The sequence below is a fragment of the Helianthus annuus genome, chromosome 4, assembly GCF_002127325.2.
Source record: "Helianthus annuus cultivar XRQ/B chromosome 4, HanXRQr2.0-SUNRISE, whole genome shotgun sequence".
Taxonomy (NCBI): Eukaryota; Viridiplantae; Streptophyta; class Magnoliopsida; order Asterales; family Asteraceae; genus Helianthus; species Helianthus annuus.
Window position 1 is genome coordinate 169395665 of NC_035436.2, and position 72089 is coordinate 169467753.

General features: G+C 39.2%; 1 protein-coding gene across 1 annotated transcript; it reads left to right on the plus strand.

The window, feature by feature from the left end:
- Positions 1-30218: 30218 nt before the first annotated feature.
- LOC110933168 (F-box/FBD/LRR-repeat protein At1g16930) lies at positions 30219-54514 on the plus strand. Its single transcript, XM_022176405.1, has 4 exons — positions 30219-30429; positions 45952-46592; positions 53738-53902; positions 54431-54514. Exons 1-4 carry the CDS (start codon positions 30219-30221, stop codon positions 54512-54514), a joined length of 1101 nt encoding a protein of 366 aa, XP_022032097.1.
- The last annotated feature ends 17575 nt before the right edge of the window (positions 54515-72089 follow it).

A 72089-nucleotide genomic window follows, 5' to 3' on the forward strand; every position in this document is an offset into this window, starting at 1 on the left:
ATAATTAACCGTTACAAAGCTTCGGGTTTGTCAAAAGGTCACTCAGAGGTATAACTTAAACATGTTGACACATTTAACCCCTATAGTTCGTAATCTCTCACTTTTTGCTTCGCATGATCCATGATTTATTCGTTTGATGACATGAACCTCATGTAGGGTTATTATGAAGTATATTTACTCACTATTGACATTTAGAACCCGTATTTTCACATACTTTCCATGATTTTCAATTTTAATCCTTTCAGCACATTCTTTCACACGTTCAATTTATGACACGTGTCAACGCATTATAGGACGTGAATTTTCGAGGTGTTACATCCTCACCCCCTTAAAAGAAATCTCGACCTCGAGATTTGTTAAGGTAAGGGAAGTATCTTCTACCTTATATTGGGCTTAATCTTCCCCAGTACCTTTGAGCCTCTAAGGAATTACAATTGACCTTAATAATAGGCACATGCATCTTTTTGGAGCTTCCAATCCTGTCGATCCTTAATCAAAACAGGTTGCTCATACTATCATAGTCCTGCATATCATTATGTGATAGCGCCTTTCAATTTACTGGTGACACGTCGCTAAATCATTAGTGGGGATCACATCGTGCGTTCCACCAAGCCCTTAATTAGGTCTCAGCTCGTAAGCTATTTGATCTTGATACATTCGATTTCCTTCGAATGATTCCATATACTCGGAGCTTAATTAGCCCGATGACTTAACAATTTGGTACACCCTACCTGGGTGATATCTCTTGTTGAACCTTATTCCTTAACAGGAAATAAATTCTAAATTTTCTGCCGAACACTGGCATCTTACAGATGATTATGAATTTGCGTGATCTTATTGGTCGTTTCTAATACAACTTTCAGATCCTGATGATCGGACTTACCAATCTATTGTCCTATCAATGGACGTTTAATATTCCATCTATACAAGGTCTTCAAAGGAGCAGCCTTGATGCTTATATATCAACTATTATAGAAAGTTTATCTTAAGGTGAGAGGGTTATTCCAACCATTCTTAGAACTATTCTTAAGGGATAGCTAATCCTTATAGCTAGTTGGATAACTCGACGATCCTGAGTAGCTGATGGGAATTCTAAATCATTGCCGCCTAATTAGGGTTGCGGTATTAATGCATAAGCAAAATGAACCGTCTTTCGTAATTAACTGTATCGAATTCACAGAATATTAAATTAGGCTATATGAATCCCTTATCTTAAAATTTACTCAATCAGGTCTTTGGTTATTCCATAATTAGCGTGGAGTCCTTACCACATTCTAACCCTAGGCGGGATGTGAATCTTAACTCTACTTGCCTCTTGGGAGGTGAACAGGGTATTCAAGATACAAGGAGGTTATGGAGATTTTCCGAATCCTAGGCTCCAGTTCATCCATCCTTTCTTGTGTCAAATGAGTGACTCATGTACGAGTCCACAAATTTAATCAAAGGCACTTACTTGAAAAGAAAATTTTCCACTTTCTAGATATCCTCCTTGAATACTACTGGTTGACTTTGGTACCATGTGCTTATTTGAATATCCTTGTGGTCCCATGCATTAAACCCCCATACTGATCAGGCATGGAAGCAATCTATGGAACATATCAAGATACACGAATCCTCATATGGCGCTTTCGTCATACCATTTGGTATTCGAAATCAATGGAGACCAAAGGGATATGAATTTTATAGGATGTTGTACTTTTATCTGGAGAGAGGATACATTAGGACATTATGATTGAAGATTTCCGACATGAATAGAAGGAATGGTTCCTGTTAATTTTCTACCCGTAGGTTTTACCTTATGCTTAATATATAGGGTTTTATGAAACGTTTTTAAAAGCTTGCTATACCTATCGTTTATGAAGGATTTATTGGTATCCAATCCAAAATAAAACTCTTAGCATTTAAATTTCTGATAGAAATTAGGGAAAGTACCTGAGGCCATTATTTATGAACTAGCTCAGGTATTTAGGCGCTTTCATTCTTTAGGCTTTCCTTCTTTAGCCGCATTTCCTTTGACATATTTAGGGCACGTGGTCTTGATGTGGCCTTTCTCATTACAGCCGAAGCAGACTGCATTCTCCATGCCCTCGTAGTCCATCGTTTTATGTTCCCAAGATTTGCAGATCCCACAAACCCTTGGTTGTGATCGGGACCTTAGTTCGAACCTGCACTTTCCATAATGGTGTTTCTTGCAGGTCTTGCATACTGGTTTCTGGTTGGACTTTTGTTTGTTCTTCTTTATAGAGCTCTGGGAGTTATTTTCCTCCCTTTTCCTTTTTAGCTTATCTTTTGCATTTGAGGTATGAACAAGGTCCTCCTTATGAGTAAGGAAATGTGGTCCTAGATAAAATTGGGCGCGAGTAGCCTGGGGCTCCTTGAACTTTTTCACAGCCTTCCCAACAGCTGCGTTTATCATTGTTTGAAGAACATCTTCGGAAATTCTAAGGCTCACAATCGTAGCATCATCGGCATGTGTCACATCATTCATAACACGATCGACGGCTGTCCCATCTGAGTTTGCCATTTTCGATATTGGTCCCTAACACCAATAAAATAATTTCTTAGCTGCAATCCAACAACTGCTATTCTTTATCCTGATGGCCTTAATATATACTAACCATGGTATTTATAGACCATATAGGCTAATATAGTACTAACATTCTCAATGAATGTTATTTAATATATATTCATTATGTTTAGCCTAGGTCACGAAAGATCATCAACGGCATTTAAGGTTCGGGCCCAATTCATCATCTTCTTGACAGGGGATCAAAACATCACCTCTGTCTTTATTATATTGACGAATTTTGGATAGCTCGAAAGCTTGCCATAAGGATATCAGAAAAGAGTGATTCCTAATAGATACAAACATCAATCTAGGATTTGTTGGAGCGTTTTCTTAAGTATCAACGACAAATTTCCATCTCGTATCAAATGATCGGAATCCTAAACAGGCGGAGACAACAGTTCTCAACAATTATGATTCATTATAGAATTATATGTGCTAGTAGTAACTAATTTCTGCATAACTGTTTGATAAGGAAGGTACCTGCTATATATCTATGATACTGCACCATCTCCTGGGCGTTCATCCTGAAGACTCATGCGTTAGTTCTCTTGGCTTCGTCGGGCTTCTTCTGATTCCTAGGGCAGTTGGTCTTGATATGCCCCTTCTCGTTACAACCATAACAGGTTGCATCTTTTAGCTTCTTGCAATCCAGGGTTTTATGTTCCTGAGACTTGCAAATTCCACATGGTAGAGGCTGAGATTCAAATCTGCATTTCCCGAGGTGGTATTTCCTACAGGTTTCGCACTTGGTCTTCTCAACCGACTGTTGGCTGTCTCTTTTAAACCCGGAACTCTTCCTATCGGAGCGATGAGAATTCTCATCCTCCCTTTTTCTCTTTCCATCTTCAGAGGCCTTGGCAGCCATGTTTCTGACTACATCAAGTGTAAGAGATAGCGACAGGTCTGCCGCTGACCTGAACGTAGCAGGCCTTGAGGCCTTAACACTGGCCTTGATTTCTGGGGCTAAACCCCCAATGAAGCGAGCAATCCTCTTAGGTTCTGGTGTTACTAGGTAAGGGACCAGTCTGGACAGGGTATTGAAATTGGTGAGGTAAGCTTGACAATCTAAGTTTGTCATAACCAATGATAAGAAATCTGACTCGATCCTCTCAACCTCGTGTTACGGGCAGTAGTTCTCTATAATGAGAGCAACAAACTGTTCCCATGACATGCTGTAAAGTGGGATCTTCCCAGCGGCTTGAATGAGAGCTTTCCACCATGCCAGTGCCTCTCCTTTGAACGATTGGGACACATACTTTACTACATCCCTTTCAGCACAACCGCTGATGTCCACCACCGTGTCCATCTCATCCAACCAGGTCATACAATCTACTGCTCCCTTTTCCCCAGTGAAATCTCCATCTCATCCAACCAGGTCATACAATCTACTGCTCCCTTTTCCCCAGTGAAATCTCGGGGTTTACAGGAAACAAAGTACTTATAGGTACAAGACTTGGTATGTGGTTCATTATCGAACACCGGCTTCTTGGATGGAACACTGTGTCCATTTGATGAATGATGATCGTCATCCTCCTTTGGTCCTTCATTCTTAGAAGGCGACTTGTTATGAGGCTCTGAATAAGTTTTAGGGATAGATTTAGAGTGGGGTACAGGTGAGGCTCGACTATGCGTCTCACTATTCTCCCTAAATCGTTCCTCCACATCTCTAGATACAGCTGTGTTAATCAGTGAACGAAGCTCTCCTTTGGTTATATTAACCCTATCATCATCATCATCGCGGTTTTCCAAAGGATGACTGTTTATCTCGTCAGAGTCAGCCATGTAGTCTTTGCTGCTACAAAAAGAAGATAGGGGCAAAGTTTATTTAGAAGCCCCCTTCGGTACTATCGTTCTTAAACGATTTATTAACCATGCTTTTAATACATATTTTAGTTAATTTGTTAAAGATAAAATTGTTCAGGATCTTTATCATAATCCTAAATTATAAGTTAGTAATAGCACAAAAGGCCTAGTCACATAGACAAGTTTAATTTACAAGCCATGATTTCGGAGAATTGAGGCATTTAAGGTTCGAATCAAAGTTCAATACCTTTTCTTGACAGGGAGTCATAAGCTACCACTGTCTTTAGTCTCGGAGGACGTTAGTCATAGCCCGTGGGCACTTCATCCATAAGGGATGATTACATAGATAAGGGGATTTAGAACAACCCTTTAAAAAAATGACTTATGCGATTTTTTTTATCGTATCACACTTTGTCGAGTATGTTAATATGCTTTCAGATATTTAACAAAATTTTGAATCTCTTAGATAGGTTCTACCATCTTGGCCATGTCTATAATGACATTTAGGCTAGGTTTTACTCTTTAGATTCTTTTTAATAATTAACGTAGAACAATCCTTAATTGGAATGTTAACGAGGATCTGAATCTAATTATGGAACTACCATCTTGGCCCTGTCTTACAATGACACATGAGCTAGGTCTTGTCCTTTTTAGATTTTGCCATCTTATTATAATGGAAGATCTTATATAATATAGGAATGATATTTTAAACATATTCGTTGCTTTAAAAATTCCAAACAAGTATATGGTTGCCCTAAACGGGACTTCTTAAGAACATGACTTGCCCGTGCAAGGGCTAATCAGAAAAATAACAAGGAAGTAATGAAACTAATTGGAATTCGTCCTATGTTCTTGTCTAGACTCAAGAATGTGCAATTGCGTAACTGAGATTAAACACAAGGGCTAGTGTTTAATTTACTCAGTGTTGGCTCTGATACCAACCTGTCACACCCCGAATTTCCACGTGTCAACCGGTGGGCCCGGTGGGGAGTATTGTGACGTAGTTGATATCATCATAGTCAACCAACACAATATTTAAATGCACAGCGGAAGCAAAAGATATATATATATATATATATATATTATAATCCGAATAAAAAGTAATATCCAAGTATTACAACGGAAAGTAAGGGATCCACGGGCGGATCTATAAACATTGTTCTACAGACTTTAGACGCCTAGAACTTGCAAGATTCCTTATTAACGTCCTGAGCAGCTTCCAGCCTATTACGTACTTGTACCTGTCACTTAGACTTTTGAAAATACGTCAGTTTTCACTGGTAAATACACTCAACTGACTCATTTGAAAAGTGTTTAGGAAAATTGATTTAGATGCACCAGGCACAAATTATTTTGACACTTTGATTAAAATGCACATAGGCAAAATTAATCTTTTATAACTTGAGACAATCATATTTATAATCTTGTATACAGATTTACATGTTCATTGTACGTTTAGGGCCCGATGTAGAAACCGAGTCAAGATTAACAGACACGCCACAAGTATAGGCCCACAAGAGTGTGAGATACCGTTATTACTTAAACAACTGTCAGGTGTATGCCTACACCCTGTGCTTAAGACGTGGCCATTTTATAATACAATGATGTCAAGGATATCCGGGACATGGTCATTAACCCCTAAAGGCTTTTATTTCAAACAATACAGATCAAACCGGGTTACCTCAATAATTTAATCACAATCCGATTAAATATTCAATACCCGACCAAGCGGTATCATTATACCGTATCCCAAGCCCGTATAGGGAAAATAAATTAAGAGTATTTACCTGAGCTAGCTCCTGTCTTAAATAGCAAGAATAATAACTCAGCCGTATTCACTTAAGTAAGCGTAGGTACAATTTACCGGAAGGCTCTAGTCTGGAATGATGGTATAAATAACCAATTAGAAAGCTAACGGGTCTTTAATTAAGCCTAAGCTTAGACCGGTTAGTCTTAAAGAAATATACGGTTCAGACGCACGATTAGGCGAAGGCCGGATAGAATGTGATTTAAACTTGACAAGTTCAGAGACTTGTTTACTATGGGTATTCCATACACATTCTGGATTTTGAGACAAAACCATTAAGGTTTGACCCGTTTCGGCTAATTTATGTAAACTTGTTACACAAACCGAACCGTACGCGTAATAAGCGTGACGGGTATTCGTGAGAGCCATATACAGGTCTCCTAAGTTAATTATGCCTCAAATATGTTGTGACATCAGTGAGATGTCTTTCATTATGCCCGAAATGAATTTAAACACAAACTATGCCCCGTAGGGGTATTTTGGTAATTTCACATAAGTCGAAAAGCTCAAAACTGAAGTCTGAGTTTATCAACTTTTGCTTACTGTTAAAATATTATAATTTGCCTCAAACATCAGTAGGTATCAACCCTTGTATGTTTAAAAATGGTTTTAGTACATACTATGCGTTAAAAACGCTTATTAAGGCGATTGGAAGCCATTTCCGGGTTCGATACTTAAAGCTGATATTTTTATTATTCCAGAAGGCTTAAAATAATTTATTTATCATGTGTGATCAGTAGCGAAAGGGTTTGGAGTTGTTTAGATATGTAAAACTCATTTTATGGCCCGTAAGGGCAAAACCGACAATTACCGGATTAAGCCTACGACTATAAGTTATGCTCAGCCTAAAATTTATTAAAAATCTTTAAAAATCCCAAAATAATATATTACATCAGCGGGTAATAAGTTTGATATCAAAAAGTAGGCTTAGATAGGCCATACGCTAATTATGTCGTTTAATTAACATAAAGCTTTCAATTTACGCTAACGAGCATAACTCTTAAACTACACCTCAAACTGATGTCAAACTTTGCGTACAAGTTTATATATCAGTGACTAAGGTTTCTACCTTTTTATATTTTCAAAAATCACGCTTTAAGGTGAAAAGGGCATAATGGTCAATATATGAGCAACTAACGGAATCATGCTTATAAATAGGTTAATCAAAGAACCATGGTGTATAATCACAGAGGGTTATACTAGCATGTTACCTGGTCCAAACGAAGCTCTAAGGTATTTCTAAATCATACCAACTTAAGGGTTTATAGCCCACATGATTACCAACTTATAACTACCTTTGATTCAACAAATGACTGGACCAATAGTGAATAATCATTAAGTCAACCGTTAATTACGACGGTTTGACTTCTAGGCTATAACTAAGCGAAAACTCAACAAGAAAAGGTCAAGCATGCTTACCAAGGTCCTATGCACGAAATGAGAAGACTTGAGCCTGCTTGGGAGCTCCAAGAATGACCAGAAGTGCAAATGAAGGTGTGAGGAACAATGTTGCATCTTCATGGCCTTTTATAGTGGATTTTGATCCACAAATTGTTGACAACTAAGTCTACTACTGACCACAATCTTTCTACAAGTGTCCCTAAGTGTCTAGGGTTGATTAGGGGTCTCTTGGAAGGGTTTAAAGGCATTACATGGCGTTTAGAAGGCTGAACAGGCAGTTGTGTGATGTTTCTGTTACTGGACGTCTGACGCGGCCCGCATGGGTTTTTAGCCAACCTTTACGCGGGCCGCATGGCCCTTCTGATCAGATTTTATATTTTTAAATTTCCACATTTTTGTCCCTTGGCTCTTCGAAAGGGCAACGAAGCTTATTTCTTGCAATTTGGCCCCTTCTTATTTACTCACAAGGGCTTAAAGACTTGTACCTACTTTGCCAAGTCCCTGGACACCTCCGGTTAACCCGAAAAGTCCTAACTTTCAATGTTAACGCTTTAACCCCTCACTTACGAATTTGATCATAACTTTCTCATACAATTACGAAACTTTATGAAATTTATATCGCGCATTCTAGTGAGCATAATTAACCGTTACAAAGCTTCGGGTTTGTCAAAAGGTAACTCAGAGGTATAACTTAAACATGTTGACACATTTAACCCATATAGTTCGTCATCTCTCACTTTTTGCTTCGCATGATCCATGATTTATTCGTTTGATGACATGAAACCTCATGTAGGGTTATTATGAAGTATATTTACTCACTATTGACATTTAGAACCCGTATTTTCACATACTTTCCATGATTGTCAATTTTAATCCTTTCAGCACATTCTTTCACACGTTCAATTTATGACACGTGTCAACGCATTATAGGACGTGAATTTTCGAGGTGTTACAAGCCATTATCCCGATTTATGTATGCCTAATCTTCATCGTCGTTCACCCGGTCATCACAGTAACCCCCATCATCCGAATTTTCTGTATGAATGCTCACATGTTCCGGGGATTGATAACCTGGAACACTATAAGGTTCGTCATCGGGGATTGCAGTTCTTAAGTCATCGATGTTGAAAAATGGGTCTTCATTCGCGGGATTGCCGCGATCACGATTACGGAAATACGTGCATATTTGTTTTTTATTGTTGTGTGTTATTTGACTATTTGTTAGTTTACAGTATGAGCGACCAAGGACCATCCGACGCGTATCGTCAGTTGTCTGGTTCGCCTAGAAGCGAAGGCGCCTCTTCACAGCCTGCCCTTTCTGGGTATTCTACTTATACTGAAGAAGGAATATTCGTGTTTAAGGCTCAGTCTGAAGAGCCATTCCCTCAGAAAAAGAGAGGATGGTTCAATAGGGGAGCACATGAACGTAGGAAGCGAATGAAAAAAGTTACAAGAACAGAGAGTACTAGCAGCAGCTAAAAGAGAGACAGATGCCCATACACAAGATATGCTTAATAGAAGCCTAGCCAATTTCCATATCCTAGCAACCATTGCAGTTGATCCTAACCTGGAGCAAATGCTAGCACCTCAACCCCTACCACTGTTCCCTAACCAGCCAATGGAAATAAAAAACCCTAAAAATCAAGTAGAAATGCATGATTTTAACCCGGAGGAGATACCTAGGGTACCAACACCTAATCCCTTAGACCCAAATTACGACCCATGGTGGGATGACAATAGGGACTATGTGCAACGTTACCCGATTCCAGAAGACACGCCCATGCCGAATCTAGGAGCCTACCCAGGTTTGTACCCTGTAGATCCCCATTATGATAACGATGTATTTATTAGGGAAATTTTAGAGAATCCTTATCCATACCAGGCACCCACACCCCCATATCAGGAATCCGCACCCCAGGTTCTGAACCTAGTCCCAGAACCCGCACCCCCAATGAGTGTAGAAAATGTACAAGAACTTAGGACCTTCGGTGAGGAAATTTTAGAAAATAACGAAAGGATGAGACAGGTGGGAGAGCGACTCGTCTGGAAGTATGACGAGCGCAATATGAATTTCTAGATGAATCCATATCCATGAATGTGATGGTGAAAGTGGTAATAATAATATAATAATAATATATAATATGTGTGCATGAAAAAAAAAAACTACGGATGCCTACTACTATTAGTGTAATTTTATGTCAGTGGGTATTGTAATTTTTTTTCCAGTGTTGGTTTGTAGTAGATGCATATATATATATATATATATATATATATATATATATATATATATATATATATATATATATAGAGTAAGTCGCAATGCTCGACGTTTTTGATCAACATGCGTGTTGTGTGATTGATTATATTAAATATTATTTTGTGATATTAATATGTGGTAAATGTTTAAAATTCAGATGGACAACGAAGTGAATCAGGAAAACCAAAACAATAATAACTAGAACGCCAATAACCCGATTAATGAGAATCCAAACAACAATAGCAATGGAAACCAAGTGGATAATAGTGTCGTTCAACACATAGTGGCACAAGGAATCATAGATGTAATGCCATTTATTATCCAAACAGTTAGGGAAGCGGATAATAAAAGTAAACATAGCAGTAAGCGACCAGCTGAACCGGAACACAGCGTGAACAATGGACCCGTACTTCAAGCGCCCATTCCCAAAAGAAGAAGAACCATACCTTATGGTTGTTCTTACAAAGAATTCTGGTCTTGTAAACCAATGGAATTCTCGGGCAATGAAGGGGCCATTGCAATTCTACGCTGGATAGAAAAGACTGAAGCTGTTTTAAAAATAAGCAAGTGAGCGGAAGAAGATAAGATAATGTTTGCTTCTATTCTGTTCAAGAACTCAGCCTTAGAATGGTGGAACACTATCCTTCAGTCTAGGGGAAGTGATAGAGTTTATAACATGGAATGGGAGGAATTTAAAAAGATGGTAGAAAGGAAATTTTGTCCTCCCAATGAAAAAGAACAGATAGCAAATAAATTCCTAAACCTTAGGATGACTGGAGTAGATAGTAAGGGTTATACTACTACCTTCTTTGAATATGCTAGAATAGTACCAACCCTTGCATCACCTGAACCAATATTAATCTCCCGTTACATTTGGGGATTAATTGGGGAGATTAGGCACGTAGTCAAGGGAGCTAGACCTCAAACTATAGAAGAAGCTGTAGAACTAGCAAACACCTTGACAAATGAATTAGTTCGTACGCGAGAAGAAGACCAAAGGAGGAACGTAGCTCAAAAACTTACCCAGGAATTTTGTTATGGAAATTCCAACCGTAGGAACGTAGGTTCTACCTCTGCACCTTACTGCAAGGCTTGTAAGGAAAAGCATTCGGGAAAATGCTCCACTTACTATAATTTCTGCAAGCTACCAGGACACAGGGAAGATGATTGCAGGAGGAAACCTAATAATGGAAGATGCTTCAACTGTGGAGAAAAAGGTCACATCAAGCCAAATTGTCCGAAACTAGTTCTAGCCATGGGCAATACGACTACCAAAAATGCTAGAGCATTTGTAGGTCCCTCTTCGGAGGATGACGAACCTAAACCTTGTTATACAAACCCACTAGCGAGTGCGGAATCCAAGCTAGCAAGCAAACCGGGTTGAGACAAGCATAAACACAAACACACAAGGATTCACCGATTAACACCACTGTATTAATACGAATGAAGGTTCCGGTTACAAGCACAATGTTTACAAATCTAACTTGCAAACTCTCTAGTGTGTGTGTGTGTGTTTTGATAGAATGCTCTCAACTCACTATGTGTGCATCTATCTCACTAGTCTCTCAAGTCTCTTTCTTGTCTCTTAACACAACACACTACATGGGTATTTATACCCACACACAGCAGGTCTGGTCAAAGGATTAGACAGACTGTCCGAAGGACTATCTGTCGACCACAATTTCCATCGAAGGATCCATATATACTTCGAAGGATAGCATATCCTTCGAAGTCCATCAGTATCCTTCGTGGTTTATCTTTCGAGCCAATCGAAGGATAGACATAATCCTTCGATTGCTCATCCTTCGACTCAGACACTTCACATAATATATTTCTAACTGTTGCGCCAGGTCAAACCAGGAGGACGGTTGACTTGGTCAACTTACAGGACTGACTAGGACATCGTTTACATATAGACCGAATACAGACAAAGTACAGACATAAGTGCATCAACAAACTCCCCCTTGGCTGTAGCTTTGTCTTTATTCTCTATAGGTGTAGACTCGTCTCGAACTTCGATGGTCTTTGGTCTTCGAGTTCTCGTTCCGTGAGTCGTGTCCACAAATATGTATCAACAAACTCCCCCTTGGACACTACTCACAAGATTAGCCTTTGATGTCTTCAATGTCGGAGGATCTTGAAAGTCTTCACATCTTGAGAGCAGAGAGTGTATCAACAAACTACCCGTATCATGTAGGAAGTGTGTTGACAAACTCCCCCTTAACATAAGCTCCCCCTTGAGTTATGCTCGTGAAATACTTTATCTTTATGAAGTGAGATCCTTGTGGTGTTGACGATGGCCAGCGGCAACTCGATTATCTTCATCATTTGAGTGCCTTCATGTCGTGTCTTCATTCCAAAGCTTTGTCATCGACCATGTTCTCCTAGCCTTTAGAATCTGCACATGCAAGAAATCTAAACGCATAATGAGAACAACTGCTTGGAATATAGTTAATCATAAACAAGTGACACACGGATGACCAAGTCACAAACAAACACCGTCCGACAGTTTGAAAGTTTAACAAATTTATCATTTTCAATTTCAAACTTTCAAAACATGCAAATTTCGACCGTTTATGAAGATTTAGTCATTTCGGTTTCCGTTCAGGTTTCAGGCAACGAAGACTCGAGTTCCAACATCGTACGATCGAAAATAAAATAGAAATAAAATCTTTTTGGCTTTTATAAAGTTTATATTAAAACACACCTAAAATCTTTTTGGTATTTTTGACTTTTCTAAAAGTAAATACTGAAAGCAGTAAATAAATATATACAGACATTCTTTTTGCGAGTTTCGAGGGTAAGAGAATCATATCAGTGTACGGTCATGCCAAAACGCTCTTGTTGTTCAGATAGTTAACATTAAGATAAGCATCCTATAACAATTATCGGTATTGTTGTCCACTTAAGCTCAACTTATCAGATGTAATCATGTTTAGAGGATATGTTAATGTATGATTTATACTTACCGACCGGTGTTCATCCACATCACGACACATTCCCGTATCAAGGTATGCACGAGGGTTCATCTTACCGGTGAGTATACCGATTATCATCTGTTTGACCGTATATGATGTGAGATTCTCACTTATTTTGATTTGAAAACAAGTCCTTTGTGATATAATCACTTATTGATGAGGAACTTGATTTTCATAAGCATGAGGGCACAGGAGCAAGTCCGTGAACAGGTCAGTACTTTCGTACAGCAGAGAGACGAACTTGACTCCCGGATAAATGTGATATTTTATCACTTATTTGATGGACATGTGATTGTTTATCACTTATTGAGGTCGAATGCAGTATGAGATATGTACACGTATGTATAGTATCATGGAAGATCTTAGACTTAGTCTATTTATAGAAGCAACCATGATACACAGATGATAAGCAGCATAAAGACCGAATATCTCAGAACCTCGGCAATCTATCAAACGAAATTTCGGTACTAAGACCATATGCCAATGAATGGTTCCCACCTGGTCTTCAGTCGGTTTAAGATTTATATCACCCTGCACACTTTAAAATGATTGTGAGCCTACCGATACATCTTATATAGAGCTGCTTATCGTTTTTCATTTAGGGTTTAAAGAGGTTTAGATAGACCACTGATGTACTATCATTTTCTCTTTTGCTCGCCAGGAAACTCATTTTTGATTTTCTATTGTTTTTGTGTTTTTGAAATTTTTCGATGTTTTTGGATTTTCATATTTTTGGATTTACTCCCCCTAAAATCAATAAACTAAGATAAATTGAAAAACACAAAGGTATTTACAAAAATGATTTTCCGATGTTGGTTTTACTCTTGCTTGACCTTAATGCCGGTTACCCAAATTAAGTTTTATCAGAAAAGATTTAACAAATTTTGGAAAAATGAGTTGGCATGTCGGTAAGCGGTGCGGACCATAACAACATTGACGAGTTTCATAAAGAAACAATCACGTGTGAGGTGATATTCGAGATCAACGTGTCAGGCCAAAGAGTGCCGTATGAGATGATAATTCATAAAGCAGCTTAAATATCGACAAGCATAGGAGAGATTTAGAAATTCAAAACCGTATCCTGCAACTGTTTCATGCATTGCAAGGAATCTGAGTGCTCTCCCAAGCTTGATATCCACCCGGTGTGGACTTCAAGGTCGAATCTGCAGCTACTGAGAAATCTCTTGACAGCAACAAGATCATACACCTCCGGGTCCGGCTGGTCTTTCATACTGCACCAGCGAAGGTCTTTGACTTTCTCTTTCAGAAATGGTGTGCGGATGTTCAATCCATGCCCAGGCTTCTGCACACATTTCCTTGTATTCTTTCCTGAAGACCCGATCAAAAACCATAACAACCAACTTTTGGCATGTTCTTCATTTGGTCGAATTCTGCAACTTCATACAACCACATTCTTGTTCTTTCTCCTTTTCTTTCCTCTCTCTCTCCATCAATGGCAACAACATTCTCCTAGAGATACCAATATTTCAGAGGAATATGTCGCCAATCTTGTGCATGGACGCTCCACTATCAACAATCCTAAAACTATTTATAGTTCCTCCTGGAACATCCTGCACACTCATTCAGAGATTAGTTGGAGAGGGGGACCCAAGCCTTCACAGACTTGGGTCGTCCGTCATCATCGAGAATTGTAACATCCATTTCCCGATGATTCGGAATTGATGCAGCTCCCCCTGAAACAATTACCGGTTTTGGTATCCAAATCTGTTTCTGTTTTTCATGTTTAACATCTGATTTAATAGATTTTGTTTGGATAACCTCCGGTTTCAAAGCCTTTTCAACTTCTTTTCTTTGTTTCTTTTTCTGTTTCTTTTCTCGTTGTTTAACAAGACGAGGGTCCTGTTTTGGTGAAACAGATCTTTTATGGTAAATGTTACCATAGGGGGCATCAATTTTTGACTTTCTCTTGGTGAGATATGGACAATTCTTAATGATGTGTCCATACTCACAGCATTCAAAGCATGATCTCCGCTCAACAAACCTCGGAGTATCATAACTGTAACAGCTGGATGATGAACTTCGTGATCTTGAGGTACTTGGTCCTACATCACAACCGTTTGTTTGTTGTGTATAGTTGTTTTGACTGTTTCTTTTCAAAATTTTACTTTGTTTAACAGAATCCTTGTTGGATTTGTTTTTGAAAGTATCAATTTTATCAGTCCCTCTTGATTTCACGAAGTTTATCTTCCGATCCTTTTTCTTGTTTTCGCCCTGTTTGCCTTTTCTATTCTCTTGGGCGGCATGATGTTGTTCATGGGGATCATCAACCTTTGCTTTCAACTTATGAAGATATGGACAATTTCGAATTATATGTCCAATTGTACCACATTCAAAACACATTCTCCGCTCTACAAGCCTCGGAGAAACATGTTGATGACCAGACGGAGAACCAGACACTGAACTTTGTGATCTAGGTGTGCTTGGACCTAAGTCACATCCATTTGTGTGTTGGGTATAATTGTTCTGATCATTTCGTTTTAAAATTCTAACTTGTTTTACAAAATCAATGTTAGATTTATTTTGAAATGTTTCAAGTTTGTCCGTACCCTTTGATCCAACAAAGTTCACTTTCTGTTCTCTTTTCTTAGCTGGAGCTCTTTTGTTTTGCACCCTTTGAACCTTAGGTTGCCCAACCTTAGATTGTTGAATTTTAGGTTGTGTAGCCTTAGGTTGAGTAGCCTTAGACTGCTCAACTTTAGGTTGTTGAACCTTTGGTTGTTCAGTCTTAGGCTGCTGAATTTCTGGTGCTTGAACATTCTTGTTCTGAGCCTTCTTTCCCTGTACTTGGCCCTTACCCTTCCCAGAATTGACTTGTTGTTTTCGCTCAACTGTCAGTTTTTGGTTACCGTATTGTTTTCTTATTTGCTCACACGGAATTGGTTCACATTGAGTGACCGTCACTTTGTTACCTTTGTTTCCCAAAAACTTATCAGTACGTCCTTCAAAAACTTTCTCAATTAAATCTTGATTTACATTTTTAATTGGAAAATCTCTGTCAGAATATATTTTGCTGTCTCCCTTGAGCGTATACAACAAGTTATTCCCTTTAATACTAGGTACACTGGGCTTCACTGTCTTTGGTGTTTCAGTCTTACTCGGTTTCACTGGTGGATCACACAGGATGTGATTCTCAATTGGAATGTCTGGTGTAACCGAGTTAGACTGTGGCTTCACAATTTCAGATTCATCGTCCGAAGAATCAGCATCCTCAATAATTGGAGGACTCTGTTCCTTAGCACACGATGAAGTGCTCACATTCTCAGAGTCTAATTGTTCCGAGGAAGATGTACCAGTTTTGAACCCGAGGCCTGCAGCAAAGTCATCTCGCGCAAGTGGCACAGTAGGTTCAAAACGGGGCATATCCTCGTCATCAGGCAATTTTGAGTAATTGTGACTCATTGGGGGAGGACATTTTTTGTATCCAATACACTTGACGTCCCCCTTTTTCTTTTGAACATTGATGATGTGATCCAAAACAAAGCGGGAATTGGAATAACTGTCCAATTTCTGCTTGATTGCATCACATTCGCATCGAGCTGTAGCTAACTCCACCATTTGTTTCTCAATTGTGTCAATTAAGTTATTATTAGCATGTTGTTTTCTCAAAACAGCCTTTTGTAATTCAGAAACATCATGTTTTAATGACTTAATTGTTTCTTTAAACTCCTTTTCATTTTTGGCTAAAAAGAAGTTAGCTTCAGATGCTTTAGCAAGATCAACAATCAATTTTTGATTGTGTTGCAGTGTAATTTCAAGCTCACTTTCCTTTTCTGCATAATCTAAACATTTCGCACATTCAACAACAGCAGAAATAGAATCAGGTTTAGAATCACATACCTGACTGGAATCACTCTCAGGTGTTGACTTTTCTGCATCAGAATTAATAACCTCCCTTGATGATTCACATTTAGATCCATCCTCGCTTGACCTTGAAGTTGTATCACCCTCAACTGAAGTTGAAACATCTTCATCTGAACTTCCGTCATGTTCAGAACTGTCATCATTTCCCGAGGATTCACCATTGCTTGCATCTTTGACAATTTCTGCATACAACGCCGATTTTGTCTGACTACTGTTCTTTGGATCAAGAGATGATGGTTCAACAGTAGAACGATGGTGTTGTAAACCAACTGGGGGTAATGGATTTCCATACAAGTCTGTGGTTGTAGCCGGCTTTACAGGAGCTTGTATTGGATTGCCAAACCAATCAGTTGTTCTTTTTGGTTCACTTTGCCTTTGATTGGTAACTGATGCCCATTGATTTACAGATATCATGGCAGCTGAACGTGGGGCCATAGCCTGCATCCAAGCAGTCTTGAAATCTTGATCAGATTGAGAAGAGGATGATTGCGTATTAGATGAATACGGATTCAAAGACCATGCGGATGGATCCCATTGACCGTTTGTTCCCATTTCTGCAGTAATTCAAAGTGGTGTGGGAGATTCGGCCCTTGATGGAAATACAATTTGTACACGTGTAAAATTTGTACACTTGTATTTTCACTGTCGAAGGATCAACCGAAAGATCACACGAAAGACAAACACCAAACCGGTCTCGAAGGATGATATTTCGTAAGTTGATACAAACGAAAATAAAAATGATTCGCAGCTCTTGGGCTTTGGTGATTTTCTAAACGTGGGCCGTGGATACAAACAAACAATCAACAAAATTAATTTGTTACGTGGGTCGGGGCCTTGGGCCGTGAACCAACCAAAGGTTATTGGTTAATTTGGGACGGTGCCACTGATTAACAAAAGATGACCTTTCCCTTTTGAGCGGTTCTGAGAATTATTTAATTCCTTGGGCCGAGAGAATTAGGTTCGTCATTCCGAAGAGGTGACATGGGCCGAGAACATGGGAATTATTTAATTCCTTGTGGGCGGTTCTGAGGGCCGTGAATACCAACAACAACCAACAAAAATTATTGGTCAATTTTGCGGTTGGGGCGGTGATTGGATATGCTCAATGATTTGTGAAAGTGGGCGGTTTCCTTTTTTTTTTTTTTTTTTTTTTTTTTTATTTGTGACGGTGCACGATATCCAACAAACAACAATAAGAAAGTTATTTATTTTCTTGTGGATGGTGATGCCTTGGGCCGCGGACACAACCAACCAATAAAACAACAAAGCTTATTGGATGTCTTGGGCGGTACCTTGTACGTGATCACAAACAAAAGTCAACAAAGCAACAGGTATTTGTTTTCTTGGGCAGTGGAATGGTCAGTGAACCTTGGGAGGTGCACCACTAACAACAAATATCTTAATCCTTCGAAGTTCAGCTTGATCCTTCGAAAAACAACAATTGACCCTTCGAATTGTTTGGGTTGACCCTTCGACACTGTGAATATCCTTCGAGATTTTAGCTTGATCTTTCGAACTATGAAGATATCTTTCGAAGTATGAAGATATCAAGAACTTCAAGAACAGCAGCAGGTAGTTTTCCAGATCTGACGAAAAACAACCCAAAATTTGAACAAAAACCCGGTTTTAAACAAGGAAAAGAGCCACGGCTCTGATACCACTTGTAGGTCCCTCTTCGGAGGATGACGAACCTAAACCTTGTTATACAAACCCACTAGCGAGTGCGGAATCCAAGCTAGCAAGCAAACCGGGTTGAGACAAGCATAAACACAAACACACAAGGATTCACCGATTAACACCACTGTATTAATACGAATGAAGGTTCCGGTTACAAGCACAATGTTTACAAATCTAACTTGCAAACTCTCTAGTGTGTGTGTGTGTGTTTTGATAGAATGCTCTCAACTCACTATGTGTGCATCTATCTCACTAGTCTCTCAAGTCTCTTTCTTGTCTCTTAACACAACACACTACATGGGTATTTATACCCACACACAGCAGGTCTGGTCAAAGGATTAGACAGACTGTCCGAAGGACTATCTGTCGACCACAATTTCCATCGAAGGATCCATATATACTTCGAAGGATAGCATATCCTTCGAAGTCCATCAGTATCCTTCGTGGTTTATCTTTCGAGCCAATCGAAGGATAGACATAATCCTTCGATTGCTCATCCTTCGACTCAGACACTTCACATAATATATTTCTAACTGTTGCGCCAGGTCAAACCAGGAGGACGGTTGACTTGGTCAACTTACAGGACTGACTAGGACATCGTTTACATATAGACCGAATACAGACAAAGTACAGACATAAGTGCATCAACAACATTTGTTCTGACAGCAGATGAAGCCAAGATGATCCCGGACGTGGTAGCCGGTACGTTTTTAGTTAATGATGTTTTTGCTAAAGTATTATTCGACTCTGGTGCGAACCAAAGTTTTATTAATACTTCGTTTTGCAAACTTCTAAATCAATCATTAACTAAACTCTCACAAGATTGTCTAGTAGAAACAGCGAATGGGGAAACCATTAGAAGTTCTGAAATCTTGCAGGGAGCAAGAATAGAAATTTTAAATCAAAAGTTTATTGCAAACCTTTACCCAATGAATCTGGCAGGATTTGATATAGTGTTAGGGATGGATTGGTTAATAGCCAATAAAGCCAGTATTTTATGTGATCAAAAGTCAATTCAAGTAAACTCACCAAAAGGTGAAAAGATCAAAATTAAAGGAGATAAACTCTCTAGATCCACGAAATTCATCTCTGTGATGAAAACAACAAGTTGTATAAGAAAAGGATCTATAGTCTATTTGATTTCCATAATCACTAACACTAACGGAAAAGAACTAAAAGATATTCCGGTAGTATCTCAGTTTTCAGATGTATTTCCAGAAGAATTACCAGGACTACCGCCGGACAGAGAAGTTGAATTCAGAATCCATCTGCTACCAGTGACATCACCAATCGCCAAAGCACCCTACCGCTTGGCACCACCAGAAATGCAGGAACTGAAGAAACAATTAGACGAACTGCTGGAGAAAGGATTCATACAGCCAAGTTCATCGCCATGGGGAGCACCGATTTTATTCGTTAAAAAGAAAGACGGATCGATGCGTATGTGCATTGATTACCGTGAATTGAACAAGGTCACAATTAAGAACCGGTACCCATTACCAAGAATCGATGATCTGTTCGACCAGTTACAAGGAGCTCGATTTTTCTCGAAAATCGATTTAAGATTAGGATATCATCAATTAAAGGTACAGGAAGAAGACATTCCTAAGACCGCGTTTAGAACAAGGTATGGCCATTATGAATTTATTGCCATGCCATTTGGTTTAACCAATGCCCCAGCCGCATTTATGGACATGACGAACCGAATATGTAAGCCATATTTGGATAAATTCATAATTGTCTTTATAGATGATATTCTTATCTATTCTAAATGCAAAGAGGATCATGCAAATCATTTGCACGCACTTTTAAGTTTATTGAGAAAGTAAAAAGCTGTATGCAAAATTTTCAAAGTGCGAGTTTTGGTTAGAACAGGTACAATTTCTTGGACACTTAGTCAACCATGAAGGAATTCATGTGGATCCCACCAAGATCGAGGCGATTACCAAATGGAAAACCCCTGAGTCACCAACCGAAGTTAGAAGTTTCTTAGGATTGGCCGGTTGCTATAGAAGATTTATTCGAGATTTTTCTAGAATAGCCATTCCCTTGACTAAGCTAACCTGTAAATCTGTTAAGTTTGAATGGGGACCAAAACAAGAAGAAGCTTTTAGAATTCTTAAGCAAAGATTAGCCAATGCACTCATACTAGCATTACCAGAAGGAACTAAAGACTTTGTAGTCTATTGTGACGCTTCTAAGTTAGGTTATGGATGTGTATTAATGCAACGCCAAAAGGTTATAGCTTACGCATCTAGACAACTTAAGAATCATGAAGAGAATTATTCAACCCATGATTTGGAATTAGGAGCCATAATTTTTTGCCCTTAAGATTTGGAGACATTATCTTTATTGTAGTAAGTTTACCATTTACACCGATCATAAGAGTTTAGGATACGTCTTTGGACAAAAAGAATTGAATATGAGACAAAGACGCTGGATGGAAATTCTTAGTGATTATGATTGTAATATTCAGTATCATGCGGGAAAGGCAAATGTAGTAGCTGATGCTTTAAGCCGAAAGTATCATGAAAAACCAAAAAGAGTGCATTCTCTTAACTTAAATCTACAAATAGATTTAAATAATCAAACTAGAGAAACGGCGTTTAAGAAACGGCGTCTTAAATTCATCCCATGTGATAGCTTTAGCCGCATCACTTCCAATTTCTTTCTTCTTGTTATCCCACCAATCTTTCGCTTGACCCCTTAATTGACCCATACCATAGGCTACGTAGTCATCTGTATCACAATGGGTCCTTTCAAACACTCCTTCGATGTCGCTTAGCCATCGTTGGCATACTATCGGGTCAACCTCCCCATTATAAACTGGCGGTTTGCACGCCATGAACTCTTTGTATGAACAAGGCTTCCGTCATCCGGACTTTTCCTTTGTTAAATTGGCATTATCTTCCAATTTCTTGATTCTCTCATCCACTACTAATAGTACCGTGTTTTGGATCTTATCGATAAAACCGGACAAACTCTTTTCGATTGCCTTTCCAACTTCCTCGGCAATCACTTCTCTCATTTGTAGGGCTGTTCACGAGCCGAGCTGAGCCGAGCGGACCTTTGCTCGTGCTTGGCTCGTTTACAAACCGAACCGAGGGGAGCGGCTCATTTAAAACCGAGCCTCAAATCAAGCGAGCATTTTCCGAGCAGTAAATATTCCGAGCAAGCATCGAGCGAAGTTCGAGCAATTTGGACAACCGTGTCGCCCGATTTAAATTTGCTAAGGGGCTGTTTGGTAGCCTCTTAATGACCATTCAGATGCTATCTTTTAATGGTTTAAAACCTATGAATGAATAAGAGGTAACCTCAAGTCTGAATGGTTAAGAGGTAACCTCTGAATAGTAAATCATCACATGTCACATTCTTCTACCTTCTCATTGGTAAAATTCTTAATGGTTCCATTAAGAGGTAGCCTCTTAATAACCATTCAGAGGCTACCAAACAGCCCCTAAGAGAGATTGTGACGATGTTGGGTCTCAAGTTTTTATGTCTTTAAAAACAGGCACATGAAGGCATAATATTTTTCTTATGAATATCAATGTTGTGACCGACGTGGCGATGATCATATTGCACGAACAATGACGTTGAGAGCATGAGACTATTGACCTAGGGTAACGGCATGAAACATTTAGGTGATGAGCAGACTGTCGTTTATCGGTTTAGGGTTTAACTTTTAGATTTGATATTAATTTTTTTATTAGCGTGACTGGGCTAGTAAGTGTAGATATAGTTGTAAAACGGCATGAAACATTTAGGTGGTGAGAAGACTGTCGTTTATCAGTTTAGGGTTTAACTTTTAGATTTGATATTAATTTTTTATTGGCGTGACGGGGATAGTAAGTGTAGATATAGTTGTAAATTTGTATATAGTGGATCAAAATCTAATAGAGTGGTATATATAAAATATAAATTTAATTTATATTTAAGTATATATGTATGTGTGTATATATGTATAATTTATATTTGTGTATATACATGTTTATATATGTATGTGTATATGTATATATATATATATATACTAATTAAAGATAATAATTCGAGTCGAACCGAGCCGAGCGGACCTTTGCTCATGCTTGGCTCGTTTTCAAACTGAACCGAGCAGAGCGGCTCGTTTACAACCGAGCGTCAAATCGAACGAGCATTTTCCGAGCAATTCCAAACGAGCGTCGAGCGAGCGACGAGTGGCGAGCGATTTGAACGGCCCTACTCATTTGCTCGGTGACTTTTGGCACCGCATCGTCGTTACCTCCATCCGTCATCTTTAATACTGAAATGCTTACATTCACCGTTAAACATTTCATTTATAACATATGATTTACTTGCTTTGGTTTAATCAAGTTCGTAACTTGCTTCAACCGTTCTTGTTTAATGCACTTCCCGTGTTTGAGTGAGTTTACACACTCTTTTCGTGCATTTCAATTCATGTTTCATTTCTATATTTACTAAATCTACATAAAACAATTAACTCTTACCGGATGCTTGATCAAGCTTGAACCTAACACACTTTATTAACAACCTGGCGCTCTGATTACCAACTTGTAAGACCCATCTTAAAATAACAAAATTAATAATAATTAACACGCATTTAGTACAAAAATTTCGAGTTTACAAAAAGTTTCATAGTTTTAAGATCATACTTTATCATAACGTTCAAGTCATCATCCTACTAGATAAACTTTCAAAACATAATTTCAAGTGTTTACATGTTACTAAAACAAAATAGATAAAATGCGGAAGCTTTGTTTGGTGCGTTCGGTTCTTGATAGTTGCTTGATCGCCATCCGGATTAAGTCTGTCATTACCTATGGTCAAAACCAAATAAAAGATTAGTTTTGACACCTTAAAATCAAGAATAACAAGTTCCACGGTTAAACAAGGAGAAACAAGCAAAAATTTCAACGAGATGGGACAGTCGCGTCGCGCGACGGAGGCTGGCCAAGCCGACGCGGCGGCCACCGCCGTCGTGTCGCGCGACGTTGATTCTATTTGGCCGTAGCGTGGCGCGACCATGAGTTTTTAACAGAAGGTTTGTTGGCTGGAGCTGTATATCAGCCCAGCACCATTTTTTATCATATACAAACTTTAAATCGATATGACTTTTGACTCGGGCGTCCGTTTTAGCCGATTCTTTTTCCCACGCGACCGTAATAATATTACGGACCTGTTTATCAACACATCTCACATAAATTTTCAGTTTAAGAACAATTGGCCTTTAATTTGGCTCTTTATTTATTCGACCCATTTGTCTACAGGTTCAACAACTTGTTTTATTGTCATCTCATGTCTACGACTGATTTACCCAATCCCGGGTTGTCCCACTATAGCGTTTCGCTCCCGTCAAGAGGGACACTTACGTAGTAATCATCATGCTTGTTTTCAAGGATTTAAACATGCTTATCTAAATCATTTGACAAGTAAAAATTCCGAACTTTAATCCCTCTACAAGGGTTCATGTTTTTGCAACAAGTCAGTGTGTCCGCTTCACGGCTTACGCTTTGTTTATGACCAATCACAAGTGATGGTTATTGACTTCGACATTTACAACTCAACTTGTTTTGACCCGTTTGGATGCCGAATGGAGACCACCATTTCAAGACATTCCAAACTCTATTTCTAACACATGTTGTGACCCGTTTTATTTGTTTAAGGCACTTCGTCACTTCCGTGACTTAACAGGTTTTCCTTTTTGGCTAAAGTCCAATACGAGTAACTAGAATAAATAAATAACATAATGTAACGAAACCATAGGTCGCATACCTTTAGAGCACTCCCTTCAAACGTGTATCACCTCCGGCTTGTCCGCTTGACGATCCGGATTCTTTACCTAAAGAGTTCCATTCACAACACATGTTAGAACTCTTTTACATTCGTTAATGCATAATCCATTATGATATTCGAATCTGCGTTTTCGCCTAATCTTTAACATTTTAATCCTCATTTAGGCGCGGGCCAGATTTCATACTATTAAAATTTGAGCTCATTACTATCAATTTAATCAAGATTTAAGCATTCTTTCATCAATTCAAGTAAATTTTCATCAATCCAAAACCCATTTAGCTCATGAGTATGAGGTCATGAATTCATAATCATATGCATCAATTCATCAAGTAAATGGCTAGGGTTTAGTCATAGACCTAGTTTCATTCTCAATTTTATTCATACAACAATCATGCAGGCTCAAATTCAAAACTCATGAATTCATCTAAAATTTGAAGTGGAACCAAATATCAAAATTTCACATACCTTACGATCCCTTCATCGAGGTGATCACTAATATATATTCAGATTTCGATTTAGACTTGATTAGGCCTCCAATTTGAGAGTTTTTGTGAAATTTAGGGTTTGAAAGAAACCCCCTGGTCGCCCTTCTCTTATGTTCGAACTAAACACACACACATGTGTGTGTTTGTTGGGTTATTTGTTATTTTAATCATTCAAGTTTCAGTTTTTACTAATTTGGTCCCTCAACTTTTATTTCACTTATAATGTAAGTGCTTTAACCTTATTGTAAGTCACCCCTAGACTCGTAACTAACTGGGTTATAAATTCCTAGTTAGTAAATTCTTGTTTGATTAATACTTTACAATAAAATATAAAGTTTTTATATTTTCGGGGTGTTATAAGTCCACCCCCTTAAAAAGGGTTTCGTCCCTGAAACTGGATTACGTACCATATAATGTAGGGTAGAGTCGTTGTATTTCCTCTTCGGATTCCCATGTGGTATCCGAACCCTTCCGGTGTTCCCATTTGACCTTTACTTGGTTGATTTCTTTGTTCCTTAATATTTTCACCTTACGATCCGGAATCGCAATTGATCGGAGTGTCGCGCTCCGGTCAAAGATAATATTTATAGTCCCAAATTACCCTTAACAAATAGCAAGTGGTTGTGAGGGGTCGAACCACGAAGAGTATGTGGTTTGTGTATGGAATTGATTGAATTATGAAGGTTGTCACTATTATGAAGCTTGCTAAGATATATTTTTGTATTTTTGTTTAATTGGAAGATGTGAATTAGAATTACTAGAATGACTTAATGGATTAACTACTAGCGATTAACTAATTGCAAGAATTGAAAATGATTGATTGAACAATAATAAGAAAACAAGGTTCACACCCGGTTTCAACTAATGCAAGACTTAGGGTTACTATGTATTTTAATTAGCTTTACTTGAAATAGATCATTAACGGGTCACAATCACAAAGCTTAGGTGTCAATCTCTATCAACGTTGTAACCAACGGACCATGATACACTTCGTTACTTTGGACTAGCAAATCCTACCAAAAGACAAGGCATAAATACATGTATTCATTTCACAAAGTAAAATTTAATCATTCACTCGACAGTTTGCAAATTCAATACCAACGTAGGACAATTGTCTAAGATTCAAATGCAATTCAAGTTGTCACAAAACAATTAACAAAACATAATAAACCCTAAACCTTACAAAAGTCTACACCGGGGTGAAACCTCCAAGAAATTAGCCGAGCATGATCGAAGAAACTTGACCACCGGATGTTAGAAACGTGAATTGGATCATCGTGAAGCTTAAGGATGAATGGATGGATGAAGATTAGGATTTTGGATGAGTGATGATGGTGAATGGGTGAGTGGATTGATGGAACTAGGGTTTGGAATGAAGAAGATTATGGTGATTTGTTCTTGATTCGGGATGTAGGAACGATGGTAGATGGAATGGTAGGTGAAAGATGGATGAATGATGGCTCCAAGATGAAGTTCTAAACTCAAAATATTGTGTAACTCCCGAATAATAGTCAACAACCCTCTTTCTAACTCGTTCCTACACCCATTAACAACAAACAGCGCATGACCAATATTGAGGGACCGTCGCCGACGGCCGGAAGCCCCGTCGATGACGGTGCATGCTTTTGTTTATTCATCCTATGCTTAATCTTGCTGTCTACGGACATTCTGGCGATGCAAACATCCAATGACCGTTGGCGACGGAGCCCAGAAACTGTCTTTTTCTGTTTTCCGCGTTCCTTGTCCCCGGTTGACCCGTTTCGCTTCCCGGTGGTTCGTTTTTCATCCCGGTGACCTGTAAAGCTCCCGAAAAGCTCCTTAAACTCTGCTATACCTGCAAAACAAGCATCTAGTCAAAAGTAGGCTATTCGGAATTAAAACATGTGTAAAAACATCAAATTAAGCAATTACGATCACCGGTTTTCGACCACGTATCAGCAATCGGCTTCACCGCATAGTTAAGGCTATCATCCACCTCGATATCATCGTAGTGGATATAAGTTGTTTCATCCACTAGACATTTCCGTAGATGTGACACATGGAATGTGCTATGAATTCCGCTTAATTCCTCCGGTAGTTCAAGACGGTATGCTACCATTCTTATTCATTCAACAATTTTAAACGACCCAATAAATCTAGGGCTTAATTTTCCTCTTTTTCTGAACCTGATAATCCCCGTCCATGGGGATACCTTAAGCATGACCTTGTCGACGACCTGAAACTCGATCGGTCTTCTCCTTTTGTCCGCATACGACTTTTGTCTATCTTGAGCTGCTTTCAGGTGTGCCCGAACCATATCAATCTTCTCATTAGTTGCTCGAACTATGTCTTTATGGGCGAGTTCACGTGGACCCACCTCATCCCAACACACTGGGGTCCGGCATCTCCTACCATAAAGCATTTCGTAAGGAGCCATCCCGATACTAGCATGGTAACTGTTATTATATGAAAATTTCACCAATGGTAGATACACATCCCAACTACCTCCGAAGTCGATAATACATGCCCGTAGCATGTCTTCTAACGTTTGTATTGTTCTTTCGCTCTGTCCATCCGTCTGAGGATGGTACGCGGTGCTGATGAACAATTTCGTCCCCATTTGCTCTTGGAAATCTCGCCAAAAATTTGAAGTGAATCTGGTATCCCTATCGGATACGATGGATACCGGTACTCCATGGCATGCCACTATCTCATTAGTGTAAACCTCCGACATCTTTTCTGACGTATAAGTCTCATGTATTAGGATAAAGTAAGCACTCTTTGTCAGTCTATCAACAACCACCCATATTGCATCAAATCCACGGTTCGTCTTTGGTAGTTTGGTCAATAGGTCCATTGTAATGTGTTCCCATTTCCAAACTGGAATTTCCAACGGTTGAAGTTTACCGTATGGTTTTTGGTGCTCCGCCTTGACTCGCAGACATGTCAAGCATTTCTCCACGTATTTTACTACATCTCTTTTCATTCCGGGCCACCAATAATTTTGTTTCAAGTCATTATACATCTTGGGCGCTCCCGGATGAATGGAATAACGGGATTTGTGAGCTTCATCAAGTAGAATCTTTTTAACTCCACACGAGTTAGGAACCCATATTCTACCAAAACGTGTCTTCAAACCGTTGTTGCCATCTACAAGATCCTTAAATTGGCCGACTATTCTTTCCGTCTTCCAATTTTCCACCTTCAGCGCTTCAACTTGTGCTCCTCAGATTTGCTCTAATAAACTTGAGGTCATAATGAGCTGCATCGATTGTACCCTAATCGGGGCATAGTCTGCCTTTCGGCTCAACGCATCAGCCACTACATTGGCTTTCCCGGGGTGGTAGTGTATTTCACAATCATAATCCTTAACTGTTTCTAACCATCGCCTCTGCCTCATGTTTAATTCCTTCTGATCGAAGAAATATTTCAAACTTTTATGTTCGGTAAAGATAGTACATTTTACCCCATACAAATAATGCCTCCATATTTTTAAGGCAAATACCACTGCTGCTAACTCAAGGTCATGAGTCGGGTATCTCTTTTCATGAATCTTCAATTGCCTTGAGGCATAGGCTATGACCTTGCCTCGTTGCATTAAAACACATCCGAGCCCCGAATGTGACGCATCCGAGTAAACCACCATGTCGTCAACTCCATCCGGTAACGTCAATACCGGTGCATGGGTTAACTTTTCTTTGAGTGTTTGGAAGGCTTTCTCTTGTTCTATGTCCCATACAAATCTCTCCTCCTTGCGAGTTAGCTTGGTTAATGGTAAGGCAATTTTAGAGAAATCTTGTATGAATCTCCGATAATATCCCGCGAGCCCTAAAAAGCTTCGGATTTCTGAAGGATTCTTCGGAGGGTTCCATTTTGACACGGCTTCTATTTTTGACGGATCTACTAGTAGTCCATTGGCACTAATGATGTGCCCGAGAAACTACACCTCTTGTAACCAGAAAGCGCACTTTGAGAATTTTGCATACAACTTTTCTCGTCTGAGTGTCTCTAACACTTCTTGCAAATGATACGTATGTTCAGTTTCATTTTTTGAATACACTAAAATGTCATCGATAAATACGATTACCGACTTATCCAGCATAGGTTTGCAAACCCGGTTCACGAGTTCCATGAAAGCCGCGGGTGCATTGGTCAACCCAAAGGGCATTACGAGGAACTCATAATGCCCGTACCGCATACGAAAGGCCGTCTTCGGTACGTCTTCCTCCTTGACCTTCAACTGGTGATAACCCGATCTGAGGTCAATCTTTGAAAACTAACTCACTCCTTGTAGTTGGTCAAACAAGTCATCAATTCTTGGAAGTGGGTATCGATGTTTCACCGTGAGTTTGTTTAACTCTCGCTAGTCGATACACATGCGCATACTTCCGTCCTTCTTTTTCACGAATAGTATAGGTGCACCCCACGGAGATACACACGGTCGGATAAACCCCTTGTCGAGCAGATCTTGGATTTGAGACATCAATTCTTGTAGTTCCGACGGCGCGAGCCGATACGACGCCCTAGCCACAGGTTTTACGCGCGGAATCAATTCAATTCCGAACTCCACCTCCCGTTCTGGTGGTATTCCCGGTAAATCTTCCGGGAACACATCTTCAAAATCACGTACCACCGGTACGTCTCCGATTTTTGGGAACTCTTTCTCCGACTCGCTTGCGTACACCATATATGCTTTGGACCCATGTTTCATCAGTCTGTGGGCCTCTAGCATTGTACATACCACATGGTTACCCCCTTTCTCACCACCGTATATGGTAACATGCCTTCCACTAGGAGACGTCAGTTTTATCTCCTTTCGAAAACATGCCACCTTTGCGTGGTATCGGGATAACCAATCCATACCCACGATCACTTGGAATTCTCCCATCGACATCGGGATCAAGTCTATCGAGTACTCTTCATCGTCGATGTTCAGTTTGCAGTTTTGACATATATCAGAAACGATAAAACTCTTGTTATTACATATCTATACTTCTAAAGGCATAGGTAATTTTGTTAGAACAAATGAAGGATGTTGAATAAACCCATATGAAATAAAGGATTTATTCGCACTCGTATCGAATAATACATGAGCAGGAATCAAGTTTACAGCAAATATACCTGAAACTACTTCGGGTTCTACTTTTGCTTCTGCGGTAGTCAGGTGAAAAGATCTAGCCTTTGCCTTCGGGGCTTCACCTTTCGTGTCTTGCCCATCTTTCTTTCCCACTAGCTCCAGGCATTCCGACTTCTTGTGACCTGGTCGATAGCAATTGTAGCAAACTGTCACTATATCCGGGCATGATGAAGCCATATGCTCCGTTTTCCGACATATGGGCGTAAGGTTGAATTTACATCCAGTGTTTTCGAGAAGCGTGCTCTTACATGGTGGAATGGTATGATGCGTGATAGGGGTGCCGATGTGGTGATGGCACAAATGTGGGAAGAGCTTCGAGCTCTCATGATGAAAGAGTTCTGTCCCCGTCACGAGATTCGAGCTTTGGAACGAGAATTTGACGATCTGAAACAAGATGGGGGAGAACACCGTGCATATACGGATCGTTATGAAGAGCTGAGTTTGTTGTGTCCCACTATGGTTACCCCATTGGATAAAGCGATTGAGAGGTATATCGATGGTCTGCCTGATACTGTGCAGGATATTGTCACTGGTAGTAATCCTACCACTGTTCGTCAGGAAATTGAATTGGCTACTACTCTGACCGAGTCTCAGGTCAGAAAAGGTAAACTGACCCGCAAGGGTGACATGAAGCAGTCTGCCGATTCCGTTCAAGACAAGGGTAAAGGTAAGGGAAAGAAGAAAGGCGAGTCTTCTAAGAGGTTGAGGAAGCGCAAGGCTTCCCAGAACTTTGATGTTACTGCGCAGAATCTGTCACACCCTGGCTTTGCGGAAGCGTGGGTTTATTTGGTGTGACTTCTTATTACCATAGCTTAATCATAACAAAGCTATATGAAAGTAAAACCATGCAGATCATCCATTGATTTAAGTTTTAAAATAAAAGTACCAAAACATTGTTTTAAAACATTAACACATGCAACGGAATTACAACAAGACAAAATAAAAACATTGTTCATAAGACATAACCACAACCATGAAACAGACGCAGTTTAAGGACTATGACTCGTCCAGGTAAAAGCCACATCCCCTAAACTTGGATGACCTCATAACTCTTACGCAACGAGAAAACGTAGGTAAAAGCCACATCCCCTAAACTTGGATGACCTCATAACTCTTACGCAGCGAGAAAAATAGCATACTGTGCCAGATCCTTAGTTTCCTGAAATACATGTAAGTTGGAAAAATCAACAAAAATGTTGAGCGAGTTCATGTGTAAGTGAGTATGTAAAACCTTTGTAAGTATAAAAATCTCCCTGGTATGTAGCAAATAAGGAAATAAAGAGATCACCAATGGTTTGCAAGGCCATTGATATGTGTGAAGTGCAGTAGGAAGACTCAAACCTAGCAGATTTTTGCGTCGGGCTCAAAGTCACCCGAGGTCCGTTTTGTTGGGCCTGGGGCTGGGCTCGCTACACCCAGATAGATCTACCGCTAATGACCCTCGGTCCTACAATGAGGATTAATGGCCTCCAGTTCCCGCCTACCCACTCACATGATCTAAGTAGTAACCCTCCTTACGCTAACCATACCATGTAAAAAGTATTTGTAATCATAGTAACATGTATTTCACCCCCGCAGTATGAAAACTGAAAACAGTTAAAAGAAAAGGGGGACATGAACTCACTGAAGTGCGTCTCGAAATAGTAATCTCCCAGTCAACCTGCTGCATGACGACCTACACGTACTAACTTCTATTAGACGGACGGCCGTGCCCTGGCTTAAGGTTAAACGTTTTTGGGAAATAGTTAGACAACTATTTCGTATTTACACTTCGTAATTGTGTATTAATTATATTCCTTCCCAAGGATGGGGGCTTTAATACATGTGTGTTTTTATAACTTCAGAAATACATTATTAAGTCCCACTTAATAAAATATATTTTAATTCATTTGCCTAAAACTTTCTATCTCCAAAATATAAATATTTCTCCCCAAAAATATTACATTTTGCTTCGTATAATTCCCAAAATAATACTTTATCAAAATACACACTTACGAGTATTTTCCGAAATTACATAAGTTACATTTTAAGGTTCGTGTGGTAATAATAATACCGGTGTAATGTGAGGGCGTTAGTATTATTTTGGAGTCGTTACTGTTCAGTGTATCCCAGTAATATTATTTTTACTCTAAAAATAATATTTATGTAGTTCACAAAATAATCATAAAATCGCACAAGCATTTTTCTATGAAATATATATTCTAAATATATCTTTAACAAGTTTTATTTATGAAAATCTACCTCCGACACTTGGTTATTTTGTAATAAAAATTCATGGCGAATTTTTATTTGGAAAAATAAGTTAAAAATATATTCATAACACTTGTTGTAAAAATATTTTCCAAGTGTTATATTTCTGGAAAAATTTCGCCAGAGTTTCCTCTGTAACTGGAGGTGGCCACGCTTACAAGCGTATCATTTTCTTTTAACAATTCAATCAATCAATTTTCAATCATCAATATTCAATATCAAAAGATCAAACTAGTCAAAAATAAACATAAATCGCAAACACATGAACTTGTAAGTTGTGTAAAAGTATGTAGTGACCTTCCATCATTTTTAGTAGATCTTTCTATCTTTAACAATAAAATAGGTTTCTTGAAAACTTTATTTTTAAAGAAGATGTAACTTTACATCTTCTTAGTCAAAATTACGAGAATATTTTTTTATTAAATCCTTTCGTTACACAAGTGTCTACACACTTGTTTGTTCACAAAAATGCTTTTATTTCATGAAAGATCTGGCTTTTAAACGTGATTGCATCTTACACTTGGTTCTTCGAAAATACCACTTGTAGATCTTCAGATCTACTAGTTTAGAATTCCATTTTACAAGGAAAACTATTTTTACACAAGTTCATGTTTATGTATGAAAGGGTTCGTCATCTTGTAACTTTCCTACTTAACATAATGCTAGTTCATGTTCCATGAACATGATCTAGCATGGTTTGATGACGATCCGTTCCACTACTAGCATCCAGCAACATAAAATAACCATAACTAAACAAGATTCATGAGTTTTACACCATTATTTACTCTTTAACCATCAAGTTTATCATTCTTACAAGACTTTTAGCTTTGATCTTTAGTGTTCTCGATTTTTATCCGTTAAATCTCTTATTAACCACCTCAGACAAGATCAAGAGGGTGTTTAGAATCACTTACAACTAGCTCAAGGCTAGGGAAGAATCAAGGCGAAAACTAGGTGGATAAAAGCGATGTAGAGAGGTCCTTGTGATTCTGAAAGCACCGGGTCTCCTAGTATGATCTCTAGCACACTTGTAAGAATGTAAAATGGCAAGATCAAAGCTTGAAGATGGTGAGATGATGGTTGTGGTGTTCGGCTGAGAACAATGGCAAGAGGGAGAGAGGAAATTTTTGTTAAGTGTTGATGCGAGTGAAGCTCTTGTCCACCAAGCTTACTTATAGACCATTTTACTTGATTAACCATGGGTTAATGTGTTCTCTAGATATTTAGCAAACTTGATTAAAATAATCAAAAGTTTGTGGTGTGTGTCCCACATGGGGACCGGTTCGGTCAAGGGGGGGGGGGTAATTGGTTTGATTTCAACTTGATAGTTAGTAACTAGTTTGATTAGTTAGGAGTCTATATTAAGTTATTAGTGTGTTATGAAATATAACGGGTGTTAGGATATTCGGGGACCCTAACTGGCTCAGAAAAGGAAAAACAATGTCATCGTCATTATTTTTATGTTCCGGGTAAAGTCCGGTTGTTCGGTTGAATACTGATCCGTTAAAGTGCTTAATAAGCATTTAAAGTTTCTTTAATATTATTTTTAGTGACACAATGAATTCCCGACACTTTGGAAAGTGTATAGTATTATTTTCCCATCTTTTTGCACTTTACTAGTTAGCTTAAATGCTGAATTTTGTGTTAAAGTGCAGGATTTTGTAGTTAGAGCATGTTTTAGGCACATCCGGTCACTGTAACTATCACCTAGTGACACAGTTCTACAATCCTCACCTCCCTACACTCCCTACTAGTGTAGTAAGCTATTCCCGGCTCATACTGGCCTTAGAGACAGTGTCTGTCTGGTGCTGGCTATGTCAGCACGTTTACTGGGTTATCCGTTCATTGTGTTACTGTGCTATTGTGCATCAAGTTTGTCACTATAGTTTGTATGTAAATAATGGAGTGACAGTTACTAAAGTATGATGCATGTATATGTATGTACCATAATTCAAGTAGCAGTTTAACCACAATTGTAAGCAAGCACAATACTTAAGCATTAATCAAATATTAATTAACTTGTACGGATACCTGATTTGGTGAGGGTTGTCACAGAATCCTCAGAACCCACCAGCACTACCTCCTGCAAAGAAACAGTATACTGGTACCGCACCTCACTGTACAAGGTGCAACAGTCATCATGTGGCACAACGGGCTTGTAAACAGTGTACTACTTGTGGAAAACTTGGGCATTTGGCCAACATTTGTCGTTTGGGTCAGAACCAAGCTGCTCAAAATCCAGCACACGCTCCAATTCAGGGAAATGCTGCTAGATTTCCACCTGGTTCGTGTTACAACTGCAGAGAAATGGGTTATTTCGTCAACAATTGTCCGAGGCTTGCAAATCCGAACACGAATGCGAATGCAAATGCCAATGTGAATCCCACTCGTGGATGAGCGTACAATCTGAATGCAAACGAGGCTCGAGCTGACAACGAGGTTGTCAATGGTACGTTTCTTGTTAACCATCAACCTGCATCTGCTTTTTTATTCTGGTGCCGATAGAAGTTTTGTTTCATTATCATTTGAGTCTTTACTTGCAATACCTAGAACTAAACTAAGGAAACCCTTATCTGTCGAAGTTGCTACTGGTAAACCTCTTGTACTCGATTATGTTATTCGCGATTGTCAATTGAACCTCGATAACCATCTTTTTCCTATTGACCTCACACCGATGCAACTTGGGAGTTTCGACATTATCGTTGGGATGGATTGGTTAACTAAACATCATGCTGAGGTGGTTTGTTTAGATAAGATTGTTCGTATTCCTCTTCGTCTGGTGAAGTCCTAGAGGTTCGTGACGAGAAACCATCTGGAGGTTTGAAACTCATGTCGTGTACGAAAGCCCAAAGTTATTTACGAAAAGGATATATTGCTTTTCTGGCACATGTCACCGAGGAGAAAGGCAAGAGCAAGTGTATTCAAGATAATCCGATTGTTCGAGATTATCCAGAGGTGTTTCGTAATGAACTGCCTGGTTTGCCTCCAGTTCGTCAAGTCGAGTTTCATATTGATCTTGTACCCAATGCCAACCCGATTGCAAAAGCACCTTATTGTCTTGCGCCGTCTGAGATGCAAGAATTATCTAAACAACTTCAAGAGTTATCAGATAAAGGATTCATCCGACCAAGTTATTCACCGTGGGGCGCTCCTATCATTTTTTTGAAAAAGAAAGATGGGTATTTTCGAATGTGTATAGATTATCGTGAGCTTAATAAGCTTACCATCAAGAATCAATATCCCCTACCACGAATCGATGATCTCTTTGATCAACTGCAAGGTGCTACATGTTTCTCCAAGATCGATCTGCGTTCTGGGTATCATCAGCTTCGTGTACTTGAAGAAGATATTCCCAGAACTGCTTTCCGCACGAGATATGGTCATTACGAGTTCACTGTCATGCCTTTTGGTTAGACAAATGCCCCAACTATTTTCATGGACTTAATGAATAAGGTCTGTAAACCTTATTTAGACAAGTTCATCATTGTGTTTATTGACGATATTCTCATTTATTCGAAGTCTCGAGCCGATCACGAACAACACCTTCGTTTGACAATAGAACTTCTGAAGAAGGAACAACTTTTTGCTAAATTCTCCAAGTGTGAATTCTGGCTTAAAGAAGTTCAGTTTTTGGGTCATATTGTTAACGAGCAGGGTATTCATGTGGATCCTTCCAAAATAGCTATTATTAAGGATTGGAATACACCTACGACACCTACAGAAATTCGTTCTTTTCTTGGTCTTGCTGGTTACTATCGACGGTTTATTTCGAACTTCTCGAAGATTACGGTTCCTCTCACTGCTTTGACTCAAAAGAATAAGCCTTTTGAGCGGGGACCCAAACAAGAAGAAGCGTTCCAAACGCTGAAACGAAAGCTATGTGATGCTCCTGTTTTGTCTTTGCCCGATGGAAAAGATGATTTTGTTGTCTATTGTGACGCGTCAAATCTAGGCCTTGGTTGTGTTCTTATGCAACGAGGTAAAGTTATAGCTTATGCGTCAAGACAACTGAAAGTCCACGAGGAGAACTACAAGACTCATGATCTTGAGTTAGGTGCTGTGGTATTTGCTCTCAAAATCTAGACACACTATCTTTATGGCACGAAGTGTGTGGTTTTCACATACCACAAAAGTCTCCAACACATTCTTAATCAAAAGGAGCTGAACATGAGGCAACGATGCTGGGTTGAACTCTTAAACGATTATGATTGCGATATTCGCTACCATCCCGGTAAGGCGAATGTCGTAGCTGATGCGCTAATTCGAAAGGAACGAGTCAAGCTTAACTCTGTTCGAACTCAATCTGATATTCAAACTCGTGTCTCTCAAGCTCAATAATCTTGTGTTACACAAAATTTGATGGGTAAGGAATTACCACACCAACTTGAGCTTAAACTCGAAACGAAAGATGATGGGTTACTCTATTTCAAGGATCGTTTGTGGATTCCGAAGCAAGACAATCTTCGCACCTTAGTGAAGGACGAATCTCATAAGTCTCGATATTCTATCCATCCTGGTGCTGACAAAATGTACAAGGATCTTCGTACTCTGTATTGGTGGCCTAGTATGAAAAAGGATGTTGCTTTGTACGTATCAAAATGCCTAACTTGTCTCAAAGTTAAGGCTGAACATCAACGACCATCTGGTTTGCTTGTGGGAGAACATTGCGATGGATCTCATCCCAAAGTTACCACGTACATCGAGAGGTCACGATGTTATTTGGGTTGTTATCGATCGATTAACGAAGTCAGCTCATTTTATACCGATTCACGAGGATCTATCTGCTGATAAACTTGCAAAGATTTATGTTGATGAGATTGTATCTCGACATGGTGTTCCTTTGGATATCATATCTGATCATGATGCTCGATTTTCATCTCATTTTTGGAAGACCATGCAATCTGCTATGGGAACCCAACTAAATCTAAGCACTGCTTATCATCCCCAAACAGATGGATAATCTGAGAGGACGATTCAAACTTTGGAGGATATGCTTAGAGCATGCGCGGTAGACTTTGGTGGTAATTGGGATTCTCATCTTCCGTTGATCGAATTCTCTTATAACAACAGTTATCATGCTAGCATTAATATGGCACCATTCGAAGCTTTATACGGTCGAAAATGTCATTCACCTGTCTGTTGGAACGAGATCGGTGAAGCTCAGCTTTCTGGACCTGAGCTCATTCTGGAAACAACAGATAAAATCAAGAAAATTCGCGATAATCTTTTGACAGCTAGAAGCCGTCAAAAGAGTTATGCGGATATGCAGCGCAAGCCCATAGAATTTCAAATTGGAGACTGTGTCCTACTCAAGGTGTCACCTTGGAAGGGAGTGGTGAGATTTGGAAAGAAAGGAAAACTTGCACCTCGATATGTTGGGCCATTTAAGATTGTTGAAAGAATCAGAAAGGTTGCCTATCGACTAGAGCTACCTCCAGAGCTTGGGAATATTCACCCAACATTCCACGTGTCCAATTTTCGAAAGTATTTAGCCGATGCTGACCTTCGTATTCCACTCGACGAAATTCAAGTTGATGAAACGATGCACTTTGTCGAGAAACCTGTGGAGATAATGGACCGTGACATCAAGCGGTTGAAGAACATGCGAATACGATTAGTCAAGGTTTGCTGGGAGTCCAAACGTGGCCCAGAGTTTACTTGGGAACGTGAGGACCAAATGAAGGTGAAATATACGCGATTGTTTTCACAAGTTTCCTCTAGTTAAAATTTCGGGACGAAATTTCCTAAAGTAGGGGAGATTGTGACAACTGTGCTCTGTAAACGATGTACAATGTAAAACAATATCAATTATCAATAAAACAATGTGTTTTGGTGTTATTATATGTGTATTTGTGTTTGATGATTTTACGATTTGATTCGAGATCGGTTTCAAGCTTTAAATTGCTTTCTGGAAGGTTATACGCAAACTGGTGCGTAAACGTAATTAGTTTAATGCGACAAACACTCCGTAATAGTGACATAGGCTTAACATACCTTAAATAACCTTTACATAACTTAGAAATAAGTTTTGGAGGGTTTGGTGTGTCGAAAAGAAGTCTATTCGATCGCAGGGACTATTTGTGTCAAACTGCGAAAGTATGCTGATTCATATAATAATGAACATTCTGGAACTTGATCATAAGTTAAACATACCCTAAATATCCTTTACATAGCTTAGAAATAGGCTTTGAGAGGTTTGGTATGCGAAAATAAACTTTTTGATCAAACAAGGACTAAAAGCGTCTAAAAGTGCATAAGTTTTCATTTTCGCGCATATCTTACATTCTGAATATATATGTACATCCAAAAATTTTTGTAATCATTACAATATTTTATTTTAGTGATTGGAATGCAAAAACTTAATTCGTTTCGCAATTTGGAGCGTACACGCGTTCGTTACGATTTCCGTCGTAATTAACCGAACAACGCAACCTTACAGCCAAATGAACCGACATTCGAGATGTTTTCAAGCATATTTCATGTTCCCCATGCTTTAATATCCTTGTGGAGCTTAAAAATGTGCTTGACGGGTGTTAGAAGTGCCAAAACACGACGAAACAAGCACAGGACCCAAATCTGCCAATTTGTGAAACTTACTGCCAGCAACACAGGTCCTTACGGACCTGGTTACGGTCTGTAAAGGAGTCCCAGACCAGCAGATTTGCAGAAACATTGAATCTGGCCTTTATAACCTGCTATAATGGTTTTTAACCCCTGATTTTTGATTCTATGGACTTGTTTTGAGTACCCCTTGTATTGTAAAACCATGTCCCCACATGTAAGGTCTAGATTAAAGCACAAATTTCGAGGAACGATCCTAACGGTTTTTGGAATTCTATAAATACCCAACTTAGTTTCACTCATTTCTCACACTTTTGGTCTGAATTGCTCTAAGTTGAAGTTCAAAACTTCATACCTGAGTATTTTGGATCAAAATCTTCATTGCTTGGACCCTTTGTAAGTTTCTTTCATGCTCGTTTATGTTTTCAAGCGTGAAAGTCAAACATGTAACGCCCAGTGTCCCTGAGCTTTAGGATCTTGTCAAGACTAGTCCCTGAAGTTTAACTTTTGTCTACAATTAGCCCCTAGTCTATGTGGATTTCCTATTTTCTTGAAGTGTCTAAAACTATGCTGGAAATGCCTAATTTGTATGATTAAATGTCTAAATCTATGTTTGAATGTCTATCTGAATGCCTAATTCTACGTTGGAATGCCTAATTCTATATGATTGGAATGCCTAATTCTATGCTTGAATGTCTATCTGGAATGCCTAATGTTGAGGAATGTCCATGTGTGGGATTGTCTAATTCTATATGACTAAAATGCCTATTCGGAATGTCTATATGCTTGGAAGGTCTAACTCTATGTGCTTGAAACGTCTAAACCTATATTGGAATGCCTAAATCTATGTGTGGAATATCTATATACTTAGAATGCCTAAATCTATGCGTGGAATGTCTATATACTTGGAATGCCTAAATCTACGTTTGGAATGTCTATATCTTGGGAATGCCTATATCTATATGCTGGGAATGCCTAAAGCTATGTTTGGAAATGCCTAAATCTATTTGGTGCTTGACTCCTTAGACTCGTGAAACTTGATTCTTGGTTGAACGAGAGACTGGAGCCTTGTCACTGGCGGAATCTATTAATCTTGAAAACTTTCGATGTGTATGCTATAATCTAGTTATTCTATTGCCTATACATAACACAACGCCTAACCTAACGCGTAAAACGAATCAAAATCGGGAACGCGGAAAGATGGATTGGCCAGAGTGGCAGTCCGATCGGATGACCACCCAAGCCGAACCACCCTTTCCCTTCTCTTCTCCTTCACCTATAAATAGGTCTGTCACATGATGTGACAGCTCTGCTCGACCAAGAACGCGCGCACACGCTATTTCTTCATTTTCTTATCAATTTCGGTACGTTGCAAGCTAGATCTTTGTACTTTCTTACTCAGCACATCATTCTCCACGTGATTCTCGCTTGAAATCACACTTTTCACCATGAAATCTCTAAGATCTGAGTTCTTGAGGGTGATGTCATCATGGTGGTTTGTACAAACTACCATGTGATGTCATTCTAAGCAAGATTTAGCTCGGATCTAAGGTATTTCATGTGTTTTTACATTAAATCTAAACAAAACCTATACTTTTCATATAAAACTTGGGTTATTCTTCATCTTTTCGTCAAACTTTTGATTTACTTCGGTGATAAACGTGCCGGAACGGACTGTAGACTCGATCGGTGGTCTAGAGTTGGTTTAGGAACAGATTGTTCATCTCTTCCTCTCTCTCTTCCATCTCTTCCTCTCTCTAAATAAAATAACCGCCTAAGTCCACCATCACCCCACTTGTGACATCACCACCACAATCATAGGAGCTACACCACCGCCACTCTTTCTACCCCCCTATCTCTCTCTAAACGCATAACACCACCACCGCCTAAGTGCACCACCAGAACCGAATCTACAAACACACATCTCTAAGTAACCCTAACCCCTGGATCCACATAATTAAACATGATTCAATCAATGTTTGTAAAAATACCATAGGGCTTTTGATCATGGAGTGTAAATGAGAAAAAGGCAGAATTGAAATTATCATCTAGAGCCTTAAAATAGAGCGGGAAGGACTTGGTCGGAGTTCTACAACTCCAATGAACTTTGATTGGAACCCAGGTTTTGAAAGAAATACGCATATGCTTGATTTGGTAAGTATGGCAGATCGATAATTTTATTTTTGAGAGGTGATTTGGAATTTTTTGGTAAATCCCGGATTCACCAGGTTTTTCTTCCGATTGAATCACATGAGAATAGGTAGAGGCGGGTAATGAAACCTCCGCCGCTTGTGTCACACCCCCAAAATCCCACACGCGGAGTACCACCGCTTGGGAGCGTGACATGACCAGGATCAAGCCACCAATCATATTGAACGTGTAGTTAAGTAATAATAAAATCCATCAATACGAAAGGTGTTCATCAAAACCAATGTGAATAAGTGTAGCGGAAGCATTAAAGTAAAACCCAATCATAAGTATAAATGTTTGTAACGTAATAACTGTTTATCAATACGTTGCCCACAACGACCTGCTCCTCCTTGTGCAAGCTCCATAAGTACCTAAGGTCCTGCAAGGCATGCAGCAGAGAGTCAACAACTAGTTGAGCGAGTTCACAGAAAGTAAGTTCAGTAATAGTAATTGTATGAGTCGTAATATGTTCGTTCATTGTACATGTATAGTATTAGATCGTATCGCAGCCCTCTAGGCATGTATGCGAAGATTAGGGAAGTATCGTATTAGTTCGTATCGCAGCCCTCTAGGCATGTATGCGAAGATTAGGGAAAGTTCTCAAGTATTCTAGACTATGTATATTTGTATCGCTGGCCACCCTGGCATGTGTGCGAAGATTTAGTATGTATAGTTCGCAGCCTCCCTAAGGCATGTGTGCGAAGATCAGTCATAATATCGCAGCCAACCCTTGGCGTGTGTGCGAAGATCAGTTCAAGTAGGTATACTAGTCTAGCCGTATCTTATCATTTACCATCCTCACCCTGAGGACCATATCATTAGGTTCCATTAACTATGTACGCACGAAATAATCATCCAATCCCATTCCCACCCTGGGAACCCCATGCCTTGGCTGTGTGAACTCACCTTGGGTTGCTCGGCAGATACACAAAGAAGAGGGTTCTTGAACTAACAGTGGTCAACCACGTCCTAACAGGGTTACCACACAAGTCAGGTTTTGACTTAAGTAATGCACATATGTTTCATATAAGTAACATGTTTCGAGCACGTATAGAACATGGCAACATTTACCAGTTAATCAAGTGTATAACATATCCAAACTTGTGAGGGATGTACTAGACTAAACGATTGGGCTTAATAATAGTCGGCCCAACCCCTTGTGCGATCTGCAAGGCTTGTGCGATCCACAATGGGTTGTGCGATTGGACACTAGCCCGGCCCAATTAACATAAGCAATTCATTAACCTGTCTGGCCCAATAAGTATACCCGACCCAACATAATATCTTGTGCGACCCGGACGGGTTGTGCGACTAGGATTGGGCTTAAGGCCCAACAGCCAAACAGTTAGCAATTATATATATTCTTTGTGCGATCCGAAGGTCCTTGTACGATTGGATAGGCTTGTGCGACTGAGTTGGGCCATTCGGTCCAACAGCATAACAACATTGCTACTTGTGCGATTTATGTGGGTTGTGCGATCTGACCAGCCCAACCCAACATGTCCACCGGCCCAACAGTTAAACCAATCCAATAACCTTGTGCGATCAAGTCATCTTGTGCGGCCGGATGACTTGTGTGATCGGGTCAGCTTGTGCGAATGGACCTCTTGTACGATCAAGAGGTCTTGTGCGACCGATTAACAAATTTCCATGAATTATGCAATCAGTTACAATCTCAATTAATTCTTTTTGATCAATTCGATAGTTTCCAATTTGGCAATTATCCATTAACACAATTCCAATAATTCAATTAGCATAATATCAATCAAACAAGCATTTTCTAAGCAAACTCTTATGAACCCTAGCATAATCAATATCATAGCATGAACAATACTTAATCCGGTTTCGTGTTCATGAGCCGATTACAAGCCTTTGTTTCTAGTTTATCAATGTTACCAATCGATTATCAAACTTATAATGATCCATACATCCTACACATGCGAGTCAATATATGAACATCAATCCTTAACAATTACATTATAATCAATCACATCTCATCACCAAAACATTATGTAAACACATATGGCTACAACATCATCTACACACAAATACAATAGAAACCATGAAACAACTAACAATACACTAACCGAATAAGAGGGTGATCCAATCAACAACTAGAAGTCTTCGAGGTGCTAGAACCGGCTGCCGTGAGTTTGTGAGAGCGAGAGAGAAAGAACTAGGGTTTCTTGTGTGTAAAGTATTTTGTAACAAATGAGGAAACAACCCCCAAGGGTGATCATTTGTTTGCGTAGAAGAGAAGTGGGCCGGCCCTTGCTTGGGCTGCCCCTTCTGGTCCGATATCAAGCTTTACGGCCCAAAGGGCTTGTGTGATTCGTGGGTGTTGTGCGGTTCAAGTATCATGCACGCAAGCATTTAATTCGTAACATATAACACATAACATTAAGCCAAATAATGTAACACACATAAGCATGTAACGTTACAAGGTAAGTCTAAAGTACGAGTTGTCACATTATCCCCAACTAAAAAAAGAAATTTCGTCCCGAAATTTGGTACGCACTCACTGAGGAAGCTAGGTAAGTTCAATCGTTCACTGGTTTTTCCCGGGGTGTCACAGCTTGCCACGGATCTGGTCATCAGACTCTGGTTCGAATATTATGTCTGGTGGGTCTGATTGTGGTGAGATTGTTGGGGTTTGAAGTGGAGATTAGGGATGGGGATTTGAGGAGTTTCATTTGCAGTGGGTGGTTATGGTGGTTTGGGGTTATGGTGGTTTGGGGTTTTATGGTGAAGAAGGAGATAATAAGTTGTTGAATGTGGTGTATGTGCATTTATAATGGGAAGAAGACACAGTAAAAAAGACTTTAAGGCCCTTACACTGGGTGCACATGGCGGTAGTAACGATTTCTTGTGTGGGGTTGCGAAGATGGGTGAGGTGGTGGTTGCAGAGATGGTGATTGTGGTGGTGGTGGTCGCCGGAGGCTGGGGCTTCAGGCAGTGATACATGTGGCAGTGGGGAAATACAACTGGCAGTGGGGAAATACAATAGTAGTTGGTGGTGGCTCACTTCTTTTTTTGTTTTATTTATTAAAATATTTAGTTAAAGACTAATCTACCCCTATGTGATCAAAGTTAACTGAAAATTTTAATTGAGTTAGTGTTAAAGGACCTAAAGTGTAACGAGATTTGTAAATAAAGGACTGTAGCTGTAATTATTAATGTTAAAGGTCATCCATTGCAACCCACTACAAACATAAAGGACGAAAAATGTAATTTACCCTTTAACAAATGTTGCTGCAACTAAACTATTGGTCGGAAATTTTCCTTTTTTCTGACCGGAAGATTTCATTTCATCTCATCTTCACTTACACTCAGGGGTATTCTAATATTTACTCCGAAGTATCCTAAATAAATAAAAACGAAGATAAAAAAATTACACATGCGAATACGGGGTTGAGCCGGGTAGCCCGTACTATGGCTCATTGTACATTGGTTCCGCCCCTGGGTGGACGGATCTTATCACCAACGTTGTCTGTGTTTGTAGGGCGTTGGTGGCATTTCACCCAGGCCGAGCTTATATAGTATTCGTTGGGTATTAAAAAAAAATATAACATTGAAATGATAGATTATGGAAATATTGATTCCCGAGTTAAATAAATGAATGGAAATAAGATAAAGGGAGTTAAGGAGAAAAAAAGAAATGGAATGGAAAAGAAAAGTTAAGGAGAGAAAATATAAGAATCTATGTGTTAAAAATCCATTACTTAAATTTATCCAATTAGGAAGGATTTGAAACCAATAAAATATTTTATTTTTACTTTCTATTAATATCTCTTCATCTCCATTTCTCTCCTTTAAAAAAATACTTTGGAACACAATTTTTCCTTTCAAATCTTTTCTTTTCCTTCGTTATTAAGGGTGTAAGGAGTGGTTAAACACTTTGGAGTGACAAACTAAAAAAATCAACCAATGAGAGTGTGCCACGTCAATCAGTGAAAAGTGTTTAAACTTTGGTGAAAAGTGTTGGCAATGGTTTAAACACTTGGTGAAGTGGTAAACTTTTTTTTTTAAAAAAAAAGGAAAAAGGTGTGATTGGTTGAGAGATGGCATGGACCCCACCCCACAACACCCTCTCTCCCATACACTCCCTCTCTCTCTCTCCTGCTCCCTCACTCTCTCTCTTCTTCTCGAATCGGCAATCCATCACCGAATTGTTTTGTTTGCCGCGTCGCAAGATTGTCGGCGGCGGTGTTTGCCGATCGGCAAACACGTTTGCCGAGCATTGCCGCGTCCCACACCGTATCCCCTAATGAAACTTGAGAAGACAGCGGTTCGAGTTAAGTTAAGAGGAGAAAAGAAATGATTCTTTCATTTTTTTTTCTCTTCTCTTTGTTTCTTTCCAAATTGGAAAGATTAAATTTAGGCAAAAAACCTCTTATTTTCTCTTCTCTTCTCTTCCCTCTTTTAATAAATCTCTGGAACACAACTAAAAATTATTTCCTTCCAAATCTTTTCTTTTTTCTCATTTAATATTTAATGAAACTCAGGAACATATTGTTAGAGATGAGTGATAGCGTTATGGGCTATGGCTAGGTGTAACATGATATCAGTTTAGGCGGGAAACGTAGGTCGTTTGACTTTATACAGAACCTCTTCCTTCCTCTACTTCTCACAGTTTTCTATGAAATGGAAGTTTGGTGCTTTCTCCTTTTTTTCATTTTATGAAAATGCTCGACTTCAAAAGAAACTTACCCAACAAGGAGCAAGGAGCTGGGAAAGCCCTTGCCAACATCCAGAGACAAAAGCATACAACCAAAACAAGACAGAAACTAAGCCTCCCCTTCCTTGAAACTCCAGCTTAAAATCTGCCCAGGGCCTTCATTCTGAATATTTTTTGGGTGAGAGTTCAGAAGCATGAAAGTATACAAGCGAACCAAACGCAAAAATGGGGTGGTCGATATGATCAGCAACTTGCCGGATCATATTCTCCAGTTGATCCTTTCAGGTCTTCCAACGTTCGAAGAAGCAGTTCGAACAAGCGTCTTGTCAACACGGTGGAGGTACATGTGGACTTCACTTCCATCTCTAGACTTAGATTGTACTAGACGACTAACAAATTTCAAAAAGAATGAATTCAAAGAGTTTGTGTATTGGGTTTTAGTAAACAAAACCCTAGATTTGGATAGTTTTCGTTTATGTTGTGGAAGTTACTACAATATGTCGACTGTAGGGCGGTGGATTCACGCTGCCGTTATGCGAAAAGTCAAGTTACTTGACTTGTCTTTTAGCCCTAGGGTTGAGGATGATGAGGTTATCAAGTTGCCCCATAGTTTGGTAACATGCGATACATTGGAGGTGTTAAGGTTGTATTTGTATTCATGTCCTTTAAGGTTGCCTGCTGTCACTGGTTTTCCGGCACTTAGGGTTCTTGAACTTAACAGTGTTGAGTTATTGAATGGTGATTCGGTACAGCAGTTTCTCAAAAACTGCCCATTGCTTGAGGATTTGAGTTTGGTTGACTGCTCATTGCCCTCAATTGACGATCTTTGTATTTCGTGCCTGAATCTCAAGACGTTGAAAATTGATAATAGAAAAATGCTTGATGAGTCTTATGATGGTCGTTACGTATGTTTCTATACATATGACCGCCTTCAGATTTCTTGTCCAAAACTGGTGTTTTTGGAGTATGCGGGTCATCCGGCATATGAATTATCATTTGAACACTTGGACTCCTTGAAGAAAGCGGTGATTTACCCAGATGCTACGGCACATCAAGAATTATCATTTCAATCATTTGGTGGCACTATGTGTCGGTTGTTTGAAGGAGTTTCTCACGTCGAATCTTTGTCACTCAACCTTTATTTCATTAAGGTAGATATACATATGCAATATGTTAGAAATAACCCGTTAATGTGGCGTTACGGATTATTTTGTAACATTACCAATATGACATAACTAATCCCTGACAATTACTTGATGGTAGTAATTGTAATTATTGATTAGTTTAAGGGGCAATTATGATTTCCATTTAGGTACCTTTAATAGAGAATGTAAAGAGTTTTCATAACCTACCATCACTTATGATCATTATATATTGATCATTGGTATTGATAAAAAGGTATGAAAAACTCCTTAAGAACACCAACACTAAAATTCTCTCTAAGGTGATCCATCAACCCAAGGTACCATAACGGGAATCATGGCCTTATCTTCGTCTTCAAAGATGACCACTCCCACAAGTAAGTGTCTCTAACTTAGTATCTATATTTACGTTATGATTGAATAAACATGATTAGGTTCTATATTTTGACTCATGTTTATAAATATAATCAACATGTGGTATCAGAGCAATGTTGATTATATCAGGTTGATCATATAAATCGATTTGTTACCATGTTTTATGTTTCATGATCTTCTGACCTGCAAGTTGATTTAGAAGTTAAATCATGTAAGTCAATTTGTTAATAATATCACGAGCTCTTTTGAACAATTCAAATAACTGGCAATCATGATGTAATGACTTTCTTATGGAAGTAAAATATATTCATTTTCAAATGATTCATTCTGACACTCTTGATAACCGAAAATATATGGCATACAATCCAAAACAAAGAATTGTCATTTTAACTATATTTACATCATCTTGAATTGCAATTGATGGTGATTTTAATTAGTGAAATATTTTTAATTGTGTTTTGTCTATTGGGTTTCACAATACTCTATTGTAATTCTTTATTCAATGTGATTAATTAGTGAATTAATGGTATATTAATTTTATATTTATGGTATATTAATTTTATAAATGCATGAATCAATTCTATTAATTCTCACATAAATAATTTTAGTCTAAGCAAAGTTTTAGTTGCATTTCATGAATTGAATGCATGAATCAATTCTATTAATTCTCACATAAATAATTGATTGGAATGATTTTTCTTATGAATTATTAAATACTAATATATATTTGTCTTCATTCACGATTATGATTATTGGCAATTTTAGTTCATATATATGAACTATGTGTGTTGAACCTTAATTGATGGGTTTAGATTGCTATGATTTGTTTTATATACGGTTAATTGATCAGTCATTATATTTAAAATTTAGCATCTTGCCTTATGTCGATGGCTATCAAAACTAAATTGTATATATTTTTTGGTGTGAATCCTATCTCCAATTTCGCATGGCTCATTTAATTTATTAAATTAATTAATTGACTTTTTTGTATGATCCACAAAAATTATATATTAAGCTTTCGCATGTGATATTTTGTATAAATTATTTCTGCATAAATTTTCGCATAACGTTTATACGAATTCGCATGCCTTATGTTAACTTTTGGAAGCCTTATTTTATTTGGTTTCGTATGACCATAACTTGCGAATGGCCCAACTTTAATTTATGTCATTTTATGTTATTATGTGTATTATTGGATAATGAACCCAACAACTAATTGTTTAATGACATACATAATGAATTATTAGCCTAATTTACATAAATATTTCATTTCTGGCCCAAATGTGTTATGTTATATTTATGTGTTTTACCTTATTGTGTATGTATGTTCATCACGATACATGAATTTTGGTCAAAGCCAAAGCGAAGCTAGAGTTCATGTAGAACATTGAGACTATCTATATTTATGTGTGTTCATAATATGTGAATTTTGGTCAAAGCCAAAGCGAAGCCAGAGTTCATGTAGAACACTAAAGACGGTCTATTATTTATATCGTTCATAATGCTGAATTTTGGTCAAAGCCAAAGCGAAGCCAAAATTTAGGTAGAACATTAAGCCGAGGTTTATTATTTTATATCGTTCATAATGCGTGAATTTTGGTCAAAGCCAAAGCGAAGCCAAAATTCAGGCAGAACATTAAGTTGGTTTTATTTATTTATGTTCATAATACATGAAATTTGGTCAAAGCCAAAGCGAAGCCAAATTTCATGTAGAACAATAAGTCAGTCTATTATGTATGTTCATAATGCATAAATTTTGGTCAAAGCCAAAGCGAAGCCAGATTTATTATAGAACATCAAGACAATTTGTTATTTATGTACGTTCATAATGTCTGAATTTTGGTCAAAGCCAAAGCGAAGCCAAAATTCAGGTAGAATCTTAAATTAGTCTGTTATTTTGGTGTTATAGTAGACTATATCTTCAATATAATAATTTGTGTGTGCCTTACTTGATTACCCTATAATGTAAATCACTCCAAGCTTCTTCTTAGGTTTGTATCTCATCTATTTCATCCACTCTAATTTCAAAACCTAAAATGTTTTGCTTACTAAAGAGTTTCTACAAAATTTGTTCTTGTTATTTTGTTGATTATTTCTTAAGATATGATAATCCTACTGCTCTTTTCTGATAAAGGTTTTCCAGAAGACAACTAGAGTATGACTAGTGGGATAAGTCAACCATTATATCTCTTATGATAATCAAGAACTAACTTAATTATTGCTATCATGTGAGCTATTCTAGATTCTAAATTTCCGAAGACTAATTTGTTTTCTTTGGAAGAATTAAAATAACTCCTAAGATGCATGCATTACTTTAGATTCTTACTATAAAGTTAGTGGCATATGCGAGTACATCATGGTGTACAATACCATGACCCATAATTTAAAGGTTTACACATGGAAATCAGTACACTTTTCCGGTGCATTACATATAACTTTTCCACCAATACCATAAGTTGCCTTAAGAATAAACTATACCACTCAAGAGTACCAAAGGAAAACGAGTGTGTTGATTAGCAGCATATGTACAGGAAAAAGGAATGCATGAAACTGGAAAATTAGATGTTGTTCATCTCACCGCCACTAAACCTTAAAGGAGGATACTTTCAAGATTCAGTGATAGTGTACAAGTACTATTTCCAGCTATAAGTTTCTTCAAAAGGAAAGTCTCGCTGCAAATTTGTGTCATTAAACCAGGCATGAGCATCGAGACTATCCATTATTCAATGGAACAGCTGGCTAAGATAATTAGTCAGAAATTTATGATATTTAAGTCGGCTAATGATGATATTCCAATCAACACATGACGAGTTGACTCTAGTTCTTTGTGTTTCCTTACCAGAAATCAACAAATAATTAATATGAGAGTTAGTGGCAAAATTTTATGTTAAGACTATAAGAACCATAATAAACTGTTTTATAATTAGGCTTTATGATACCTTATATATTCTGTAGATTATTCAGAATTTAGTATCAATATGAAAGCTACATTATGACAGTTGTGAGGTTTGCATGGTTAAAACAAAGTCACTCTTACCTTAAACTCTCATATTATTTGTCATCTCAATCTGGATAGAAACCTTATAAGATAGCACTAGATGATGCTACATTTTTTCACAATCTTTTGTTATCATGAAAATGAAAATTTAACAAAAGAAAAATGAGACTTACAAATTCCATCCATTAAGATCAAATTTCATGAGAAATCATGACTAAGTTAATGAAGGATGAAATATTATCAAATCTCATTCTTAGTGACTTATGAGCATGTGTTATAAGCCTTAATATTTAAATGGCTAAGGGAATAAATGAAGTTCCATTAGAAGTTATATTTAATTGGAACTTATCCCAAAATGGAATATTCAGACATAATTCATTTATCATAATATTTACTTGTATTTAATATGTCTTATATGAATAAAGATATTAAAGAAATTAATTCATGTATACTATGATTCCTTCTAAATACGTCCTCAAATATTTTATAACATCTGGACATTAAGGAAATCAAGTCTAACATATATGAAAGGTTCCCACAACACGTACATCACTGAAACTCATCTTGTAGCATTCCTAGAGATCTAAAAGGTTAGTGGGAGCATTAAGTGTCTTTATCTTAACTTGCGAGAGTTGCAAGAGGTAGGGGAGTGAAAGCTTGTTGTTACATCAATTTGTACCTCTTGTACAAGACACTTCTCCTTCACAACTTTTCTCTTTAAGAATATACTGCTACTTTAACAAAAGTTTCATTGTTGCTTAGACGTGGGCACAATCAGATTTCTTGCCATAATTGGAATCCTCAAACAGAGAAACTACAAGGAGTAACTTCATTAATTTGTTACTCTATTATAATTTATTGGTCTCCTAATGTTGACCATAAGCATGCTAAATTGTTAAAGATTTCTAAGTCAGTGGGAGCAGTAATAGTCCTTATCAGGACTTGCAAGAAGTACAAGAGGCGGGGGGAAGAGACTTATTAATTTTTACTCCGATTACACCTCTTGTACACCATACTCCACCAACTCTTACACATTTAGAATCTTGAAAGTGATAGCAACTTAATCAAGAGTTAATCCATAAATCTGAAACTCATTATACAACCCAATAATCAACTACGGAGGTCATATAGGTTTAACTTTGATGATTATGTATCCTACTTGACTGAAGTTGAAATGGATATTGGAAAGTTTACTGAATCTACCTTTCCTAATTAAGCCATTTGCGTTAATCAATTTTCTAAATGGAATAAAAATTATTTTAGTAAATTAATTTTTTGTTTAGAATAACGTTTGTTATCAAAGAATCATCTTACCTTTTTGCAAAAGTTTTCTTTGAGGATCATTGTTGTTCTAGTAGCTTATAATCTTTTGTAGCTACATTAAATGGATATTAAAACAACTTTCCCTAAATAAAGACTTACATGTTCAAAACAACCTGAAAGTTCTAAACTGAAAGGTCAAGAACACTTAGTTTCTAAGTCGATGAAATTCATATATAGGTTGAAGCAAACATCAAAATGTGACGAAATCTTAATGCAATTCTTTTCATCACGAATTAAGTGGATTTATGTATACCAACCTCAGGATGAGTGGGAGCAATTAATGTAAACTTATCCTTATATAGATGACACTCTTTTGATAAGTATATGTTACATAAGTCAAATAATTTCTCACACATATTTTGATATAATGAATCTCGGAAATACCACTTATGTGAGAGATATCAAAATATACCGAGATAGACCCATTGGGACATTAGTTTCATGCCATAAGCTTTACTCTAAAGTGGGTCCTTACATATGTAACAAACAATATTGCTCTCATTAAGAGGATAAAATGATAAATGAGATTACTTCCTTATTCTTCGTTAATTAGAAGCTTTACGAAGGTTCAAGTCTATACTCGTTTAGATATTGCTCACATTGATGAACATTAGACCACTATAGATTATTGTGAAGCATCTTACGATATCTTTAGAAACGAGAAAGACTGTAAGACGAAGTGAGAACTCAAACAGGTTAATTACCTTTCCTTTGAATGTCAATTTCGGGGTATATCCTTACGTCAGCAGATATAATTGTCTCATGGAGGAGTCATAAGAAACTGATAAAACAACATAAATTATAATGACATAATATGTTGTTAATTAACAACGCAATTGTCACTAAGTGTTGTTGAAAACTTATCAGTGGACTCATAAACTTATGAACTCCATATAAATACTATATTGAAGACTTACTGTGAAAAGTCAGCTATCTTATTTCCTCGAACAGTAACAGTTCGAGAGGTGCTGCATTAAACTTCGATACAAAATTATTGTTCGTTTATGAACAAGAAGAGGAAACTAATTATTTGTATCGAATACATTACATTCATGGTATGCTTGCGGATCCGATAACTAAGGTCTACACCCAAAGTCTTTTTAAGAGCTCATAATAAAGACGGGTTTTACTAAAGGCCTTACATAATAGCATATCGTACATATGAATGATTAGTTATTATTTTTCCTCAATTTTACAATTTGTTTGTCTATAAATACGTATGTGCACCTAATGACGTATAGACAAGAATTATACAAATTAATTTTAAAGGGCTTACCTTAGTCATTTTGGTCTTAAATTTACGTATGTTTTGATTTGGGGTTGTAACATGATTAATGGGGGTCTTGAGTTGAGAATAACTCAATGACTGTATTTTTCTTTTGCAATTTCAATTTGAAACATTGATTAATGTTTTAACTTGGCCAAACTTACTTATACTTATCACAAATGATCACTCGGCCAAGTGGGAGAATGTTAGAAATAACCCGTTAATGTGGCCTTACGGATCATTTTGTAACATTACCAATATGACATAACTAATCCCTGACAATTACTTGATGGTAGTAATTGTAATTATTGATTAGTTTAAGGGGCAATTATGATTTCCCTTTAGGTACCTTTAATAGAGAATGTAAAGAGTTTTCATAACCTACCATCACTTATGATCATTATATATTGATCATTGGTATTGATAAAAAGGTATGAAAAACTCCTTAAGAACACCAACACTAAAATTCTCTCTAAGGTGATCCATCAACCCAAGGTACCATAACGGGAATCATGGCCTTATCTTCGTCTTCAAAGATGACCACTCCCACAAGTAAGTGTCTCTAACTTAGTATCTATATTTACGTTATGATTGAATAAACATGATTAGGTTCTATATTTTGACCCATGTTTATAGATATAATCAACACAATAAGCAAGGTACCTGCATTTTTGTACCAATCTTCATATTTGACTTGTTTACAGTTTAATATAAGTGTTTGATTATTAATGATTAAAGTGTAAGTGCTTCACACTAATGATGAATTGTGGGAGTCTTGTGGACTAAAATCTATAGCATTAATAACCGGTGAAGTATGTAACTTTTAGCTTGAAATAATAAGATGAACTTTTACTAAGTTGGTTGGAGTATTTGTTATATGTATAATCTATATAGGTTGTCTTTCTGAATTCGGTAGTTAAATAAAACAATTTCGAATCAAGTTTCAAGACAAAATACTGGATGGAGATATTTGAAAGTATTATGTGCACAATCCTTAGAATTTGATGTTTGTTGGCCACTAGCCAACAGTTGGGGTTTATTCGGGTCTAGGTTATTCTTCGGCTCGTAGATCTTAGGTTTTCGTCAAATCCATATCATCTGCATAACATGCCTCTTTATTGTATCCCCAAACTATAGTGTTACAACAAAAATAATTATGCCAGAACTTTGCTTTTACTGTCATTATCATAGGCCATTAGTGCTGCATGTGATGCAAATGGAAACTTCCCGGCATCTCTTCCCAATCTGAAGACATTAGAGATATCCACAACAATCGATGACTACCCCATGAACGCAGTCATCCAGATCCTCAGATGTTCCCCTAATCTGGAGTCATTCCATTTGGTTATTCAAGAGGTACACATGTTTCTTCCGCCCAAATAATAGTACCGTTTCTGTATCATAAACTTGATGCATACAATCAGACATTACTTGAGATGCTATGTATTTCTGATTCTTGACATACACGTATAATAGGATATATAATTGTGAATTGTGTGTGATAGAAAGAGACTTGCACATCCACCGATCTTCTAGATCGACTTTAGACAAGAAATATGGGCAGGCCTGGCTGGTTAGGATTAAAGCTGGTTAACTTTTTTGGATATGCTTTTAGATTTCATAAATAGTTAATATGTTAAACAGGATAACAAAAGTTATTATGGAATAAATATCAAGTTCTTTGAATATATCATTTTACATTTGAGTATGTTTTGGGCTATCATTAGCTGATTTTCAATGCCCTCGAAAGTCGAAACAGACTATCCTTTTTAGTGAATAAACTTGACAGCTTCAGTGAGCATAGTAGATGAATACATTTTTCATAATTCTAAACGTTATTATGTGTTTTGGTACCCCAACTTATGCTGTTCTTTGGGGATGTAGGAAACTTTTTGGCCGGAGGCATGGGAGTCAGATGAAGACGAGTCGAAAATGGTCGAGTTTCTTGAGTTCCACGGAGAAAAGTAGGGCTGTAAACGAGTCGAGTCGAGTCGAGCTAGACCCAGCTCGAGCTCGGCTCGAACTCGATTCGAGCTGGCTCGGCTCGAGCTCGAATTTCAAATCGAGCCGAGATTTGAGGCTCGAGCTCGACTCGATTAGAATTCGAGCTAGCTCGGCTCGGCTCGATCAAGCTCGAACTAACAAAGAACCGCAAAATTTACTACTTAAAAGGCCCTTAAAAATGAATTTCTTTATAGACTAAGGGCCATAATTACCAGTTAATTTAACCATATGGCTAAATATGTAAGTATAAATAATTAATTAATTTTGTACATTGTCTTTACCTTCTTTTATAGGGGAAATACTCCCTTAGTTTTTGTTTTCTAAGCGATGTGGGGCAAAAAAATGAAGGATGTAAACCTTATCGAGCCAGCTCACCACGAGCAGAGCCAGGCCAAGCTCGAGCTCGGCTCGTTGACAAACCGAGCCGAGCCGAGCTGGCTCGTTTACAACCGAGCCAATTTCGAGCCGAGCTTTCTTCGAGTATTTTTCGAGCGAGTTTCGAGCGAGCTGCGAGCCACGAGTTTTTTGAACACCCCTAGAGAAAAGCTATGGGAGTTAGACGAAGTTTTGACTCGTCACTTGAAAAGGGTCGAGTTTCTTGAGTTTAATGGGGAAAAGCGGAAACTAGAAATGGCTCGTTTCTTACTGGAACACGGAAATGAGTTGGAGGAAATGGTTTTCAGTTGGTGCGACAAAGTCAACTACCATGAAAAGAAGACAGAGACTATGAAGGAAGTGTTGAAATTCTACAAGGCTGTTTCAACCGTCAAACTGACTACTCTTTTGAAAGACTAGGTATAAGCCGTAAGTAAGATATAATGTTGTATGTTACTCCACTAACCCATTTTTGCGCTAGATCTTGGATACATCAAGATAACTAAATTCTTTCTTGAAATCTTCTCGAAGCGAAACTTTGTCCTTAACTTTAGTCTAGTGTCTAGTGAGTTATTGACTTTTTTTTTTAATTCTCAAACTTTTGAAAATTTACTTTTTAGTTCTAATAATTTACATCGAGATATAGTTGGTAAACGGGCAACAAGCTGCGCCGCTACCCCTTTTTGAATAGCGAAACTAAGCCTTTTAAAAATTACGTCCATAGATCTCGGGGTCATAACATTACTATGCATGACCCTTTGAACTCGACTAAGTAGGTCCACAGCCTCTGGCGCATAACATTACTATCTCGGGGTTATTGACGTCTTTTAAATGGTGGTTCTGTAAATGTTTGTATATGAATATCTATTTAGGGACTAGAAGTGGATCAAAACATGATCTATGTTGCTACCAAAATCTGCATAACATGACTTGGGTAAAGGAGATTCTTCGAGTAAGTGTTGGTTTTAGTGACTCTGGAGTTCCAGGCTTGACCTGCGGGTTGTCAACACCAAAATGATCCGTTTGAAGGGCTCCCGAGGATGAATCATCGGGGATCATCCGCTGACAATCAAGTCAGTTGGAATCATCCATATGTGTTTTGCGTATGTATGTGCGTATGTGCGTATTATGTATGTATGCGTGTGTGTATGCCTGCGTGTCTGTGTGTCTGCGCGCGCGCATCATGAGTGTTATGCATGAGATAAATGTGCCAAGAGGAGATGAGGAAAAAGATTCACAAAGTGGATAAAGTCCGGATGTGATTGTCTTCAACCCTAATTGGCTGATCATTAATGGACTACCCAATAATGGGACTAATGCTATAATCGAGTCGAGCAGAACCAAATCAGTGTGGCCTCGTGCTTGGCTCTTTTATCTTAACAAGCTAAAATTTTGGGCTTAGGGAAAACTCGAGCCAGTTTGTGGCTCGTTTATTTTGAAAAAAAACTATGTGGGTGTTTGGGATTCCTTCTCAAAACTGACTTATTAACTTATATAAGTCAAAAATGAGAAGTTAGAAATTCTAACTTCTCAAAACTGACTTCTCAACACACAAAATCATTCAAAATAAGCTAACCCAAACACTCAAAAAACAACTTATTAACTTTTATAAGTCAATAAGTCATAAGTTACTCCAAAATAAGCTAACCGAAACACCCCATAGTTTTTTTTTACATTTTTACACACAATGGTATACATAAAATAAAAAAAAACAAATAAAACAAATTAGGCAAATATAACGGTAACTTTAACTTTGTGCAAACTATAAAAAACGGTAGGAGAAGAAATAAAATTACCTTGATCTTTATTTTTTATATCAATATTACTAATTAAAACTATTGCTGAAGGGGTATGGTCCTAAACCTCGCGCCAGCTAAACCGTGAGTGACCATTACTCTTATCAAATAACCCCCACCAGCAATGAACTGCGTCCATGCGGACACATCCTTCGAATCCAATCAGTCAAAGGATAAGAAGAAGCCTTACCTTATGTATGAAAACGGATGTACATAACGATGCGGCTGACACCGCATCTTATAAACATTTTCGTCACGACAAGGGATCTGGGCAACAGCAACAGTCACCACAAGTGGCGATGCGGCCTGGCACCGCATCCCGCAAACTTAGTGTAACACCTCGAATTTTTGTGTCCAATGATGTGTTAACACGTGTCATTTGATTACACGTGGCATTGATATTAAATAAAGGACTAATTTTGACAAACCTTGAATGTATGTAAAATCGAGGGTTATAGATGTCAAACAAGGGTAAATATACTGTATGGTAACCCTAGATGGTGCTTGTACCTTCAAACGAATAAATCATGGATCGTACGGAAGCGAAACGCGGAAGATAGTGAGAGATTACAAGCTGCAGGGGTTAACTGTGTCAACATGTTTAATTATACCTCTGAGTGACCCTTTAACGCTCCCGAGGCTTTGTAACAGTATTATACGCTCACTAGAATATACTGTATAAATTCCGTGAAGTTCCGTGTTAAAACGAGAAAGTTATGATCAAATTCGTATGAGAAGGGTTAAAAGCGTCAACAATGAAAGTTAAGGCTTTCAGAATAATTAAATAAACTAACCAGGGACTTAACTAAGCGGGTAAATAACACGAGGTCCTTAGTTGTAATTAACCGAGGGCCAAACCGCAAAGTTACCCCTTCAAACCCGAAAGGTCAGGTTAATAATTACGAAAGATTTCGTTATTAATTACCAGGATTTCGCAATGATTATAAAAGATTTTAAAAACCTGAAAATCTACCCTCTCGTGGGCCGCATTAGAGTTTGGGTTAAGTGAAAGCGGGCCGCGAGCCTTCTAACTATACGCGCCTGGATTTAAACTTCAGGCGGCCCGCATTAAAACATGCATGGATCCTCCATGCGGGCCGCATTGGACGCCCAGATGCAGAAACCTTGTATTTTCTTGCCTTTTGAGCTTGTGAATGATCAAAACGCCAATAAAAGAGGCATGGGCGCCCCCTACTCGACCCATAGCTCTATGGGACACCTGCCCATCATCCATGATCAGTTGTAGGTGTTGTGTAATGATCTTGAGTGCCTTGTTTCACTATAAATAGCCATCCTTGGTTCATAACCAACACACAACTCAAACTCACTCATCTGATCACATTCTAAAGCTCTCAAGCATTCTTCCCTGCTCTCTAAGCAAGACACAACTTCTGTAAGTCGTTCACATCCATTGTGGTCTTGTATTTCCATAGATTTAGCTTATAAACCCAACCGTCGTAACTAACGGTTGTCATAGCGATAATTCACAAATGGTCCAGTGAATTGTCGGATCAAAAGTAGTTATGAGTTGGTATTTATGTGGGTGATAAACCCCTAAAAGGGTTCCCTCTGATCACCACTCTAACTATGTCAAATGTCGAGTCAAACGTGTACTTAAAAAGTCAACAGAAAGCTATTTTGCCGTTTATACATAATCTGTAATGTATAAGCTATGAAATCTGTTTTGACACTCATAAAACATGATATTAAGTATATAAACTTGTTTACGCTCATTTGAATCGACCATTTGCTATATTGACCCGGTTCGGAGCCGAATGTCGCAAAAGTTTGACTTTTGCTTTGACTTCAGTTCTGACCCGTTTTAGTGAGGTATAGATATGCCTTAGGACTCTCTTAGGACCAGGTTACATGATGGTATAGACCTCTGTGATCGGTTCATGATTTGTCCGAGTCTTTTACGCATTTCCGTTAATCGCCTAAAAGTTGACCGTAACGGCCTTTGAAAAATAAAACGAGTATTTCGGACACGTGAACGGACCATAACCTTGCTTATTAAATTATAAGCATGTCCTTAAAGTTTCACGTCAATCCGAGGTCTAGAATGAGAGTTATGCTAAATAGCGCACTTATAAGAAACTTTTGTAATAAACGGCGCAATTAGCATAACCCCTATCTAAACCAAGTTTCCGTCACCAAAACTTTTACCCACTCTTATAAAATAATATTTTTGGAATTTTAAAGATTTTTAATAATTTTTACCTTGCTCATAACCTGCGGTTATGGCTACGGTTCGGTAAATACCGAATATGCCCTTTTCGGCCAAAACGTGAGTTCTACAAGGTCTTTTGACCCGATTCCAGTTGCTACTGATTTTAAATAATAAATAAAGTATTTTAGACTTTATAAACTGTTCGGGAAACTCAGATTTCCTGTAGAACTCGAAAAGCTCTTTAAAAGTCTTTAAAATGACCGAAAAGCCCCTACGGGGCGTAATATTAACTTAAACTCGTTACGGGCATCACGGAAGGTATCCTACTGATACCACAACCTCTTTAAGGCATATTGACTTAGGAAATAAGCGTAAGACTCTCATGGTTAACCGTTTCGCCTATTGCGCGCACGGTTCGGCTTATGAAACTAGTTTTCATAAATTAGCCGATACAGGTCAAACTATATTATTTTGACCCCAAAATACAGAGTGTGAACATTGAACCCATATAAAACAAGTCTCTGAACTTGTTTGGGGCAGAATCACATTCCATTCTCGGTTTTCGCCTTTTCGTGCGATTAAACCGTATTCACATTTCGGAACCGACCGGTCTAGGCTACGGCCAATATAAGACCCGTTAGGATTCTAAGAGGTTAATTGAAACCTTCGTTCCAGATTAGGAGCCCCAGTAAAAGCTATCGGTGATTTAATCAAATTAAGGAATATACTTGCAAAGGTAAATACTTTTAACTTATTTCCCCTATACGGGCTTGGGATACGGTATAATAATACCGCTTGATTGAGCATCATATCTTCCATCGCTGAGGTGGTTAATTTGTGTAATGTGATCGGCTCATTTAAACAGTTTTGTTTCTTAAAAGCCTTTGGGGGGTTAATGACCGTTGTCCCGGATATCCTTGGCATCATTTTACGAAATGGCCACGACCTCGACATCCCGGTGTAGGCGTACACCCGGTATATATTGTCGACACTTAATTAAAAGACGTAGCCGTTGGTTTCTATACTACGGTTTTACGCAATGTGGTGTGTCTATTAATCTTTAACCCGGCACGATCCGGGCTACTGAACGCATAAAAGAACATGTAATATGTTCACAAGATTTTAATAATTTTCCCAAGTTATAAAAGAGTTTGTGCCTTGTGCATTCAAATCAATTTTAATAAACATTTTCAAATGTGTCAGTTGAATGTATTTACCAGTGTAAACTGACGTATTTTTCCCCAAAAGATTAAGTGCAGGTACTATACGAAATGGGCTGGTAATAGCTTCCTAGGCATCACGAATAGTCTCGCAAACTCGATGCCGTATCTGAATGAACAATATTTTATTATTATTTTGATCCGCTGTGGATACATTCGACTTCTGTAATACATTTGATATTACCACCAGAGGTTGAAGTATATATTTATCTTTAAAGCTTCCGCTGTGCATTTATATAATTGTGTGGTTTGACTATATTGTTGCCAACTACGTCACGGTAATCCCCCACCGGGCCCACCGGTGATACATGTGGAAATCGGGGTGTGACAGGTTGGTATCAGAGCCAACATTGAGTGAATTAAACACGTTAGGCAATGTGTTTAATCTCAGTGACACAATTGCACATACTTGAGTCTAGACAAAAACTTAGGACAAATTCGGATTGTTATTCCAATTTTGTCTTTTTCTTCTATTATTGGTATTTAAAATTTTATAAAGCAGGAAACATGCCGCCAGTGATATTCCGAGGAAGAGGAAAGGGAAGAAGAGGCAGAGGAGAGATCATTACTCATCACGATCACGAAGCCGGACCTTCTGGTACGCGACCTCCTTCAATGACAAGGAGCGAAGAACCACAACGACGAAGAGATCTTTACGAACCTGCGAGGCATTCCACCTCGCACAGCTCGACGCCATCATACCGGCACTCCTTTGGGCCAAACTCAGAGAATGATCCCAACAACCCACAACCTTCCTTCATACCTCTACAACGTTCGGTATCGCACCGAAATTACGACGACCCTACTCCATACTTCATAGGTCAGTTTAATCCAGCTGACTACATACAGGAACCTTCAGGCTTTGTTCCATTAGGGCCACAAGATCACTTCTCCGAAGACCATATGGATGAAGATACTGATCCAACAGAACCTGCTCGTGGTACGCCCACGCATCCGATAGAAGTCTCTGATGGGTCATCCTTCCATGGCACACCCTATCAGGGACCAGATAGTTTTCAAGCGATGTTTGACCGACATGAGTGGTACTATACACCACCTCAACAGACATCACAACAACCACGACATCCACAGGATCCCTCTGAGGATTCACGCTTTGTGGCAGTTACGCCACCACCTCCGCCACCGGCGCAACCAGTAATGCCTGATCCGCCAAGGCGTAGGAGGACAAATGCTCGTATGTCCACACGAGGAGGAGGGGGTATCCACTTCAGCACCCCTCGACACTCTAGTAGTAGCCACTATCCGCCACTACAAGAAGAAGGACCTTCAAGTCCTATACAGGAGGCGAACTCCGCACCAGCTGCACCAAATTCGCCACCATTTGGGTACGACCAACCCATACCTGCTTACACGGGTCCAACGGCTTACAACCCGTTTGAACCATCGCAAGCACATTACAACTACAATTATGAGCGCGACCCATATGTGGTGTCGGCCAGATATAACGCACGCTATCCTGACGGAGCTCATGGGAACATGGGAGCACCGGACTACTCAGCTCATAGGTATCCAATACCTCCCAGACCTCCAGTTCCGCAACAAGCGCCACAACCACGTTTCTCTCCTCCTGAACAGGAAGAGATACTCCATCGACTAGATCGTGTGGAGAGAGAGTTCGAGGAAGAGAAAAAGAGCCACCGAGGATTTCTCAAAGGCTTGGCGAACCTACTAAAGGGCAAAAAGAAGAAACGTAACCACTAGCCCTTAATAGTTGTACTAATTTCTATTTTGAAATAAGTCCCTGCGTGGACACTTATCATATTTCAGTCCCTACGTGGACTTATCTTTTAGTCCTTGCATGGACACTTATTTTATGTTAGTCCCTGCGTGGACTTGTCACTTATTTTAAACCTCTATGGAGGTATGTACTATTTGAAAGACCCATTTAGGGCAATATGTGATTGTATTTGAGATTATGGAATGTATGTTATGAGTTTTGTTTTAATATGTATGAAATAAATCAAAACCATTCCTTTTAAATTGATCTGCCTAAATAAAGAATCTTACGAGTGAAACCTAGCCTGGTGTCTTTTAAGATCCGGCCAAGATGGTAGGACTTAATTAAAGGATTCAGATTCCCTGTTAACCGCTGCAAGCATGTTAACAATCATGGCAGATGTGATTCGTTAAAATCACGCGCGTCATTCTTATACAATAATCCTTTAAGGATTTCAAAACCCAACTAGATGATTTATAAATCGTGGGTTAAATCACCAATGAAGGTGATCAACCTTATTAAAACATCCATTAGTGATGTAGTGCCTACGGGCCAACCTTATTTAAAACATCCATTAGTGATGTAGTGCCTACGGGCCAATCTTATTAAAACATCCATTAGTGATGTAGTGCCTACGGGCCAAATCTTATTAAAACATCCATTAAGTGATGTAGTGCCTACGGGCCAATCTTATTAAAACATCCATTAGTGATGTAGCGCCTACGGGCCAAATCTTATTAAAACATCCACTAAGTGATGTAGTGCCTACGGGCCAACCATATTAAAACATCCATTTGAGGTGTAGTGCCTATGGGCCGCAATAATTGTCTTATAAAGACAAAAGGCAGTGGTGGTCTATGACTCCCTGTCAGAAAGAGATAAAAGAACTACGGTTCAAACCTCTATGCCTTTGATTCTCTGAAATCTCGGCTAAAATTATAAAACATCCTCGTGATTAGGCTTTATGCCGCCAATATTATTGATATAGCTAAAATAGGATATATTCAAATCCTAAGATTAAATGAGTAATAAGTTAACCAAATATGGTCTCTGTTACCATGGTTGACAAATTGTCATAAAAGACAATTATATAATAATCTCCTGAATAAAATTTTGTTATCTTCTGTAACAGATTCAAGTTACAATGGCGGATCCCAATGGAGAGAATAGCCATACTAATGAAGATGACTACGACAATGCGCCAGTGCATTTGACAGGCGCACAGTTAAAGGCTCTGATTGACAACGCTGTTTAGGCAGCTCTGGATCGTCAATATACTGAGTCCCAAGGCAGAACCGTATCAAAACCACCCTCCAAACCAAAGTCACAATCCAAACCACTCTCCAAACCCAAGAAAGATGACGACAACCACTCGTCAGCTGAGAATAGTATTCGTCGTGAACGAGAATACACTGATGCATCCGGTGCCAAGGGTTGCACCTACAAGTATTTTGTATCTTGTAAGCCCCGGGAATTTACAGGGGAGAAGGGTGCTGTTGATTGTATCACCTGGCTGGATGAGATGGACACTATTGTGGACATCAGTGGGTGCGCAGAGAAGGATGTGGTGAAGTTTGTGTCCCAGTCATTTAAGGGCGAGGCCCTGGCATGGTGGAGAGCGTTGGTGCAGGCATCAGGTAAGTCTGCTTTATACAAGATGACATGGGAGGAATTTATTGCTCTCATTAAGGAAAACTACTGCCCTCAGCATGAGGTTGAGAAGATCGAGGCTGACTTTGTGTCACTGGTGATGACGAACCTGGACTGCCAGGCTTATTTGACGAGCTTCAATACGATGTCTCGCCTGGTTCCGTACCTTGTGACACCAGAGTCTAGAAGAATCGCCCGTTTCATTGGGGGCTTGGAGCCTGCGATAAAGGCTAGCGTGAAGGCCTCTCGGCCGACGACCTTCAGGTAGTTACTGACCTCTCCTTGTCTCTCACTTTAGATGCTGTCCGTCTGAGGACGCTAAGGAGCAAGGAGGCTGAGAAGAGGAAACGTGAGGATGATACCTCACGAAGGTCAGGAAAGAAGCACCGTGGAAACGGTGATGGCAAAAGAGGGTCGGAGACGAAGAAGGATGGGCAAACTGGTGAAAGACCCAATTGCAAAATCTGCAAGAAACCCCACTCTGGGAAATGTAGGTTTGGGTCGAATTCACAGTCTCAGCCAAAGACTTTTTCCTGTGGACTATGCAAGTCCAAGGATCATAAGACTGTAGATTGTAAGAAAATCAAGGACGCAACCTGCTACGGTTGCAATGAAAAGGGGCATATCAAGAGCAACTGCCCTAAGAATGCCAGGAAAGCGGAGGAGACCAAAAAGACAAATGCGAGAGTCTTCCGCATGGATGCAAAGGAGGCTGTGCTGAACGACAATGTGCTTACAGGTACTTTTCTCGTAAATAATATATTTGCAAGAGTACTTTTCGATTCAGGCGCCGATAAATCCTTTGTAGACCAAAAATTTTGCCAATTATTAAATATGCCTATCAAAACCCTAGATGTGAAATACGAGGTAGAGTTAGCAGACGGCACGATAGAAACCGTCTCCACTGTTCTAGAAGGATGTGAAATGTCCATTAAGAACCATTCGTTTCCTCTATCTCTACTTCCTTTCAAACTAGCGGGTTTCGACATAGTCCTAGGCATGGACTGGTTATCCCGTAATCAGGCCCAAATCATTTGCGGCAAAAGGCATATAGTATTAAAGACTCCGAGTGGTGAATCGCTTACCATTCGAGGAGATACGCAGTACGGATTGCCCGAGGACGTATCTATGCTCAAAGCTTCTAGATGTTTGAACAGAGGCTGTGTCATTTACATGGCTCAGGTGATAATTGAAGAACCCAAGCCGAAGATAGAGGATCTTCCTGTCATTTCTGAATATCCCGAGGTCTTCCCCGAAGAACTACCTGGTTTACCACCAGATAGACAAGTGGAATTCAGAATAGATATCATACCAGGAGCAGCTCCTATAGCTAGAGCGCCCTACAGGCTAGCTCCGACGGAAATGAAGGAATTAAGGACCCAGTTGGATGAACTATTGGCAAAAGGTTTTATCAGACCTAGTTCGTCTCCCTGGGGAGCACCTGTCCTGTTTGTAAAGAAGAAGGACGGATCGATACGTTTGTGCATCGATTACTGAGAGCTAAACAAAGTTACCATAAAGAATAGATATCCTTTGCCAAGGATCGACGATCTGTTCGATCAGCTGCAAGGAGCAAGCTATTTTTCGAAGATCGACTTGAGGTCGGGCTATCATCAGCTAAGGGTCAGAGATGAAGACGTACATAAGACAACATTTAGGACTCGCTATGGTCATTACGAGTTCCTAGTGATGCCTTTTGGGCTCACAAATGCACCGGCTGCGTTCATGGATCTCATGAATCGCGTCTGCAAGCCGTATTTGGACAAATTTGTCATCGTCTTCATCGACGATATTCTTATATATTCCAAAAGCCAAGCTGACCACGAGAAGCACCTCCGTTGCATTCTCGAATTATTACAGCGTGAGAAACTCTACGCCAAATTCTCGAAATGTGAATTTTGGTTACGAGAGGTTCAGTTTTTAGGTCACGTTGTAAGTGAGCGTGGTATCCAAGTGGATCCCGCTAAGGTAGAGGCAGTCATGAACTGGCAAGAGCCAAAGACGCCTACCGAAATTCGTAGTTTCCTGGGTTTGGCAGGATACTACAGGAGATTTATTGAGAATTTTTCAAGGATTGCTGCGCCCCTGACTTCCTTAACCAAGAAGAAAGAAAAATTTATTTGGGGCCCAAGGCAGCAAGAGTCCTTCGAAGTTCTGAAGCAGAAGCTAAGCAACGCACCTGTGTTGACACTACCTGAAGGTATAGATGAATTCGTAGTTTACTGCGATGCATCACACACAGGCATGGGGTGTGTGCTTATGCAGAAGGGCAAGGTGATTGCCTATGCTTCAAGACAACTAAAGGTGCACGAAAAGAACTACACCACCCATGACTTGGAGTTGGGTGCCGTTGTATTTGCACTGAAATTGTGGAGGCATTACCTTTATGGTACTAAATTTGTGATTTATTCTGATCACAAGAGCCTCCAGCACCTGTTCAACCAGAAGGAGTTGAACATGAGGCAGCGTCGTTGGATGGAAACCTTGAATGACTATGATTGCGAGATCAGGTACCATCCCGGCAAGGCGAATGTAGTCGCTGATGCCCTGAGCAGAAAAGAAAGGGTTAAACCTATACGAATCAATGCCAAGAGCATTAAGGTCAAGAACAATTTAATTGAAAGGATATTAGCTGCACAGCGAGAGGCTGTGTTGGAAGCTAATTATCCTAATGAAAAGTTAGGAGTAACTGAGGAGCAGTTGACTCTTAGCAAGGATGGAATCCTTAGACTGAACGGACGTATATGGGTTCCGATTTATGGAGGACTACGAGATGTTATCCTCCAGGAAGCCCATAGTTCCAAATATTCTGTCCATCCTGGTGCAGACAAGATGTATCAAGATTTAAAGGCAAACTATTGGTGGATAGGCTTGAAAAAGTCTGTGGCCGCCCATGTAGCAAAGTGCTTGACTTGTGCTCAAGTCAAAGCCGAGCACCAAAAGCCGTCTGGCTTGCTACAACAGCCTGAGCTTCCCGAGTGGAAGTGGGAATGCGTAACTATGGACTTCATAACCAAGTTACCAAAAACCAGGAAAGGAAATGATACAATATGGGTTATAGTCGATAGGCTGACTAAATCAGCTCATTTTCTACCCATCAAGGAGACGTATAGCTCCGATATGTTAGCCCAACTTTATGTTGATAAGATTGTAGCCTTACACGGCATACCTGTGTCTATTATCTCCGACAGGGATACTAGATACACGTCTCATTTCTGGAAGAGTTTCCAGCAATCTTTGGGCACGCGTTTGAACTTCAGTACGGCTTACCATCCACAGACGGACGGTCAGAGTGAGCGTACCATTCAAACGTTAGAAGACATGCTACGCGCATGTGCGATCGATTTAGGTGGTAACTGGGATAAGAATCTACCCCTAATCGAATTCTCCTACAATAATAGCTACCATACCAGCATAAAGGCTGCGCCTTTCGAGGCATTATACGGTAGGAAATGTAGATCGCCTGTTTGTTGGGCGGAAGTAGGAGAGGTCCAATTATCGGGACCAGAGATAGTTTTCCAGACAACGGACAAGATTGTCCAGATACGGGAACGTCTCAAGGCTGCCCGTGATAGGCAGAAAAGCTACGCTGATCCGAAGCGTAAGGACCTTCACTTTGATGTAGGTGAAAAGGTGTTGCTTAAAGTGTCGCCCTGGAAAGGGGTGATGCGTTTCGGCAAGAAGGGCAAGCTGAGTCCGAGGTACATAGGACCTTTTGAGGTCATTGAACGTGTCGGGTCAGTTGCCTATAAGTTGAACTTGCCTGAAGAGCTCAATGGAATTCACAATGTGTTCCACATCTGCAATCTCAAAAAGTGCTTCGCCGATGAATCATTGGTGATTCCACACACAGATGTGCATATAGATGAGAGCTTAAAGTTTGTAGAAAAACCTTTGTCGATTGAAGATCGACAGGTGAAGAAGCTTCGAAGAAAGCACGTACCGATTGTAAAGGTCAAATGGGATGCTCGTAGAGGTCCCGAATATACGTGGGAAGTCGAAGCCACAATGAAAGAAAAGTACCCCTATTTGTTCGAGTAAATCTCGGGTCGAGATTTATTTTAAGGGGGTGAGGATGTAACACCTCGAATTTTTGTGTCCAATGATGTGTTAACACGTGTCATTTGATTACACGTGGCATTGATATTAAATAAAGGACTAATTTTGACAAACCTTGAATGTATGTAAAATCGAGGGTTATAGATGTCAAACAAGGGTAAATATACTGTATGGTAACCCTAGATGGTGCTTGTACCTTCAAACGAATAAATCATGGATCGTACGGACGCGAAACGCGGAAGATAGTGAGAGATTACAAGCTGCAGGGGTTAACTGTGTCAACATGTTTAATTATACCTCTGAGTGACCCTTTAACGCTCCCGAGGCTTTGTAACAGTATTATACGCTCACTAGAATATACTGTATAAATTCCGTGAAGTTCCGTTTTAAAACGAGAAAGTTATGATCAAATTCGTATGAGAAAGGTTAAAAGCGTCAACAATGAAACTTAAGGCTTTCAGAATAATTAAATAAACTAACCAGGGACTTAACTAAGCGGGTAAATAACACGAGGTCCTTAGTTGTAATTAACCGAGGGCCAAACCGCAAAGTTACCCCTTCAAACCCGAAAGGTCAGGTTAATAATTACGAAAGATTTCGTTATTAATTACCAGGATTTCGCAATGATTATAAAAGATTTTAAAAACCTGAAAATCTACCCTCTCGCGGGCCGCATTAGAGTTTGGGTTAAGTGAAAGCGGGCCGCGAGCCTTCTAACTATACGCGCCTGGATTTAAACTTCAGGTGGCCCGCATTAAAACATGCATGGATCCTCCATGCGGGCCGCATTGGACGCCCAGATGCAGAAACCTTGTATTTTCTTGCCTTTTGAGCTTGTGAATGATCAAAACGCCAATAAAAGAGGCATGGGCGCCCCCTACTCGACCCATAGCTCTATGGGACACCTGCCCATCATCCATGATCAGTTGTAGGTGTTGTGTAATGATCTTGAGTGCCTTGTTTCACTATAAATAGCCATCCTTGGTTCATAACCAACACACAACTCAAACTCACTCATCTGATCACATTCTAAAGCTCTCAAGCATTCTTCCCTGCTCTCTAAGCAAGACACAACTTCTGTAAGTCGTTCACATCCATTGTGGTCTTGTATTTCCATAGATTTAGCTTATAAACCCAACCGTCGTAACTAACGGTTGTCATAGCGATAATTCACAAATGGTCCAGTGAATTGTCGGATCAAAAGTAGTTATGAGTTGGTATTTATGTGGGTGATAAACCCCTAAAAGGGTTCCCTCTGATCACCACTCTAACTATGTCAAATGTCGAGTCAAACGTGTACTTAAAAAGTCAACAGAAAGCTATTTTGCCGTTTTATACATAATCTGTAATGTATAAGCTATGAAATCTGTTTTGACACTCATAAAACATGATATTAAGTATATAAACTTGTTTACGCTCATTTGAATCGACCATTTGCTATATTGACCCGGTTCGGAGCCGAATGTCGCAAAAGTTTGACTTTTGCTTTGACTTCAGTTCTGACCCGTTTTAGTGAGGTATAGATATGCCTTAGGACTCTCTTAGGACCAGGTTACATGATGGTATAGACCTCTGTGATCGGTTCATGATTTGTCCGAGTCTTTTACGCATTTCCGTTAATCGCCTAAAAGTTGACCGTAACGGCCTTTGAAAAATAAAACGAGTATTTCGGACACGTGAACGGACCATAACCTTGCTTATTAAATTATAAGCATGTCCTTAAAGTTTCACGTCAATCCGAGGTCTAGAATGAGAGTTATGCTAAATAGCGCACTTATAAGAAACTTTTGTAATAAACGGCGCAATTAGCATAACCCCTATCTAAACCAAGTTTCCGTCACCAAAACTTTTACCCACTCTTATAAAATAATATTTTTGGAATTTTAAAGATTTTTAATAGTTTTTACCTTGCTCATAACCTGCGGTTATGGCTACGGTTCGGTAAATACCGAATATGCCCTTTTCGGCCAAAACGTGAGTTCTACAAGGTCTTTTGACCCGATTCCAGTTGCTACTGATTTTAAATAATAAATAAAGTATTTTAGACTTTATAAACTGTTCGGGAAACTCAGATTTCCTGTAGAACTCGAAAAGCTCTTTAAAAGTCTTTAAAATGACCGAAAAGCCCCTACGGGGCGTAATATTAACCTAAACTCGTTACGGGCATCACGGAAGGTATCCTACTGATACCACAACCTCTTTAAGGCATATTGACTTAGGAAATAAGCGTAAGACTCTCATGGTTAACCGTTTCGCCTATTGCGCGCACGGTTCGGCTTATGAAACTAGTTTTCATAAATTAGCCGATACAGGTCAAACTATATTATTTTGACCCCAAAATACAGAGTGTGAACATTGAACCCATATAAAAGAAGTCTCTGAACTTGTTTGGGGCAGAATCACATTCCATTCTCGGTTTTCTCCTTTTCGTGCGATTAAACCGTATTCACATTTCGGAACCGACCGGTCTAGGCTACGGCCAATATAAGACCCGTTAGGATTCTAAGAGGTTAATTAAAACCTTCGTTCCAGATTAGGAGCCCCAGTAAAAGCTATCGGTGATTTAATCAAATTAAGGAATATACTTGCAAAGGTAAATACTTTTAACTTATTTCCCCTATACGGGCTTGGGATACGGTATAATAATACCGCTTGATTGAGCATCATATCTTCCATCGCTGAGGTGGTTAATTTGTGTAATGTGATCGGCTCATTTAAACAGTTTTGTTTCTTAAAAGCCTTTGGGGGGTTAATGACCGTTGTCCCGGATATCCTTGGCATCATTTTACGAAATGGCCACGACCTCGACATCCCGGTGTAGGCGTACACCCGGTATATATTGTCGACACTTAATTAAAAGACGTAGCCGTTGGTTTCTATACTACGGTTTTACGCAATGTGGTGTGTCTAATAATCTTTAACCCGGCACGATCCGGGCTACTGAACGCATAAAAGAACATGTAATACGTTCACAAGATTTTAATAATTTTCCCAAGTTATAAAAGAGTTTGTGCCTTGTGCATTCAAATCAATTTTAATAAACATTTTCAAATGTGTCAGTTGAATGTATTTACCAGTGTAAACTGACGTATTTTTCCCCAAAAGATTAAGTGCAGGTACTATACGAAATGGGCTGGTAATAGCTTCCTAGGCATCACGAATAGTCTCGCAAACTCGATGCCGTATCTGAATGAACAATATTTTATTATTATTTTGATCCGCTGTGGATACATTCGACTTCTGTAATACATTTGATATTACCACCAGAGGTTGAAGTATATATTTATCTTTAAAGCTTCCGCTGTGCATTTATATAATTGTGTGGTTTGACTATATTGTTGCCAACTACGTCACGGTAATCCCCCACCGGGCCCACCGGTGATACATGTGGAAATCGGGGTGTGACACTTAGCCAGAGTAAACGCGGAAACAACGGTAGTTACCGCAGGCAGCGATGCGGCGCAGCACCGCATCCTGCCCACGAGGCAAGTGGGACTGACACTGCAGAGCAAATGGCACCAATGACAGTGGCCTGTCAGGCCATACGTAAGCGACAGGCTGACGTGGCTTCACCTCCACAACCGACAAGCCTGACATACTAGCAAAGGTGCAGCATGTCGCCAGTCTATCCGTTTACCTCCTCCTTCACTCCTCGGCTATAAATACCAACCCCAAACCAGGTTTGAGGTATCTCTTCACAACTCTCTCACTACTACTACTATCACACTTTGCTTCCCAAGCAAACTACTGATTCTCACGCCGGAGAGTGGTAACAAGGAGCACCCCCCACCCCATCCTCCTTGTTACGAGTCACGGCTTGTTTCCTTGTGCAGGAGATTAACCGGCGGACGATCCAGCCAGCGATCCTCGAGAGGGAGGGATTAACCCTTCTTGACGAGACCAGTGAGTTAACCCTGCCCGGTTAACCATTGTTTCATCATTGGCGCCCACCGCTACTCTTAGCACTTTTTTAACCATCTCTCTCCCTCTCAAAAGATCATGTCTGATCGTCTAAACAATACTACAGGGGATAGCCTAAACCCCACCAACCCAGGGCCTGTGGGGACTGCTCCTACAGCCCTAAATCCTGGCCACATTGCACATCAACGCAAGGGGGCGCATCCCTTACGTTTGGACACGATCTCTCACAGTACGCATCTGTGATCCCTCCAGACACGAATCCTCATGCCTGGTATGACCAGCAGGCAGCCCTGCCGGCCGCAACATACAATCGAGCTTGCGCGGAAGCGCAAGTACAAGCCGGGCCTACCCCGGCACCACATACACCTGCGGGTCGTACTTTACAATACGACGGCAGGGCACCCTCACGTCCAGCCTCCCGAAGTAAGCGTGAGGATCGCGGATCCTCTTACTATGACGTCCGCACAATTGATGAGTATGATTTCCCATACGGGTCCCGCAGTAGGGGCCCAGTACATAGCCGCCTAGGCCCTTACAGCGAGGACAGGCGGCAGTCCACAGCCCGACATGGCTCCGGAATCCATAGTCGATTGGGACCGCAGTCCCATAA

Coding starts and splice junctions, on each gene's coding strand:
- LOC110933168 (XM_022176405.1), top strand. CDS start 30,219: ATGGTTACCCCATTGGATAAAGCGATTGAGAGGTATATCGATGGTCTG. Junction 30,430..45,951: donor CGTTCAAGACAAGGGTAAAG/GTAAGGGAAAGA, acceptor TGTCGACTGTAG/GGCGGTGGATTCACGCTGCC. Junction 46,593..53,737: donor TCAACCTTTATTTCATTAAG/GTAGATATACAT, acceptor TCATTATCATAG/GCCATTAGTGCTGCATGTGA.